This window comes from Spea bombifrons, chromosome 12 (genome assembly GCF_027358695.1).
Source record: "Spea bombifrons isolate aSpeBom1 chromosome 12, aSpeBom1.2.pri, whole genome shotgun sequence".
Taxonomy (NCBI): Eukaryota; Metazoa; Chordata; class Amphibia; order Anura; family Pelobatidae; genus Spea; species Spea bombifrons.
Genome location: NC_071098.1, coordinates 28,204,763 through 28,276,851, shown reverse-complemented (window position 1 = coordinate 28,276,851; position 72,089 = coordinate 28,204,763). Strand labels below are relative to the sequence as shown.

At 40.5% G+C, this 72,089-nt stretch overlaps 1 protein-coding gene across 1 annotated transcript; it reads left to right on the top strand.

Annotated features, from left to right (window-relative positions):
- The first annotated feature begins 17,022 nt into the window (after positions 1-17,022).
- On the top strand, positions 17,023-68,670 carry SHANK1 (SH3 and multiple ankyrin repeat domains 1). Its single transcript, XM_053451854.1, has 24 exons — positions 17,023-17,164; positions 17,237-17,292; positions 23,857-24,060; positions 24,364-24,435; positions 24,807-24,915; positions 26,243-26,394; positions 29,726-29,893; positions 30,510-30,626; positions 31,662-31,739; positions 32,315-32,381; positions 32,608-32,890; positions 33,190-33,353; positions 35,307-35,420; positions 38,066-38,141; positions 56,935-57,017; positions 57,418-57,542; positions 58,157-58,292; positions 58,903-58,983; positions 62,548-62,571; positions 63,193-63,249; positions 63,689-63,813; positions 64,030-64,138; positions 64,626-67,176; positions 67,745-68,670. The coding sequence occupies exons 1-24, from the start codon at positions 17,023-17,025 to the stop codon at positions 68,313-68,315; spliced, it is 5,664 nt and encodes a 1,887-aa protein (XP_053307829.1). The 3' UTR covers positions 68,316-68,670.
- The last annotated feature ends 3,419 nt before the right edge of the window (positions 68,671-72,089 follow it).

Below are 72,089 nucleotides of genomic sequence, written 5' to 3'. Positions count from 1 at the left end.
ACCCTTTCTCATAAAACTAAGTGGATGTGAGAGGCAATCCGTATTCATACAACGTTTGTACTGAATGTTTGCTAACATCTTCAAAGAGAATCTTACAAAGTATTCTTGGGAGTGAAGTGTTCTCATCCCCTTGTCTCTGTGAAAGGCTTTGCAGCTGTGAGGCTTCATACTCAACGTAGGAGCACAAAATGAAAGGGTAACTTGCTGGGTGATGGTTCATATGGAACCAGATGATATCATTTTGAGAGGTGGAGAGGAACCCACCAAGTCCTCTTTGATTGAAGAACCCTGTGCGCACAATCAGTATTTTATGAAAAACAAATATTTTGTTCCACTATGAGATCATCTAACGGTGGTCATCTGCGGGTGGACATCCCAGTTAAGTCAGAGCTCATATACATTGAAGTTGGGTTTCTCATTTAGTATCAACAGTAAATACCATCTGGTGTGGGCTTCAACCAAATGTCTAGCTCATCTTATAAAGAGAGGAGGTATCCGAGTCGAAGAGATCATCTTTTCTTCAGTATTTGGTCCTTGAGTGTGTCCTCATGGACGTGAATGGTGTGGGTAGCCAGGAGCTCTTCCATTGATGCACCAACAGAAATCTCTGTTCTTCTGGTCTTTAGTAGTGGAGGTTGTTGGACCCTAAGACCTGCTTCTCTTTAATCTCCAACATAAAGGCCACCGAGCAAGCAGTAGAGGTTACTGGGTTATGATGCTATTACCTTCTTCTATTTAATCTCCAAAGTGGAGACCACCAAGGAGCCATAAGAAGAGTCCACAGCAGGCAAGTCTCCTTATTTCCCAAGTAGATCTTAGAACATCAGCCCTGATTTTCTTTTAAAATCGAAAAAAAAAATTGGAGCGCGCTCAAAAAATCAAACAAAAGCAAGTATTTATTGCGTTGTCCTACACACCAAATATGTAACTTCTAGATCATCTCTAAGAAGGCTGAGTTATTAAATTATCTCTGCACCTGCTTCATTTATTCTTACAGTCTGACATCTTATTGTGAGCCCAGCATACTTTCCAGATCCCGCTAAGCCGGGCTTAGTGTGATCCACACCGTGAAACGATGTGTTTTATGAAATCAAGAACCCATCATCTATATCTGTTTGATCTTCCACGACGTTTCATCTGCTGGAAGCATCAGGTGTTGAGCCTTCGGAAAACGCAAAAACCATATCCTGTGGGATACGAGAGATTACCGTCCTTTTATTACACAGATGAAACTATTGTTTGAGATTTAAAAAGCATGTATCCCATCATCGTTATTCAATTTTTTGATACATTAATCGACCTGATCCCTGAAAAGATTCTATTAGAATCACGGAATCTGACGGCAGCCCGTCTAGTCTGCATATACACTGAAGGAGTTAAAGTTACGGAAGGCTGGTTGGTGTGACCGGCCATCGGTGGTAATGGATGTTTTTGAATGGGTTGGTGGTTAAGATTTGGACTGTTAAATTAATTGTTTTATATTGTTCTTTGTGCGTCATCTATAAAGGTTTATTATCTGTAAGCTGTTAATAAAGCTATGGCCAATTCTTCTCCAAATTCTGGGCGTGGAATGTTCTATTTGGGTGAGGATAGCAGAGGCATCAAAGTTCTTTACTGCATGCTAGATTGCCGGTTAGAAATATATGAAATCAGGAAAGACCACAGGATCTCCATAAGTACGGCTCAGAGGAGTGAAGCGAGAGCAGGTGTGATGGCAGCATTAAAATACATAGAAAGGGATTTAACAAAGTACAGGAGGGAAGTTTACTTCAAAGAAGGAGACACGTTAGAATATTAAAATGGCGGGTCACAGACGTAGATGGAATGTAAGGAATTTTGAGTTTATTGAGATGGTGACAGATAAGTAGAACAGCCTCCCAGCAGAAGTGGTAGAGGGTAATACAGTGAAGGAATTTAAACAGGCATGGGACAGACATACAGCTCCTGAATCTAGGATGAGACAACAACTGATTAAGGCTTTTAGATGTGATCTGCTGTCACATTCTATGTTTCTGTGTTAGGGATCATAGTAACCTCTGGCTTGAAAGTTAATAAACTAATAAAAAAAAAACCAACGTATTGTAGATTTGGGGGAAAATACCCAGTTTTGCTTTTACTTTAATGCTCTGTGCGCCGTCATATATTTTTTATTGAAAGAGTGGTGTCCGACCGCAGTATTATACAGCGACTAACGTTATGTCTTGTTAAATCCACAGAGAATTAGGTATTCACACTTCATGCCGACACATTTCTTCCATTTCATACGTTCCAAAATGATTATCTTACGAGACATCTTATCAGCGAGAGCCGAGATACCCCGCTGATACAGCGTGTAGAAGGATGGCAAATCCATGCGCAACCAGTCTTTTCATATTAAGGTAATACTAACATATGCTCACAATAATTAACTTATAGAGACAGCGGTGATAAGTAGATTTCTCTTATATTCAGACCTGGGGGGGGGGGACGCTGCTAACCACGATTCTTCTATCTCCTCCTTGGTATGTGAGCAGTTAATGGATTTTCATCCTGGACCTTTTTTCTTAGAGGTAGCGTGAATTTACTGCAAAGGTGGTACATAAGCGGAACAGCCTCCAAGCGGAAGTGGTAGAGCATACATTTGCCATAAAATAGATTAGAGCCCCAGGTTTTAGGAGTAGGTAAACGTAAGTCCTGTCTACATGTACAATTACCCCAGAGGCACACCCCATCCCCGTGTTTTTTTTACCATTGTATGAATAGCATTGGTGGAAGGTAAGTAGATCCTTATCAGGAGCGAGCGGCGCCGCTATAAATCTGCACCCACTTGACACCCCTGAAAAGTTGAGTCTTTGGTTGGAGTTGATAACTTTTATTGGGCCAACAGTAAGTTACACAGGCGAAGGAGACCTCAGAGGTCTCTTCTTCAGTGCCTGTACTAAGGAGGAATTATAGAAAAGCTGATATTCTTGTAAAATAAGAATTTTTTTGTGTGAAAGATGTATAAATGACGTGAGAGCTGCCATTGCGCTACTTCTATCATGACTTAATCGGCTGTCGTGACCTGCGAGGTTATCCGTGATCTCCAGCCCGGGGCTCTCTGACCTCACATTTAGCAAAAGATACTTATGATTAATGAACAATTTTGAGAGCCGCTTTAAAAAAAATAATAAAAAATAAATAAATAAAAAAAAAATAGTGTTCATTTAGGTAGGAAGGAGGAAGGAGATGTGATTTCAGGGCAGAAACATAAATCTGAGTAATGGACATTAATAATAAAAAAATAGTAACAATCATAAAATTATTACTATTATATTTAATGTTTTTTATTATTACTATCATTAATATTTAATGTTTTAATAATAATACATAGTAATTAACAAAATAAACATAGTAATGGCAATAATAGTAACAATTACTACTAGTATCTTTAATGTTTTAATTACTATTGCATTAAATGTTTTAATAAAAAAATTAAACGTAGTAATAGTAATAATTACTATTTTTACATTTAATGTTTTAACTATTACCATTACATTTAATCGTTTAAGCAATAATCAAAACATTAAATGTAATAATATTAAATAACTATTTTTACATTTAATATTTTAACTATTACTATTATCACTATCATTACATTTAATCTTTTAATAATAATAATAATAATAATAATAATAATAATAATAAATAATAATAAAGTGAAAGGATTTGCTGGATTCTCTAATATGTTGGTTTTTCTAACGGAGGTAAAGAATTTACTGCTAAAAATACATAATTGCTAGAGAGATGGGCAACCCACGTCATAAGATTTGCCACTTTGTATGTCATTTTATAACGTTATCACAAAATTATTATTCTTACCGGTCCGCATTCTTGGAAACTTTCTAAATGCAGTAAAAATATTAAAGCCTTTAACGGTTTGTCGTGAAGATTTCGTATTAGTGACTCACCAAATGTGTTGACCAAATGACTAATACCGGTCATCATGGCAACTTTGACTTTTCAATTAAAGAAACGCTTACTTGAGTCACCTGCATTCAAGCAGGGATATTAACCGTAACATACTAGTAGCAAAACTGGGGGTCTTATATATGATCACAGCGGGGAGAATAGGAAGGAGACCGTGTGACCCAGAGAATCTGCCCCTTCACCCTGAGATTGGGGCAAAAACCCTGAAAACAGAGAGTTTCCAAGTATGCTGGTCCAGAAAATGACAATATTTTGTAAAGGAATGAGTTAATAAGATAAAAAATACAAAAAATAAAGAAATTATTTCACAGTTTTTGATGCGATTCCCATTAGACGTTGCCCCTGTCAATCACCCTCTATATGGGCCAAACTGGAAAAAAAAAAAAGTGTAAATCTTTGGGTAATTCCATAGTAATCGGATCATTCCATACCATTCTATGGCTTTTGTTGTTGTCATAGAAACAGGAAAAAATACAGCAGCTGTATTACTGTCTTACACCCTCCAACGGGCACTTCCTCCCTGAGACATTCTAATAGACAAAAAAAATGCCATATTTTAGGCTTCTTATTGCTTGCGGTCTCCATGGAAACCTGCTGAGAAAAAAAAAACACAGAGATTTTTTTTTTTTTAGTGTACTTCCAGTACATTAATTTATTTCCCCCTGGAATGATAAAAGCTGAGATATTTGGCTCTTCCAGATATGAGGAGAGGGGGATGGGAGAACCCAAAATGGTTATCAGCTGATATGTTATTTGGGAAAATGTCATTAAACTATAACACGCTAAGGTGCCATCAAGGGGCCAAGTGGGCTCTCCTTTAATATAAGCCAATATGTTTTTTTCTTCTATGTATAAACATTTTGTTAATATTTAACAGCAGGTGTATGTTCTCAACTATGCATTATGGAGGGCAGCTTGGTCCTTCTCGGAGGAGAAGCTCATTGCGGTTGGCATAGTGCATTAGAACATGCATGCAGAACCCTTCAAAGAACCTTAAACTCTCCGGTGGTGGTTGTATTTGAGGGGCAGGTGACCTTAGTTTGTCTGATCCTCATTGCCCCCCCAGGATTCTAGGTTTTTTGGTGTCTCCATTTGCCAGCCCTGGTAGTCCAAGCAGTCAACGATGGATCACCTGCTACATAAAGAGGGACATGGACATCTATCCTCTAACCTGGTAGGGTTTGGTGGTTCTTCAGGACTGTGGCTTGCCTCGTATCCAATATTCCTTCCCTACTGCTTAATATGAAGAGGAATAACACCAGGAACAAGATACCCTTCAAAACCTACTAAAGGATATCAGTAGCAAATCTGTCCACCCCCAAGTTCTACATTCTATACACCAAAAAAACATACGTGTTGGATGAACAAATTTGATCAATAAGGAACAAATGTGTATGAGAGACCCACTTCTATACATATCATGGGAGAAACGGTCTTAACTGCTTGTTCCCAGGATCTACGTGATTATTCCTCCATATCAGGTCTTCAGGTGGCTTTTAGAATAATGAGAGAAGAAGGAATAGAACTTCAGGAGAAGAAATCATTTTAATAAATGAAAAGTAATTATTCTAAATGGTGCGATGGGGTAATCTTTTTACTTATTTTTTTTTGTGTGTCTTAATTCCTATATTCTTACCAACAAGAACCCTAGTTCAGTCGTCTTTGGACACAAAGGCCAAATATCCTTATTTATCGTTATTTTATTATTTATGGTGTACGAGATGAATGTGGAAGAGGTAATTTTGTACGAATTTTAGAACTTTCTCTATATTCTGTAAATCCTTATTTTTTTTTTTTTTCCTTTGCATAATTCAAGATTACTTTTCCTTTGAAAAAAAAGCCGCTCAGCCCCAGAGCCCCGCTTGGCAGGGAGATGAACGAAAAAAATAAAAAAAGAATAAATTCTACTAAAGATCTTTAATGGCTTAAGAGGGAGACATGACATTAAAGCGATCGCATTTCCACCGCGTTTGTGCCGGGCCGTACGTCAGTATGTTTAAAAACAGCTCGCCGTGGCCAAGCGTCGCGGAAGAAGAAGATGCGGAGATGGGATTATCAACAGCTGGGAAGATATTTATAAATTGCTCTTTGCGATGAGCGTCCCGGCTTATTAGCGGAAACCAGATGTTTTTATACGAATGCAAAGATTCTGTTGCTCTTTCTTCAGAATGTGAGAAAACTGAAACAAAACGTGTTATGGAGAACAGGCGTACTAAGTCTTCATGTCCCAAAGGAATGGAGTGAAAGACAGCTGAGCAATGCCTTACGGAAGCTTTGTGACCCACATCATCTATGACATCATCCGTTTCGGTATGCTTAATTGACCCACATTAGGGCTAGGTGAGAACGACTACTCAGAATTTGGTAGATTAGGCTCCATAAAACAGGTCTGGACTGGCAACGGGCAAAATATTCGATGGGCCAACTGGCCCATACTCAACAGATCTGGTGCTCCAGTGGCAGATTAGGTGGGAGAATTAAAACTGAATGTCCAATAAAGACATGGAGACCTGCTGGATTTTATTAAAACACCTGCGACATTAATAAACGTAAACCTCAAACATGTAAACATTAATATCCCGCAATTAGCCCCAGCAAACATCATCATAACATGCAAAACCAATGAACGTCCTAGCTTACTAGGATGGGATCCCCTGGGAATGCCGGCGCAGGTGTAAACAATGTTAAGAGCGCCTACCGGCATCCTCCCTGCACGGTAGCGAAACTGATATGAACTCCCATGGGGAGTCCTGCATGTAGCCGTCCGGCGAATGCCACCCGAGTCCCCATACCTCAGATGGCCAACTCCCGCACTGACGCCAGACCCCGAGGGACCCCCGGCCATACCCAGAACACAACGAAACAAGGGAGGGAGAGCGGGAACTTACTAAAACGTAAAGGAAATCCCCCCAGTGTAGAAATAAATACCCCTCGAGAGGGGTAACAGATAACAGGGGGCGATTTGCGTCCAGCCCAGTCATGCTGGCCCTGCGAGTATGTCCCCTTCAGGGCAATACTTATACCGCTGTCAGCCGCACTGACATTAGGCGGCCGCTGGCCTTAAAGTGCCAGGGCTTCCTCGCCATCGCCAGTCTGGCCCTGACACAGAATAGCAATAAAAACGAGGATCACGATTTTAGTCCATCTCCCCCCTCTTTTTGTTTCTCTGCAGTCTTGAGATGTCTATTTCTTCTGAGAATCTTACAAATAACAAACATCGCATCTCCTTAGCTCACTCATAAACCAATGGGTTACAGTAAACCGATTCCCCAACGATCCACCTCGCTGCAGGTTGTTTAATGAGCTGCGTCGGGGCATCGGGGTGAGCGTATAACCACAGACCATTTCCTTGGGAAATATAATATACTTGCTACCAACACCCAATAACCAGAAACGGCGTGGGGCCTCCAGGGCATAGCGAGTCTTAATTAGCTCATCGATGGCAGAATCTGCTTCTGTTTTAAGAGAAGAAAGAGGAGATTACCTTTCAATGACAAACGGTGATACCGAGTAGCAACAAAACACCCGGCCTGCGCGATGTCTGAGATTTAGAAAGCCAGGTCGATAGCTGCGCTATGGAAGCTACTACTTGATATTCTGTTCTTTTCCCACTCTTGCCGTTCTCTGCCTTACGTAGAATATAGAATGTCAACGGATTAGAGCAGTCCATGCCGGGTTTTATTCCATATACAAGAGTTTCATTTGTTCTCGGTCTCTCTAGCTGTGAGCATCTGTAATTCACCTTACAGCTTGTGAAATATCTGAATCGAATTCTCGATTCTCAGTTGTGTATTTGCTGAGGACCCCATTATAACCTCAGAGCAGTTGGCGGACTCCCCCCATGAAAGGTAGTCTACAGAGATATCTAGGGGACTGCTCAGCATACCTGGAAACTTTCTGGCTCCGGCTACCTGGACTGGAGTAGATGGTCCCACGGACGTTGCAGGTGGTCCTGTGGGACATTGCAGGACACTCATTATTGGAGGGGAAGTGGGCAGGGAGTGGGGTGTCACCTAGAGTCTCCGGGCAAAACCAGAGAGTTACCATGTATGCTGCCTAAGGACCCCCAGAAATGTGTCTAGAGCCAGAGTCAACTTCAAAAATCATGAAGAGCGGTACAAACCTAAAACCACAGCCAACCCCCTGCCCGGTCCCACACCATGCTCCTCCCACTGCCCCACCCCATTCTTGTAATAGGGCAACCAGGCTCCAAATACCTCAAAAGGGGCCATCTGGCCTCCAAAGCCCACAAGGCCAAGACACAGTAGCAGCCCGCAGACGCCAATGAGGGGGCCTGTGATGGATCAGGGAGACCGGGCTCTCCTGCTTGCTCAGGTCCCATGCACAGGTACTGGTTGTACCTCCTAATGGCAGCCCTGCCTGGAGCCCACCAAGGGCCATGATACAGCAAAGAAACAATCAAAGATTTTCGAAATGTATATATTTTGCTTATTTCTCATATAGACAGAGCAGGAAAATTGGTTAATCTTCAAAACCAGTTTTTGCTGGATTTTTTTATTTTTAATATTCGCGCTTAATCCTTACTAAGGGTTAATATTAAAAAAGTCTAGCAAAAAAAGTTTAGGTTTAGGATTAGGGTGATTAGAAGGATTTTATGTGATGTTTAAAAAATGTTAATAAAACATAGGTTGTATACAGCAATATGTCTGAAAATAATAAAACCCAAAACTATCAGTTCTGATTATCGCTTTGCCCTTTTGGTGTCTGGATTATATATTCAGGAAAATCAGGCTCCTTGATTGTAATTTGCCATTTCATTTGGGTTAATTAATATCAGTACTCAAAGGTCAGCCTTTGGAAAGGGTTTGGTTTGCAGACATTAAAGAAAATGATCATGAAAAAAAACATGATTTACTTTTGATAGGGAGAGTTAGAATGGTATAAATTGTAAGCTCCTGAGACCAGGGCCCTCAAACGCCTGTCCCAGTATGCTGTAACATGTGTTAAAGATATTGTCAGTTTTAAATGGTCTTTGTTAAATATTTTCACTGTCCCCTATTGTAACAGCGCTACAGAATCAGCTGGTACTATATAATTAAAGGTGATGCGTATAGCGTTAAAATTGATCTATACATTGACCTTGCAGTACTGGGAACTGATGCATAGATCAAAATTATTCTTTTAAGAATTAAGTAAACATTTGCTGTTGCATGGGGGGTTACATGGCAATGCCACAAGGACAGAGCAATTCTTTTTTTTTTTTCTTGAACTATACATTTGCTTCAAACTTCAGTTTTCAACATAGAAGTTAGGAAACACTGTTTGTATTATTAAGTAACATACATGTGATAAAAAAAATTGTAGGTATGGGGATAAAAGTATTGTTCATGACTATGCATGCACAGTAGCTTCGGGATTTCTTGGCTATACGAACCGACATAACAGCCGCAATTCCCGGAGGAATAGAATTCCTGCACCGGAATGCCAGATGAAGACAGCGCCGTCATTGATGTTTAAGAGGCAAATTAAGGTAGGGAGTTGTTTAGACGTTAGCCTGATAACAGCGTAGCTTGTTCGAGCAGGATGCTAAAATGGCTTATTGCGGTGGGAAAATAAATAGACAACATACATACAAAAGGCAAATAGGAGGCAAATGTCACTTAAGAGACAGCACATTTTAATTATTTGGCGGCCATGTTTGATGAGAGAACGTCAATCACATGCAGAAACAAGACGGAATCTATAAATTAAGATAAAATATCATCTATATGTATATAGTAAATGATATTTTCTTCTCCGTCGAGTACCTTCATGCCGTATTTTGATGACAGGTTCACATTAAGGTTAGTAAAAAAAAAAAAAAAAATTTGTCCTCTACTTCTTAATTTTGATTTTAATGGCATCGGGGAAATTAGAACAGCTGTCCCTCCGCTACAAAGCTTTTCTGGGACAAAGTGTGCCTGAAATATATGAATACCAGGGCTTGAGGTACCAGCTTAAATGGGACAAAGATGAATTCCTGAGACGACCTATCATTTTATAAAAGATAATACTAAGTAATAAAATAAACCCTTCTCTCAATTTCTTACCATACCATATATTTTATTATTATTATTATTATTATATTATAGACAAAATAAAATTCACTTGAGATAGTTGGGATTCGTGTTGGTTTTAGTAGAGTGTCCGTGGGGTGAGGGTGTTTTGTGGGAGGAGCGTGACATAACATTACATTTTCTCCTGATTAATCAAGACAGTTTGCAGGTATGTGGACATCCGTCCCCACGTCGAGTGTAAGACACGTCTACAGAAAGTAGCCTCTGAAGCCCTTAGCCCAAGGTTGTCTAATTTCGGCCTACACCATAACCAGGCCAGACTTTGCGGATATCTCAATATGAGCAGCTCCATCAAAAAGGCTGGAACTTATTAAGTCATTTGTGTTCAAAGTAAGAATGTATTTTGCCTGGACGTTGACACCTCCTGGGTCAGATGGAGGCCATAGCTGGATGTGACTTCTCTTTTTAGCACAACTGGAGATATATATTATATACATATTGAATATATATATTTTCAATTAATAAAAAGGCTTTTTGCACCTTGATTTTTAAATCATTCACACTTCTCTGTATTGACGTCATACTTTGATACCAGAACATCCTAAGGACATACAATAAACCCCTAAACAGTCAATATTCTGTTTGTTAAAAAGTGGAACACAGGTGAAATGAAAGGAACGCACATAAAAACCGGAAACCATGAAATATTAATGATATTGTTGGAAGCTCCACGTTTGTACATATTTAATGTACTCCCATTGATTTCCATCCACGCTTCACTTCAGCTTTTCTGTAAAAGTCACTAAAATCAGGTTAAATTAGACAAAACGAGTCCCTTTCTAATACTCGTTCTCTTTTCCTCTCCCCTTTCTCACATTCTCTGTATCTGTCTCTCTCTCTGTTGCCGTCTCTCTGTGCAGGACATTGATTCACATTGTCCAGTTAAGTGGAATTAAAAATCCAATTTCTTTGCGTGTAACAATAAAATTTCTCCTGTAAGACGATCCGGATGAGACATTTACAATGCAGGAAGATCAGAATGTAATTTCCTTGTAATTCACCTACATCTCACTCGTTGAGGTACCAAATACAGGTCAACCTAAGTGACTTATTTCTGACCAGCGATACAGGAGAATGGGTGAGGAGGCAATGGAGCTTCATTTCAAGGAAAATGGTACCAGGTCACCATTATCTAGGTCTAGGTCATTTACCCATGTATGCCATTAGGAGTTGTAAAGGACTTCTGTTCTGCATTAGGGTGTCCAATGCTTTGTGGGGTTGACCCATCAGGCTAGCTTCTGAGAGTCAATTAAAAGGAAGCCAGTGATGTCTTTCCAGCTTCTAGGGTGCTTAGCGGGCAAAGTTTCTCATTTGAAGGCAAAATCAATATTCCTGAACACGACATTAATCAAAAGGTTAGCATAAAAAGAATACATTTGTTATGATTCCGTGACCATTTCTCTAGTAGGACGCCAACTTCCAGATGATGCGCCATTGTCATCCGATGTGATCATAACAGATGTCCCTTTCAATATGTTGCTTCGTGATTGCATTGTTCAGCTTTTTTACATTGTTGTAACAATCCCTCCCCCCCCCCGTTTCATACATCACACGCACAATGCTGCCTAATAGGCGAATGTTGTACATTTTTTATTTACGATGGCAGAATTGGGTGGTATTTACTCGTCCAAGCTTGTGCCACGGGTTTACTTGGGTGAGTTGCTTCCAGTCCTTGTCTTTTGAAGTTTATTAATCAATCTTTTGTTGAGTGGTGTGAAGATTGAATGTTCAGGAATGATAGCTCAAAAGAGATATATTGTTATAATTGAGTCTGTTATGTTCTTCTAGGGTCAGAATGATCTACAAATTGTGACTTCATCCACAGATCGCTCTGACATGAGAGAAGTAATGAAGTATAATAAAAGTCTCACTTATGATATATCACACATAATAGGAAGAAGTCTTTAGAAAGACATTTACCTTACTGGTCCCTCTAGATATGGTATTAATACTATGGTCCTCATCCCAGTGGGCCCATCATATTCGGCCATCCCCATAAAGTCACTCTTCCTCATATGAATAGAACTCATTGTCCATGGATATATATTTTTGTACGGAGTCATTTAATTGATATTTCTTATATAAATTGCAGTAAAAGAAATAGGATACAATGTTCTCACATCTTCAAAGTGTAAACGGCTGCTCCTTAAGGAGATATGTCAAGGTTCTTGCTGTAAAGCAAAAAGCATCTTAATGTTTCATCTTATGAGACATTACCCTTCCTTTAATTAGTACATGGCACCCATTTTGCGGCACCATATATACTAGGAATGTGCTTGCTTGTAAATCTGTGGGATTAATAAAATAATTTCTGCTATGCTGAGGGTGTTGGCCTTTAAAATATATTTAACCCCTTAATGACAAAGCCCGTACATGTACGGGCTCAAAATGCATTGTTTTCAATGGCATTTGGGACCGCCCATTGTCCTTAAGGGGTTAACTGGTATCATTCAAGGTAATTGCGCTGGTGACAAGTAGCAGCCAGGGGTGGGTGAAATAATGGAAGGATGGCTTCTACTCCATCATGGCCTTGTTTATAGCAGCTCTTTATCACAAATAGCCTATTAGAGCTTACCCCGACGCTTATTATGGAGAGCTCTGGGGGTTCTGTTCACGATATAAGATGAGCTGACGGCATCAAGATGAATTCCAGGAAATGAACCAAAACACGTCCAGCTGTATGAAATCATTTTGGTTAAAGGGGGAGTTCTCACATTCTATATTGCCCTTGTTCTTATATGCCTATATATCAAATAATTATGTATGTAAGTATGTTCATATGCATTTATTGAGGGCAGGGCTGTCACCTTCTGTCCCCTGGGGGCAGGTAAAGCATAGTGGCCCCATCAGCCGCTTGCCACCCCCTGTAACTCACATATGCCCTGGCACACATTTTTACACACACAAATTTACACTAACACACACTTGCTAACACATAATCCCTCTCACTCACTTACACATTCATGCTCACACACACACACATTCATGCTCACACACACACACACATTCATGCTAACACACAACCACTTACACATACACGTTCAGGCTCACACACATATACATAACATCGTTTTTTGTGACCCCACTGAGTTCCTGCCTGCCCAGGCTAGTCCAGAAATTATTACAAAAGGGCTGGTCCGACCTGGAAATATTTAGCCAAACACGTCTCGTGCCCAGCATATAGCTTGGGGTGCGAAAAGAGGCAAATGAGGAATTCTGCAGGGGGACACCACAGAACATGAGGGCTCTTTCATCTCTTATATGTATTAACGTGTATTAGCTGATGAAACAATGCAGGGGGGGGGGGGGTCCGGTAAGATGTGTTATACCATCCTGCCATGGCTGACAGTACAACTTCAATCGTCAGTATGTATCATAAAAAAATGAAACTAATTTGAATAAAATGCCCTGGCTATCAGAGCTTAAGACATAAAACTAAATAACTTTAAAAACTGAAATTAAATAAAAAAAAACAAAACAAAATAAAAAAACACAAGTGAGAGATGGTTTTCAGCACTGGATGCAATTACGATTTCATCACAGATGTAATAATTTCCCTTTAAACTAAATAATTTAACCCGCCTACGTATCGGTGGAAGATGTTTGCAAATTCACACCGACGTTCGTGGCAAAAGCGACAGATCCACTTGAATATTATTTTAATGAGCATATTAAAAAAAAAAGGGGTTTGAATCTAAGTAACCTAGCGCATGAGATTCCTGCGTATCGTCCGTATTCTGCCCCTTGCATTGTTTTGGAAAGGATTTTATTTGCGAATTCAGTTAATTACCTCCGAGAACGTCTGTAGGCATTAGATCAAATGAAAAAACTCTTGCAAATGCACGTGTATATTTAGCACAGAGCATAAAACAAAAAAGGAAAATGTGACAGATGCGTTACAGGAGGCGTTATAACCTGAATACGCTTTAATCCATTTAGGAAACGAAAGGAACGCGTGGCCAGCGATTAGACGTACAGTCATTAGCGGTCTGTTATGACTAATAAGGTTTTAATGGAGCGAAGTACTTGGGTCTGAAGTTACAATGGCGGCAAAGTTACAGAACGATGTGTCGGGGCTGTCTTCTCAGTGTGTCCATCCTACAGGTCCTTGGTCCCTTCTTAATACCACTAGGGCATATAATGTCTGGATGTGAAAGGCCAGCATTGGATATGAAGAAGTTCCTGGTGGGAACTCTTCACAGCCTAGGAGAAAAGGCAAAGTACGTAGACTTCTTCAGCCCAATGTTGACCACCATAATGGTCTTGAGATGAAATGAGAGCTTTAGATGTCATGGGGGGCATGCACTCCCCATCTGTCTGCCGTATATGCATCTCTCACTTTGCTTCTGATGGTATTTTTGGTTTTGGGTCAATCATTTCTGGTCAACTTACTCCATAACTGTACAAAGGCTTGTCAGATACGTCTGAAGTCCTTCTCACTGCTACTGTGGACAATGGCTTTTTTAAAAAAGGTTTCTCATGAAGAAACTAAAGACCACCTGAAACTGTCCTCCACCCAGGACCTTGTGTTTCGTTCCTAACAAAGCATGAATTGGTAGAGTAAGAGAAGGTTGATGCAGATATCATTGTAACCTAAATATGGAATGTTTGTGGCATTTGATATAACTTTGTGGATAGGGATTTAATAATGATATTGACTATGGTAAATGTTTTGGGTTTTTTTTACTAGAAAGGACCAAGTTTCTTGGAATAAACGGCACTATATGTCTACGTATCGGTCACTAGAATGCCCCTAGAAATAAGGACCATATACCGGTACAAATGACTGTTAATTGGTAACAATGACATGATGCTACTCATTAATTTAATTACCTCAATCAATTTTAAAGGACTAATTCAAGCAATTAAACACTAAACAATTTTACACATGGTGTTAATAAATTGGTCAATTACAGGTATTTCTAAGAACATTTCTTATCGTTTCCGATGAAGACTTTACCTTTTAGGTCCTGAGTAAGGTCACCTTTTATTCTAACCCATTCCTTTTCAAATCTAGAAATGAAAAATGTTAAAATAAATTGACAATACGAGGAAAGGTGGAAAAGGTGAAGGACATCAGAATAAGCCAGCCACTGAAACCTTCAAGATAGAGCCCAAGAGTATTTAAAAGGGATAATAATATATATTTTACTTAATAATAACTCTCCTGTTGTGTTGTAGAACATTCTCTTTCCATGTATAGGCTCCTCTTTAGATATCCATCATAACAATCATTATCATGTGTAATGTTTCTATCTATAAGATGCTCTTCAAAACCCTCTACCGATTTGATTCCATCAAAGGATTTGCCTGGGAAGCGGTGTCCGGCGATGGCTCAGAAGAGCTCTTCTATTATACCGGAATAAGCGTGTAGATTAGTGTAATTGCACTTTTGAATGGTGTCTCATCTAACGCTCCATTTCAATGCGCTTCACGTGTTACATTGTATCACGTATTCATCAGTAACCACAAATATGATATTTCTAAGCATCGCCTTGTTATTACGACAGGCGGCGATTTGTCCATGTTGATTCCTACGCGGATTGCATACAATTTTTTATCGTTCCAATGTGTGTTTATTCAGTGTTTTATTAAGCAAAATCTCAGTTTTTTCTTTTTTTTTTTTTTTAACAAGTAAAAATATATATGCTGTACCTTACTTTAAAGAAAACATCTTATCCACATATGACGTCATAAATAGATTGCGCTAAATTCAAACAAACGGCCGGTGAATGAATATTTAGAGGTTGCCGTCTTTTCCTTTAGCGAGTGGATTTCACTTCAATAATGTCCCTTAATGCCATAATGTACTATTTATGAACCAAGAATGTTTTCTGCAGCAGAAAATGGATTTTTTTAAACTAGCGTTATATATATAATTTAATATATTTAATGTAATTTTTTCATATATTTAATAATAAATGTATATATTTAAAATACATTAAATATATAATATATTAATATATATATATATAAAATATATTAATATATATATAAAATATATTAATATATATATATATAAAATATATATAAAATATATATATATATTTAATAATAATAATAATAATAATAATAATAATAAATGTATATTTTTATATATATTCATATTAATTTTTTTTAGATAGCTCTTCGTTTTCAAATAGGCATCACTGACGTACGTAGCAAGACATATGTGTTCTTTGAAACCAACATAAAGTGGAACAGAGTAGAGTACAGGGAAGGGAGAGCATGTTAAAAAGAGACAGCCGAGGTTGCCATGTGAACACAGTACAGCGTAGACATTGAGCTTTTGAAGATAAATAGTGGAAACAAAATACTAAAAAAAATAAATATAAATCCAAGGATGATAACTTGCTTAAAAGTGAACCACACTGTGTCAGTTTTGTGCATGTACCTTGTTCAGGAGACCTATTCATTATTGTTCTCCTGTGGTGCCTTTGTGAAAACCTTCTGAATACGGTACTTTCTGTAACAAGCTTTGCTGCAAATCACAATTTTGTGCGGCGAGCGAGAGGAAATATGTTTTGGGGTATGCAAAGTTTTCAAATTAATTGTAAAAAGGTATTAATTGATGATGATGACGCCTCATTGGGGAAGATGCAGAGCATCGCAACGCCTCATGGCAATTAAAATCATTGTATTGGGGTAAGGAGGCAGGAGACATGTCTTATGGATGGGGGCTCCAGGTGGGAGAGGTTGGGTCTTCTTAATGCTAGCCCAAGAAGGGGCAAATGCCCTGGGCCCTTGATGTGTTCGGGGCATTGGGTGAGACACGAAAAAAAATTCTGCTCAAGGAGCCTTCACCATTTTGTTGGGCCATAGTCCATATCTTGCCTGGGGAAAAGTCATGTCTCCAGGAAAAAAGTGTTTACACACAAAGGGTTTTTGGGTTCTTTGGGCTAGTTTCTTATGAACTAGTATGTCATGATATTGAAGGACTTTTGTTTCCATCTTCCAGCTGGCATTGTAATGCTGCTGTGGTTCTGCCTTCCTGACAATGCCCCAGAGTCCTGTGTCAAGCGAGGAGGAGAGGAGGAGCGTCTCCGAATACCCTGGGGAAGAATCAGACTCAGACAGCTCCAGAGAGGGTACCGTCCCTGGAGGGAAAAATAATCCCACTTCTGCCACCAGCACTGTCGGTCCTAACCCGCTCTCATCGTCGTCGGTGGCTGCACGCAGAATAAAGGAAAGGTCGATGTCGGTTCCCGAAGACTCCCATTTCAGTATGATGGTCTTCCGCATCGGGATACCTGACCTGCATCAGACGGTAAGGCATTTCTCCTATCAGTCCACATCATTAAAATGATCGTAAAGTCTCAGAACACGTAAGAACTATAATTTTCCCAGCAGAATCTTTAAAGCTATACCGGGCAATGGGCTTTTCCAAACCACAGATTATCATCAAGATTCCTGTGAGGTCAAGACTTACGTCACAATATGTCCCACCTTCTTGGAGTTGTGAAGGTCACTTTGGTCATTGAGTCCATTTGGTACCCCACAAATGAGGGTGTTTTCATGGGTCACTTCCATCTTTAATAAATTCCTTTTCAGGTTTTTTAAAAATTAACTTTCACAACTAAATATATCACCATGGAACGATGTTTCCCTTAACGTGGTTTTCACATAATTAAAGCTACGATGGCAGAATCTATCATGGTCACTTTATCTCAACCACAACTCGATGCAATAAGTAGAACAAATTGCCTACATATATGATTCGCAATTTAATATGGGCTTATGGGCCACGGTTAAATAACATTACAATCTCACTTCGTCGCCCACATAGCTGGTTGAGTAGGATGATTCAGGCCATCAAGTCACATGCATTATGTATGAGATTACAGGAAATCAGGACCTGAATGTATTCATTATTTTATATCTAGCGTACGTCAATAGACAAACCAATAATCGGTAATTCGCTAGAAAAGCTGACCGTGGCGTTATTGGGTAAAATTGCCGTTTAAGGGTCCCTGTGCTTTGCAGCTAATAAATATCGTCTACGTCAGACCCCAATTAAGATGTAGGTTGCAAAAAAAAAAGGATTTTTAAAGACTGGATCCTGAAGTAGTGCTGAAACATTGAGCCGGTTTCCAATGATGGATTGTATTTTTGTACTGTATTGATTTCCATTTGGGTCTCCAATTACCTAGATTTCCTGGGGGCGATACTTAAAAAAAAGATACTCTGCCCCGTGAACCCCTCGTCAGGAGTCTGCAGTCTTGGATTGTAAAGTCTTCATTAGAGTTACTCCTAGTTGGCAACTCGATTCATTTTGAAGGCAACCTGGCAAAATGGATGGACATCACTGTCTCTTCCCGAAGTTGAGCTGGAGACCCTTGCGTGTTCCTTAGCATGTCTCAGACATTAAAACTAAATACCTAAGTACCCTTTTTTAAAGAAAAAGACCCCAAAAACATCTAAGTTGGACGTATCCTTCTAAGACCAGATGAATCCATTTTGCGCCCTACCGAAAATATTTCTACGCTCTCCTACGTTCTGCATTTGATAGGATACAGACCGCTTAATGGTGGCTTCCTAAGGGATGTTTTATTGTTTGGGATGTCCAATAAAGTTATGCTTTTAGCTCCCACTCCCTTTTTCAATTTTCTTTTCTTGTGCTATCGCGAGGTCCCCTGGGTGGTCATTACCCGCAAGTTATGATTAATGTCTAACTCAGCACAAACAAAATCAAATAAACAGTTGTTCCCTTGGCCGGCTTCCCTTTCTTTCTGAGTCAACCTCTCATTAAAGCCCGGATTTCACCATACATGAAGGACTACGGGGAGTCTCCAGGAGACACTTTTAAGAAGATGCGTTAGAGTACGTTAGCGATTTCATTTCTGCTGTAGAGAGGACAGGAATTAAATGACTTTAATCAGCGCATCACTTTAGCTGATCTGCACATCTTGACGGTCTTCTGTACAGAGCATCATTTTTGCCGATTTGTAGGACCACTCAAGATAAACTCATAATGAGCGTTCCGAGTCCAAGGCCGATTGCCACTTCTGCACCCGTTGTAGCACCGATACGTGTCCCTCGAGCAGGTATCTGAAAGACCCTTAGTTGGCAAAGTTTCTTCTTGTCCTGCTTCCATTTTCTGAATGCTTCGGGAGACACAAAGCACACGGATGACATCATAATAAGTCGGTCTTCCAGATACCCCCTACCGATACATACAGGTAAGGAGACCACCAGTCACACAACTCAACGGTGCCCAAAGCTACATACAAAGTGGCAAAGGAAGAAGCCCACGAAACAACGAGGAAGGAGTCACAGCATGACGTACATCGTGTCCTTATGACCCAGGATTCACTTGATACTTTGCTCATATTGGCGCGAGCGTGTTTTAGTTTGCTTGACATGGAAGTAAATTCCCAATAGTAGAGGCGGTTGTGCTTTTCTCGTGATAGAATGTTAGGTCTCTTTTCATTGAGAATGTTATACGATGTCAGAAAAGGAACGCGATGACACGGGAAGCCAATATCGATTTGATTTCTCACTAGACTGCAATATCCACTGTGGATAGAAACATTTTACCACCGTTCACGGGGGTTCTGTTCCGCGACTTTTGATTTTTGGAGGCGATTGACGGAAGCTCAGCAGTGTTACGTTAGACTTTACAGCTTACAGAATCGACAGAAATAGAGGAGAAATAAAAACAAAAAAGCATACAGCGGGTTGTCTGTGTGTGTGTCGTGTAATAAATAATGCAATTGAATAGTGTCTCCAAACTAATTTTTTTTTACAAATTCACTACAAAAATACACATTAGGACAAAAGTATTGGGACACCTGACTATTCCACCAACAGGGCATCACATTCTAAATACATAGACATTAATATGAAGTTGGTCCCCCCTTTGCAGCTATAACGGCTTCCACTCTTCTGGGAAGGCTTTCCACAAGATTTTATGGAGTTTCTGTGGGAATTTTTGCCCGTTCATCCAGTAGAGCGTTTGTGAGGTCAGGCACTGATGTTGGATGAGACGCCCGGCTCACAATCTCTGTTCCAGCGGCCGGTCAAGTTCTTCCACGCCAAACCCATCCATTGTCTTTATGGACCATGCTTTGTCCGCTGGGGCGCACTCATGGCGGAATAGAAAAGGGTCTTCCTATATAGCGGAATGGTCCATAAAGGCATGGTCGGATGACTTTGGTGTGGAAGAACTTGACCGGCCCCATACAATTTTTTTGTCCAGCCCCCTTAAAACATATTGCAATCATCATCATCACATCCCCACCACCTTCATTAGACCCCCAACCTTAATTGACACCCCCTCATACCGACAGTCAAACACACATCACCCTCATCGAATGTCAGACCTGTAAACATACACATCTCAACCACACTAAGTTTCCGTGTTGGAACATGACCAGTCCTGGACAGATCGGGTGCTGGAAAACGCGTTCAGCGTCCGGATATATCTGGCCACATGCTACACGAGCATAAAAATATTAATCTTTCCTGAATAGACACATAAAAAGTAGATCCAGGCCATATGAGCTTCCAATCTATTCTATATACACATTCTGCAGCAGCTGTTCTTTTGCCCTCCAAATTATTATCTATTCATGTTCCAGAGATACTGCCAATCACCGTATGAGCAATGGAAATGTAGGAATCCAGCATTAAAGAGATTACATAGTCACACGAACCCACACATCGTCTCTCCAACCTGACACATTACTTGACCCTGCGGCCCGCCGTAGATCTCTGCAGCAGCCAGCCATGTTGAGGAGGCTTCTAAATCTGCCCCGGGGCAGACACCCTAACCGGACTTTTTTAGTGGTATCCCAGTAGGTCTGCTTTAAAAAAGAGTCCTTGAAATGGGAGGGGACACAGAAAATTAAGGGTTTTTAGAACACGCAAAATACAAAACAAACAAAACAAAATAACAACCTATACTGAAATACTTAACTTTTTTAAAGAGTTTTTTTTTGAAAGAAAATTTAAAAAAAGGATTTGAAATAGTGATATTTCTCATGAAATCAGTCTGATAATAAAGTCTGGGAATACAGCCAAGACGAAATTACACCTGGCAGCTAAATCCCCGTTAGACACTTGTGTTGAGTGCGGTGGTATCGGCACTTGAAAAGTGAATCAGAAGTAGCTAAATAATGTACTTCCTGCATTAAAGGTGCCGTTCCACCTACTCTGCTGAAATGTAATCCCTTTGTAAACTAAATGCAGCGTTGGAATTGTCACTCCTAGACCTGTTTAATGTCCAGACCCTTCTCGGAGACTATTGTTTGTTATTGAATCAGGTATAATTCTGCCTCGATCACATTTTTCCTAATTTGTGTCAAAGACAGGCACTGATTGGTCATTGCCATAGAAACTAAAAAAAACAAAACCCCAAACTTCTTAAATTCTCTTGTCGGTTTGTAGGGTACGTGAAGTATGCCATGGATCGTGTAAGGGGGCTTTTAGAAGACTTGCAACATACACACACACCCACTCATACTAACACACATCTGTCAAATCTCTTTCTTCAGGAACTGGATGTTCCTCAAGTCGTTCAAACTTCAAACAAAGAAAACCAGCGTAAAGAAATGTTTTAATAAATGGAATTATTCCGAGAGAGAGAGAGGAGTCTTTTAATAGACTTAGTACTCTGCCGAAGATCTCGTCTCTATAAAAATAAAATCCAAATTCACATCGTAGCCCAAGGCTTTATTTTACATGTCCTTGCAATTAATAATTCATGTTTCTAGCTGCCTGTTTTTGGACATATTTTCCGGAAATCGTGTTTTACTAGGAATAGTTATTATTTTTTTATTTTGCAACGGTGGCCAAGAGCTGATGTTTTACACGCTAGATTTGTCCATTAGTCTCTGGGTCATGGTTGGATGAGTCCAACTCTTTATTGCACCACTAAACTATTCTTCGGTGGTTTAGTGGAGCTTTATGTGGTTTTCATCACCTCGTCTTTTATATTTGGGAACTCAAATCAAGATAGTCTTAAAAATAATGTTTTTCAGACATTTCTATGTAGACAAAAATCCAGACTCTTTATTGTACCACCTTACGGCAAACAATAGAATAACTCTGTCTAACTGGCAACAACCCAGCATGGATTGCTTAACTTTCATTCATTACTTTACCAAGCCGGTAATTTTACATCTTTCTGAAAATACCTCCCCTTCGAATGTATTGTTCTACCGGTCAAAACACTTTACTTCGCCGTCTGAAAACAATGAGGAAAAATAAAAAGGGAAGAGATTGGGCAGCGGGCAACCAACTGCACAAACAAAAGTTCTAGTTATATTTAAATGCCATTGTGAACACCTGGCCATCACACCTATATGAGCTTGTTGGTGCCCCCTTTGCAGCTATGACAGCTTCCACTCTTCTGGGAAGGCTCTCCACAAGATTTTGGGGAGTTTCTGTGGGAATTTTTGCCCGTTCATCCAGTAGAGCGTTTGTGAGGTCAGGCGCTGATGTTGGACGAGAAGCCTGCCTCACAATCTCCATTCCAGTTCATCCCAAAGGCGTTCGATGGGGTTGAAGTCAAGGCTCTGTGCGGCCGATCAAGTTCTTCTGCACCAAACTTATCCAACCATGGGCTTTGCTTTGTGCGCTGGGGCGCAGTCATGCTGGAATAGAAAAGGGTCTTCCCCAAACTGTTCCCACAAAGTTGGAGGCAGAGCATTGTCTTAGTGTACTGAAGCATTAACATTACCCTTCACTGGAACTCAGGGGCCCAAACCCTGAAAAACAGCCCCAGACCTTTATCCCTCCTCCACCAAACATTACAGCAGACGCTATGCATTCTGGTAGCTAACGTTCTCCTGGCCTCCGCCAAACCCAGATTTGTCCATCAGACTTCCAGATAGTGAGAGCCATGGCTACCTATGTTCTTAATTCTGTGTTCCCGTTAGCAATGTGTCTGGCTGAAACACTTCAACGCAATAACCAAGAGAGGTGTCTACATACTCTTGGTCATATAGATTTTTCTGCTATTTTCCAGCCCAAGGGAAACAAAAACCAGGAGCTTCTTCTACATGGATCATCAACAACTCGTTTTCTGTCTTGGGCAAACCTTATTCATCGTATTTAATGTTATTATTAGCAAGGGTTCATCACAAACACACACGACTGCAGTTAATTACATGGATGCACAATTTTGTAACAGTAACAGATGTATGTTCTTTGTCCGTAAATTGATTACTACAGAAGCTTTAAATGAGATTCCATCTGTCAATCATTAACTCCGATTAAGTTAAGCTCTAATTTCCTCCTGGAGAAATTCTGACTGCTCTCCTGGCACCTTTACCCGATACGATTCCATTACTCGTCATGGCTCACTTTAAACTCACAGCGAGAGGGCTTTGGTGCTTTTAACATCGCCATGGAAACAGTAACCACAAAAAGTACAAGCTATCATCATCACCTTGGAAACGACGGCGCAACGATCCATTTGAAGGGATACAGTATCTTTAAGAAACAAAATAAAAAAGTGAAACAGCATTTAAAAGAAAAAAATACTGTATAAAGACCTTTAGAGGGAAATTTAAAATATCCTTGGTACCTAGAACCCGGCGCTTCCATGAATGTGTGGTTCAGAAAACATTAAATTACAGTCTATAACTAAATATATAGAAGTGTTAGGAAAAATTATTCTATCAATCAATCAGGTTTGGCTAGATGTTATTAGGATAATATTTGATTTTAAAATCAAATATTCTACAAATGCAGAACATGACATTTATTACTGCTAAACAGTTCTTGGTCGGCTTCAATGAATACAAGGGGGCTTTTGAAAGTAGGGTCGTACGGTTGTGGTCTTGCATGTAAAACATTTTATAATAATCTTAATTATGATTTGCAGAAATGTCTCCGATTTAATCCAGATGCCACCATCTGGGTTGCAAAGCAGCAGATCCTGTGTACCCTGAACGAGAGTCTCAAAGATGTCCTCAACTATGGCCTCTTCCAACCAGCGACCAACGGAAGAGACGCCAAGTTTTTGGATGAGGAACGCCTCCTTCGTGAATATCCTCAGTCTTTTGAAAAGGGTGTTCCGTATTTGGAGGTATGTAGTATAAACCCTAAATTGGTTTCTCATCTTCGTATGGCGATTAGAGGCAGAAAGCCACATATATACATTTACGTTATCAAAGCTTCAGGTTTTCCACCACTAATGAGAGCTGAGGAAACCTAGAATTTGGTAAGAATTGGCCCATGTTTCCTTCTGGATTATGGCTTGCCCCTCTACTTAGGACATGCTGTATGATGGCTTGATTATAGAATTATATTACACATAGTCATTAGGGTTTTCTCCAAGTCTAAAACGTCGTGCTTGAAGTGACGTCTCTTTTCTTCTGATTACGCTCAGTTCCGCTACAAGACTCGCGTTTACAAACAGACTAACCTTGATGAAAAGCAACTGGCCAAGCTCCACACCAAGGTGAGTTGAGGTGCCCAGGCCCAGCCGCAGGGTTTCCAGCAGTCTACTTTGGGTACCACATGAAAGAACCCCATGGTGATGTGTCCTGCATGGACTCTAGTAAAATTAGGTGGGGTGGACCGCAAGCGGTCTTTGCCAATATTCTGACCCTTATCCCCACCACAAGGCATGTCCTAGACCAATGCACCCACCCAAATCCCAGTCCGTCCCTCTAAACTACCCAACACCTAACTATCAACCTTTCCCTCAGAAGTGTTTTGTGGATCGACTACCACATGTGTACATATGTTTTGTGTACGGTCGTAAGACATAGGATGGGATTTGGCACGGATGGATAATCAGTAGAATGTCCTGAATTATCGTTGTTTTAGGCTGGTCTTAAAAAGTTCCTGGAGTACATTCAGCATGCTTCGGCAGAGAAGGTGGCCAGATTGCTGGACAAAGGCCTGGACCCCAACTATCACGATTCAGAAACTGGAGGTAAGCTGATGGGACCGAAGACGACAAGTCAGGAGAAGCAAGACCGCCAACTACTATTGTTTTAAGCCTTGCGACTGTCAAAACACACAATGGTGGGGTTGTGGATAAATAAGCTGCACTGGTATGAATAATGCTTTTATATAAAAAACTGCATTAACCTTTCTACCAGATCAAAACACGACATACAGAACGATACCGTATCGTCGTCATAGATCTATAGAATGTTAACATATCATTAGTGGATAGAATTGCTGCTCCACGGAAAGTTACAACATAATTACATAAAAAAAAAAAAAATAATAATAATAAAAAAAAAAAATTATATATAAAAAAAAGCCACTATATAAATAATAAAAATATATACAATATTTAATAAAAAAAAATAAATAATAATAATAATAAATAAAACTAAAAAAAAAAACACACTAATCGAGCTGTCTTGCACACCCGAGATTGTATTTTTTCTTCTGTATTTTTCAGTTGCCATGTCAATAGCCTATCAAGTGCTTGCCTTTGTGTCATGTGACGTTTAAGTATTCCCTTAAAAAAAAAAAAAAAAAAAATTAAATTCTGCAGCGTAGGAGGAGCAAAATATTCCGTTTTATAAAGATTTAATAAACACGTTTTATTCATATTTTTTCAATTAAATAATATTTAATAAATTGTTCCGCCAGAGGACGGCCGCATATTTTTCTACATCGATACACAACATTATATTGTCAGGTCTATAATTTTTTGAAATATAACCAATTTTACTATTAGCACTGAATAATTAGTGCCCTATAAATTTCGGGTTATGTAATCAGAGGAGAACCTGAAAGACAGAAGCTAGCAAGTCATAAACAAACACGGAATCAATACGCTGCCATTAGACTAGCATAGGACACAACAGATCAATAGAACGTTATCATCAGTGAAAAATATAGCTGATTAACGCTACGGATGAGACGTATAAGTAAAGACCATGTTTTCCATTATAAAACATGACCCATTTATCCCTAATTTGCCCCTGGAAATGATAGGAATCACATATGAAGAAGAGCTATGTAGAGAATATGTCTGACAAAGAGACCTTAGGCTTGAAAGCTTGCATATTATTATACCTCAATTAGACAATACAGGTTGGGACGCACTTTAAATCATTGAGCTGGATTTCCACAAATGTGTGCCATGCAGCCATTTATGGTGCAGGGGTGAGATGGAGGATTCGGTAGAGTTGGTCTTCTATGTCACGAAGTTGGGTTAGGAGATGAAATACTTTGTTACTTTCATGTATGGCATTCTAAACTCTATGCTTTTGACTCTGTATTTCATGCTCATTTTTTAGAGACACCGCTTACTCTGGCGTCCCAGCTTGAAGGGACTGTGGACGTCATTAGGATGCTTTGTCTCGGAGGCGCCCACATCGATTTCAGAGCACGAGATGGGACAACAGCTCTTCACAAAGCGGTCTGCGCTCGAAACTACAATGCCCTAATGGTATGGTCCATATATAAATATGCTTTACGTACATATGGTTTAGTTAACTAAGGGTAGGTTCTACCTGCCCCTAAGAAAACACATAAGACCCATCTGTCCCCCCGTCTAATCGTCCATTTGTCCCTCTTCTAAAGACCTTAATCAGTCGTTGGTCTCGTCTTAGATTCAGGAGCCATACGCGTATCCCGTGCATGTTTAAATCCCCTCACTGTCTTGTTCTAACATTTCTCCTCCTGTACTGTTAAAGTCCCAAACAAGTCCCCGTAAGAACTCTTTAATCAACCCTCAGCGCTGACAGCCAACTGAGGCGCGCAATCAGAGGAATAATCATCTTACGCAATAGGATGGATCTCTCCGAGAAAGTTCTCAAAAAGCGGCAAAAAACAAATCCTATGATTTTGTTGTAAAAGCGACTCGTTAATCAGGTTCCAGACGAGGCGTCGGTGGCATTGACCTTAAAACGAAAAGAATCCTGCGGATTGTGAATTGCTCATCTCCGACATGTACGGCCGCCTTTCACGCCATGTGACCCTATCTGTATTAAGTGATTGATTCAGGGAATACCCTGGGATGAAAGCGTAAGAGTAATGATTATGGTATATTGTGATAGATGGGATCACGAGTCTCCATGATTTATACATCAGCAGAAGCCGCCAAGAAAACCCGCTTGTCAAACATACATTAGGTCTCTGAAGGTTAATCAGGGAAGACGCTTTGTGTTATCTATGTCGGGGTATAAATCCGGCAGCCTTTTATGCTTTATCTGTGGATAAAGATGTGTCACAAGCTAGAACGTCAGCTGCTGCTCTTTAGGTCATCAATGGCTGGTAGGTTCTAGGTTGGAGAACTAGACTTTGGCCAGATAAATTGTCCAAGGCTTCAAAGGCTTGCATGAATGTGAATGGAAATCAAGACTTGAGGTCCTGAATTTCGCTGTCCTGCCAAGCTCTACCTCTGCCCCGGAAAAAGACTGAGTGACAAAATCGGGACTGTTCAGTGTAAAGCAGGACAGTTTGGAGGCATAATATATACATTAGAAGCCCACGTTATATGTATTTCATGGGAGCAGCCTTCTAACCATGATCTTCTAAGGATCTGCATCATGAAGTTCTCTACCGTGCTGTTAGGTTCCTGGTTGTTGTTGAACGGCTCTGGTGGCCTTTGTGTGGTGAGGAGAAGTGAGAGAACTTTGGGACAGGGAACTAATTCATATGCTGGTTTAGCCAGGCGGTTGTAAACAATTTATGGATTTAGTTGCAAAAACTAGAAGGAAGCAGTTCCATGAGCAGTCAAATCAGTTCACAGGACCCCATCAACGTGGGCCAATGGAGTCATTATGTTACATCAACACCATGGACGTCATGGATAAAAATTACCCCTTAGTCCTATTTTATGTGTCTGTCGCTGCGTAAAGCTGTTCAAAATGTTTTAATCCAGACAATTTTGAGACTTCAGCCCAATAGAGCGAAAATGGGTATTTATAGGGGGGCAGAGGATAGTTCAGTGCCCCCCCTCCCTGTTTTAGCTGTCTGAGGGCAATGGGAGTTACAATCCAAAACACCTTGAATTGTATTGAATAATGTCTACAATACGAGTAACCGTCAGATTCCAGTCCAAGGTTAAAAAATTCCCGAATAAGCAATCTGGAAAAGCTTTGACTGACACTCCAAATTTCTTCTGAATATTTATCAGCCGTGACAGGGCCCGCGGGTTAACGACTTGCATCGCTAAGTAACTCAGATAAAGGCAAGCGCCCCATATGTCGCAAACCATGCCATGGTGTTAGCAGGGGGCATCGGAGACCCCCTAGCAACCTATCTAGCTTTGGTTTTCACCAATGTTTACGTCCGGATTCTCTGCCGTAGAGATTACAGAGGATTTTGGAATGCAGGCAGATTCTAACGTCCTCCTGGCGGCTTCACATATTGGATTGCAGCCCAGTAGCAGACACTGCCCCTGCAGGGGTTAATTACTGAGGGGGGGGGATTCTGTCTCCTTGGAAACCATATTTGGGAAAAAAAATGCCCTTTTTCGCCCCCCACGGAGGGGTTATTATAGAAAGCTAAATGATTACCAGACAATAGTATGGATAAATAAAAAAAAAAAAAAAAGATTTTAAAAAATAATTCTGCAATTCTTCCCAACCCTCCTCCTACTCTCCCATTAAACAGCAGCTCTCCCGTTGCCATAGGAGCAAATTAGTATAAAGCATATTGAGGTCAGTAGTAGCAGGAAGATAGTAACCTGCTGTGCCACCAACAGAGGATCCACGTGCCAGCGAGCCCCGTTAACCCGTCGGCGACCAGACCCTCCGGGGGGGGGGGTTGTTAGTGCTTTCTTTGCTATGTGATTCTGGCCAACCCGGTTGCCAAGGGGTTAATTTGCTCTCCCTTTTAGCCCATCATGCTCTTACAGAATAGTAAAATTGCTTTAAGATATAAAGAATTAGGATATTACTTGCAAAAAAAAATAAGATAAAAAGTCATTAACCCTTTCAGTGGCACGGGAGATGTTTTGAACCCTATTAAATAACCTATGTAGATTCTTTACCCATAAAGCAATATCTTTCTATAACGATTAGATACTTGTATTTTTGTTAAAAAAAAAAAAAATCCCTAAAGTTTGTCTTTCAACCCGGCTGAATAAAATAAAAAATATGCACTATTTTAACCGAGCGGAGATTCATGCCATGCGAGGTCAGCCCTGCAAATCAAATTACTTCCTACTAGTCCCTCTTGTCTCCACCTCCTTTTAAAGCTCCAACAACCAATCAGCTTCCACTAATGGAATGGCACATGTGGGGAATGCATTCTGAATGATTGTTCCAGATTTTAACTCTTTATTAGCCATTCATTAAGCTTCCACTGAACCAAATGATACAAACAGTCCTTATGGAGAGTGTGACTTGTCAGGAGGTGAAGCTGTTCAGCATTACGACACCTTTAATCAAGCACGGATTTAATGATTGGCCATATAGCAATGAGATGTAACTAAATCGCATACCTCCCAAGTGTCCCACTGCAGGAAGGACAGTCCCTCTTTATAAACCGTATTCCTCATTTCTAGGAGGTCAGAATGTTTGCTGGGTATGAGGGTATCGCAGGGTTCTACAGCCCTAAAAGCCCCGATAATGTGTATAGAAACAGCAAAAAAACTATATATTAATTTAAAATCAATAAAAAAAATCCTAATATTTACCTAATTCCCCTGTTTTCTGAAATACAAAACTTAACTGGGGTACGAGGCATTCGGTATCTTATTTCACTGGGGGTTCTTCTCTCAAACCCAAATATTTGTTATCTGCTAATACGTTTGAAACTACTCTTTGCAGACGCTCTTGGATCTTGGCGGGTCTCCAAATTACAAGGATCGTCGGGGGCTGACGCCTCTGTACCACACCGCCATGGTAGGAGGGGACCCGCGGTGCTGCGAGTTACTGCTGTACAATCGGGCTTTAATTGGCACTTTGGATGAGAACGGATGGCAAGAAGTCCATCAGGTAACAAAGAAATGTAGTCTTTGAAAAACCACATTGTACGAGACTTTTCATATTAAATACGTATCGATAGATGTGAAGAAACCACAGGTGATGCGACCAACACATGGACCACCCTTTCTTCTGGGAGCCCAAAGGCCAGAAGTCCTTAGCTCCACATGGTGGCCGCTGTGCCACCTGGACATTATTTCAAACTCCAATATGTCATATGACTTGTTGGCCACCCCACACATAACATCACAGTAATCTCCAACAGAAGCTGACAAGTGTTGGAGAAGGTATGAAGGAGCTGTTGGTCCAGGCATCTTCTGGTATCCATAGGCAGGAGATACCTGCTTCACAGGAGACCAGCCCAACATGGAATCTGATGGCAGATCAGCCTCGTTCTCCCCATCTATATGCCTATCCATTGAACGGTTACATTCCCTTACTGTGTTAACGTTTACCACTTCTGCTGAGAAGTCCTTACATCACATCTAGATGTAGGACACTTAGAGCAGCTGGTCAAGGTTAGGAGCTTTAGCAGAAAAAGATGTACCTCTCTGCCATCCTTGCTTCTGTTGTAAATGGTAGACAGTTGATATTCAGTGGGTTGTTTTCCTTCTTGCCCCCTCTCTAGGCTTGTCAGCATGGACACTCGCAGCATTTAGAACATCTACTTTTCTATGGTGCCGACCCGGCAGCTCAGAATGCTTCTGGAAACACCGCGCTCCATATCTGTGCCCTGTACAACAAGGTCAGCAGCGTCGCCTCTCTTCTTCACTCAGTGTCAGACGTAATTACCCCGGCTGCCTTAATATTCTCGGACTGACAGTCGCATCAGGTCTCGGGCTTTGCCTCTGGTGTCATTGTTCATTAAAACTCTTTTGCTCTTCCTCGGGTGGCAGTAGGTAGATCTCGCTGATTTGGGAAGTCCTGACTCATGACTTGGCCAAGCTGGGGGGGTCTATGGCTTTAGCCGCAGCGTCACTCACTCATCATATAAAGAGATGACCAAAGGCACTTCATGTGCTGTCAGATACAACTCCCATAATCCTCAGCCGGGACACTTGCATTAACACTAACTGCTCCTTCAGGATGATTCGTGTGGCCCATAGACATGCCACCTTGATTTTTGAGTCTATAGTTGGGGTTGATCATCAAGAAGAGACCTCTGAGGTCTTTTTTCCATTGACATTATCTCTTGGGCTAATACAGCTATATCTATTTTTTCTTTTCGTTTTGATCATAAAATTGTACGACCCACAGGCGGCTTCAATTTCAATTTGGGTCCCAACGAGGGACTGGCCGTCGGAAACAAGGGCACTTGGGATGTATGTTACCCCAGCGCTGTCTAATCTCATCCTCATTGCTGGAAAATAGAAATGTTTCCATGATAATTCTTTACACCTCGGTGTGCGACGTTAATTACACATAAATCGAGACATGTACAGCGCTGCGGAATGTGATGGCGCTATATCAATCAATCCTAAATGTTCACATTCTGACAGTCTCATGGCCCTTATGGACTGGTTTGGTCAAGATCGATATAATAAAGTATAATTTATTATTATATATAACATATACAGTATATATACATACACATTATATATATCATTTTTCCAGTACACCAGGGGGTTAAATGTTTCCCTTATTAAAGGATCTATACTGCCCTCTAGTGGCCATGGCGATGCAGCACGCATTGCGTTCACACTGCTTGTCACAAAGACTGACAATATTTTCCTGGTTTTTATTTTCAAATGGTGTTTTCCCTAAATTTCTATCATTTTAGGAAAGCAGCGCCCGGATCCTGCTTTACCGCGGGGCACGAAAGGATATAAAGAACCACAGCGGCCAGACCCCATTCCAGGCAAGTTCCTAGACTACTCCTTTCACCAATAACTATATATATATATAGTTCTAGTTTAAAATTGTACGTGTAAAGAAATAATAAGTCAAAACCTCCCTTCTGGGGGCTCAATACCCGGAAAAAAGGTGTCCAGCGTTATTATCTGTTCTGAAGAATGTATGACCTGATAGATCCCACCGGTCCACCTTCTATACCTCTACACCTCCTAAATGAGTTACTCTGTAACCACCGCGTTCTGGTCGGCGTCTACCAGGGTGTTGGGTGACATGAGCATCCAGCCCCATCCTCCATGCTTTATTATACAGTGTTTGTTTTCTGCGTTTATTTTTAATTCCCCTTTTTTTCCAGCCTCCGGCTATGAAGGTCTTGCATAATTTAGAGCGATTTGTCACAGCCCAATGCACTCTCTTAATTTGACGCGGCTATCGCTATCATCGCGGAACTTATGAATATCCACCAAATGCGTTTTTATTGTCTCCCATTTGCCATCCCTTTTTCTTCTGCTTTTAGCTCTCTCTCTTCCATCTGTCTTCTCCTCCTAACTTTATGTTCTGTTTCATGTCTCTGTCTTGCAGGTTGCGGTTATATCAGGAAATTTCGAGCTGGGCGAACTAATAAAAAGCCACAGAGATTCTGACGTCGGTGAGTAGATTCTATGAACGAGTCGTATAGCTTGATGGTGGAACTTGGCCAAGGTTGGATTTATACTCGTTACCCCTGAGCACAAAAGCTCCAAAAGCCATCTTAAGGCACTTTTATGAGAAACGTTTGGTGGCCACCATTATCGAGTCATTCCATTGTTTCTGATGGACTATTGTATGAAGTCTGGCTGAAGGCGTCAGGTCTGATCATTGTATTGTCTTCTCAGTACCCTTTCAGGAATCTCCTTCCTATGCAGTCCATCGGCGCGAAGGGGGAAGAGCTCTCTCCGTTCCTCACGTCCTTCTCCGTGCCAATAGCGACAATAGCCTTTCACTGCCCGATTGGATGGTCTTTTCTTCTTCCACTGCCAACACTGTCACTCTACAGGGACAAAAGGCCTCAGGGGGAACTCTCCGCAGCTCCAGTAGCCCACGCGGCGCTCGAAATCGATCACCTTCAAGAGGACGCCATACAGAGGAGTCCAAGAAACAGCCACGTGGGCGCCCAAGGTACTCTTTAGAGAAGTCATTATTATAGCAAGCATTCCACAGTCCGCCTGTTCATCAAACTAGAATGCCTTCAGAGATCTATCCCTGCAGGGCTCAATATACTGATAAATAATATCTGTAATGTCCAAGTTTCCAGAACCACAATAAGTTAAGAGATAATCCGAAGTGAGATCCCTCAAGCTTGAGCATGGTACGAAGGTTGTGTTTACTCGTTAGAGAGGACGTTTACCCAACCTCGTGTCTTATGTTGATCATGAATATTAATATTTTCCTCACTCTGATCTCTCTTTTGTAATCAGTTCCAGTGGTTCAACCAAAGAGCCTTCTGGTAGCGGAACCGCCAATCATCGTATGAAACGGAAGCTGTATTCGGCAGTGCCCGGACGTACGTTTGTTGTCGTAAAGCCCTACCAAGCCCAAGGGGAAGGAGAAATGTCTCTCAGCAAAGGAGAAAAAGTCAAAGGTAATTAAAAGCTACCATTCAAATCCAGCTATGGAAATGAGGGAGGACGCGGGTAGACGTGGATGGGTTTCTGTCATCATAATGGGGTTGAGAAGCCAAAGCAAAGCCAACTGGATGGTCCCAATGGCAATAGCTCTGAGCTGCAGCTGCCCCAGGCCCTCAAGATGAGGGATGCACTTCAGCTTCCCTGTGACAAAACCCCTGCTTCCAGAAGTTGATGTAATGCCAATGTGGTTTGGGACCTTCAGGTACCAAGACCCCAATGACTCTGCAATGATTAATGACTAAACTCAGACATGGACTGCACTTATCAGTGACTCAAAGAACAGCACGCAGAAGAGTTGGCATGTAGATGGAACTTAAGATAAAAATACAAGCATTTTGTATCCATCTCTATTCTTTTTTGCTTTTTGGCTAACTGAAGAGAATATCGCAGAACAGAACCTTGCTCCACACAGCTTGTGTGTTAATAGGAAGAAAATTTGGCAGCTTGGTAAACACATTTAGGAGAAACATGGAGTAGAATGGACTTCAAATCCTACATTTTTATTTAATGAAAAGTTCTTAACCAATCACTTGGTTTGTAAGACACATTACCGGATTTCCACCACAACCAAATACATAGGAATCTTGGAGTTCAAAACCTTGGTCGGTTCTGGTCTAATCTGTCCTTCGGGATTCCTCTACTTGAAGGAGAAGACTTGATGGCCAACATGAGCTACCTTGAACCAGAGAGCATCAGTCGTAACAATACCAACTATCGGTTAAGATTAAACATCCTTTTTTTTCATACTGGTTCGGGAAATACAAAAGAGAAAGAGGACGATAGGCCTGCACCTGTAGGTTCTTGAGAGGTATATTAAGTACAACAGCTATTTATGATCTCTAAAGTATGATGCAACAGTGACCTCTCGTGGAATGCGAAAAAAGTGGTTTTGCCTCCCAACCCCCCCCCCCCCCCGTGCATTTGAAGAAGACTTCTTTGGTGCTTTGACACCGGAACATTAGCTAGAATTTGCATCTTAATGAAGAGCCCTCCAAGATGATCAGGCGCGGCGTATGTGCTTCGTACTTAAGAGTGCTTTAGGGAAAGCTCGCCTCTTGGCGTGGCGGGTACATTTAGCTGGTAACAGTGCTGCATCATGCGTAGATTATGGCCCCGCACTGCCGTAAGAACAGCACAGCATTTATATGAGGCTTAGCGTTTGATTAGAATGCAGTTTACCCATCTGTGTACTCCGCTCGGGGCTGCAGTGCAGTATCGTAGGAGGAATGATAAATAAAGATACATCGTAGCATCTTATTAAGCCCCCTGACGAAGAACGTTTCCCTGTAATCTGTTCCGGCCTTCCTGGGCGTTGGATACATGCTTGTGAACATTCTTAATCAGCTGACCCTGAGACTCTTTAAAGACTAACCCTCCATCACTAAGATTCCATTTCTAGATGGAAGTTGAGTTGTCCTTGAGGTCAACCTCGCAGAACAAAAGTAGGACCTCTAATTTAGCAGATGATAAAGAAACAATTTGATTTACGAGGTCTGCCCCTTCCTTACTTTAACGAGAATTGACATTTTTTCCAAAAATATTGGAATATTATACAACGGCGTGAAGGGTATTTTAAGTATTACATACTGCCGGTGGTCACGTTTCTTGGACAGTCCCAACAAAGGGACTGGGGCATTTTTCTAACCATACTAGGGAGGCTCTGGGTCTCGACGGACCCCAAGCAGCAATATTTGGAGCCCACCTGTAATACAAGGGATAAAAACAAAAATGTCATGTAAGGAAACTACTGAATCTTTGATCTTGGGTTTGCGTGATTTCTGGCTAAAGGTTGAGGAACTTGGGTGAGATGGGGGGCAAAATAGTGTTCGGCTATCAGGCGTAGCATTTCTGTAATAAACTTTTTGTCTTCTGCATCCAATTAACTCGTGACTTTTGGCTTTTCGCAGTCCTGAGCGTTGGGGAAGGAGGATTTTGGGAAGGAAATGCTAAAGGTCGAACAGGATGGTTCCCTTCCGACTGTGTGGAGGAAATACCAACGAAACCCCAGGAAGGGAAGCAAGGTACCTCTCATGTCTCATCACAAATACATTACTTATTACTTATTTACACGGCTCGCCAGAAATAACATATGCAAATCAACATGCAAATGAGACATTTAATCAACATTATCTCACCCATAGCTATATGCTAAACCCCAACACCTGATCATGTTGAGATGGAGCCAAAAACCTCTTCAGTTATGATCATTCACAAGCTGGCATGAAGCCTCCTACAGCAGGATAAAATATGATTTTAGATCAGGGTCGCCACTAAGAGGAACAACCGGTAGCCGTTTATTGGGCCCAAGAAAGCTACCCATGCCTATACCCAGGACTGGGTCCCCAAGTCCTGCCACACTGGGCTGGCTTTCCGAACTTTGGTGCCCCATTGTGATATTTAGGTAATGGTGGCATCATTGTGAGCATAGGATGGAGCAATAAGAGGAGCATGTGGTGGAGCAGGGCAGGGGTTTGCACTGGGCCCGAGAGACCACATTCTCCATCCCATTGTGGGCCATCTTCTGCTTCTGTTACATTGTATCCATTTGTAAATAAGCAGCCCCTCTGCCGCATGATGGTCCTATGGTGCATCAGTGCTTCATGAACGGGGCGAGGAGATCCCCTTGTAGCCGGCCCTTATACACGACGGAGCGCTGTGTCTAGCTGGCACAGGGTCCATAATGATCTTACTCCGTGCCCCCGTCTTTGAAATGCAGAGTGCGGCCAGCATCTAACATCACATGCAGGCACTCGGCATAGAGGAAGGCAGCCCCGGGGGTAAGTGGTAGCGGCAGCTCCGTTAAGCATAGGGCAGCACCCTGCCAGGATACGCTGCCGAGTCCTCGGTCTTGTTACCACTGATAGATTGCTAATTGGCTTAGTAAAGACACACCAGCCAGAAGTCTAGTGCCTTTATACACAGGCTGTAAATCACCTCCATTCTCGCTCACATTAGTCATGTTTACCCAGTAAATGTGTTCAGGTTCATAAAAATGAATGATTAAATGCAATCGTTGGGCTTTGCTGCCACCCAGTGGTTGGCAACATGAACTGCAAGCCATACCTTCCCCCCCCCCATCCTTTCCCTATTTCCGGTAACAATTCTGATCCATAGTTTCTGAGACGTAGAAACAGCCTTCCTCGTCGGTACGTTGATACGATGCTTGCCCTTCAAGCTTCCACTTGGACATATTCAGAAATCAGAGGTCCTTGTCTACAAACAGGTCAATCACAAGCAACAAAAACATATTATTTACAATAAAAAATGCACCATTCAGCCCACAAAACACCCAATGGCCTTAGCATATTAATTCAGCACATACTGAGGTGTCCTTTTATTCTTTAAAGATGTAAAGATATCAAGAAAACGCAGAACATCAAGAAAAATGTTTCTGCTGACATGGCAACAAAACCCTGAACCTATCAGTGACTTCCGTTTCCATCATATGGCGATTGATTAGAATAATGCATCCCCCAAAGAATAATGCATATTGTTGGGTATGCTGGAAACGAGGTTATCTTTTATTGCCCCAGCGGCTCCTCTCGTGGATGGTGACCGAAGAACCTTTAGGGTTAAATAAAGGAATACAGGAATAAAAAGATAAGAATAACAAAAAAGTGGCCCTTTGCCACGGGACACCCTGATTATCTCCCAACACCCCGGTCTATGTCATCCTCCTGGCTTCTGTAATATATACAGCGTGATTACTTTTAAAGTTGCCTCTCGGGTTATTCGGCTGCCGTGTTTACTCTTCGGTGTGAGAAGACGCACAATTTGTGAAAATCAGCTGTTGTTTTTACCTCTAATCACGCTTAATTAGCATTCATTACTAAAAGCCGCATTGTCAATTAGGACTGTTCCCTTTTTCTTTCCATCCACTGTACTTTCCATTGTTTTGACTTCTTCTATCGTACGATAACATAAATCATGAGTTATTACATCAGGCCCTAAAGCTCGCGAGGGGACCGCTAGGTCTCAGTGTGGCCACTAGACCCCCATAGTCCAGCAAGGGGCCATCTGGACCCCAAAGCCCACAAGGGTCCAGTCTTGTATAGCAGGGCTCAAGGGCTAATGAGATAGACCATGACAGATCAGGACGGCTAGGCCCCCCTGCTGGCTCGGGCCCCCCTGCTCGCTCGGGCCCCATACCCACTGATGGTGGTCCTCATTCAATACAGTCACATCTCAATGCCAGCGGGCTCCATAGCCATAAATGAACGGATCTGATGTCCATTTGTAGACTTTGACGTCTTTAATACCCCGATGGAACAAAACATTGACCTAAAAATGACATCATAGAGAGGACAGATACATCACGCCGACTTAATAACAAAAAATACTGGAGACCCCAGCCGCCAAAATACATTATCAAAACTAATTTCTTAGTCTTAAGTTAAGTGTGATGACGTGGGTGACATGACTGTGGCATTTTAAGGGTTACGCATGTCGCTAAACATCTGAAAACCCGAATGTGAGAATATTTTTATTCCGAAAGACAAAAGAATATATATATTTATTGACTTTATGTTAGCGACAGCCTCTTACATATATATCGCTTGCTGTTATAATGCATTCTTGCTATTTACTAACTATACTGATTATTAGGGTCATTTCCGTTTTCTCATTCTTTTCTGTTTTTTTCCCCCGCCTGCTTGTGCTTTCCCAGAGAGCCGGAGTGATAAAGCCAAGCGTTTGTTCAGACACTACACGGTGGGATCATATGACAGCTTTGATGCCCCCAGGTAAGGACCACCTGCTTTTCCTCCATCTCCACCCTGCGTGCCATCTGTCTGCGGACCTCGCTTCGTCCTCAAGGACATCTGCGGCTACCATTCCGGTCGGTGCCAAGAAAATTAGACGGGTCAACGGGAATTAGGATAGGGAAAGAATTGGGAACAGAAGGTATAGTTTACAAAAACTATACACTTTTTATTCCGAATAAATGAACCTGAATTGATTAAAATGGGGAGGGCATTAAGGGTGATAACAAACACTCAGGGTTTAGATTAGGACAACACTCACTTATAGATGTAGGACACAGGCTTTGTAGCTCGAAACCCTTCCAAAGGAAAGCCCATTTGTGGTGGAAACCCAACGAAGTCTCACGTTGTAGAACAGTTTTATCTTTACATTGTCCTATCAAAACCAAATGCAAATGTATAGATCAAATGGCTTCTTGGCTGCGCAGCTTCAGATAATATCTGTATACGGCCACCAAGCTTCCAAGTATAGGTGGCACGCAGGTTGCGTCTGTAGGATTTTGTACATTGTGTTCCGTGACGACGGTGCATGACCTGTGAGCGTTCATAGAAGACCATTCACAAGACGGCCACAACAGGTTTACATACAGTACGTGATATATATCGATAATGTATTACAGCTAACCAGGCGTGGGCCATTTGGGCCTTGAGTTCCCATTCACTGCAGTAGAGTTGGTGACAAAAAATCCGTCCTTCTCCAAGAATGAGTAGAAAGTAGCACTTTATGGTTCAGGGAGTCAATCACATGGAAATTCTTCTTCTTCCCTTGTCTGAGTTTCTGCTGATGTATGGATCACAAGCATCATGGCGGTTATATATCCCGTGACTGCTCACGGCGCACATGTCTATTCAGGAAGTGTTGTGTTGTTAGCGTGTGAGCACGAGACATGTGCACGTGGACCAGAAACGTGGACCTCTCTCCTACTCACTCTCTACCTTCTCTCATTACTGTGTTGGATCTCTGACACCATGTTGGCTCTTGGACGACCTAAACATGGTTATTGCCCGGCTCTTTATTGGTAACTCGTCATTGTTGTAGAACGTCGTCTTATCCCTCTTGGTTACAATCCAATAAATAATTAATAATATTTCGCCTGGCGTTATATCAGAGAGTAGAGAAATATGCGCGACTCGTCAATCCTCCATCTCCTTATCTCCAGCCATCACCTCAATGGGCGAAGAAGAATATTATGTCCATTCAAGGCGTTTGTATTCTTATGGGCCTTTTATTTCAGGATTAATGTACCAAAGTGTTCACAAAGCAAAAGGTTCTCTAAGGATAACCATATGTAATAAAGCAAGCACTGAAGGTAAAGGAACGCTGGCTCGTCGCTTACGTGCTGCCTGCCATTAGAAGAATAGATATATCTCGAAATGATAAAGAATATACTGCTTGGACCTGGTAATACCTGGAATGTGTGTAAAAGAATAAAACATAATATAAATACATACAATAAATAAAATATAACACCATCAGAACCTTTTTGAAGTCCGCTAAGAGGTTGGCGAGTAGGAGTTTTGGTAATATTGGTGGCTCGTGATGGTCCACGAGAAGCATTAAAGGTCCATGCATACTCAGTGGAGGCCACCTAGGCCGAGAATTACGTTAAGAGGGACTTTTGGGGAGTTTTTTGAGACTTCGGCCGTGGTTTGGTGTTCCACATACTAGAAAGAAATAGCGTTCTAAAACGTTTACCGGTAGAGCATAACGGGTGGATTGCTCTGATCTAGTGGGTAGGTATAGAACATGGGTATAGTAGGTAGGGCAGGTGGTCTGAAGGTATAATAGGTGTCCCAGGGCCTTTTTTCCCAAGCTGCCCCTGATGTATACAGGGAGAAATATTAAATAGTGACATAACTGCCACGTTCAAAAATAGCAATGGATACAATAGTTCTGGAGGGGGAGGAGGTGTCGGAAACCCGAAACAGAACTTCCAAGGTCCCTCCACAGTGGGAGGAATTTAACTCGGTGCCTGACCCAGTTAGAGAAGAACAGATTGAGCCAAATCGAGCTCCAATGTTACACGTGTGTCGTCCGTGGCTGCGTGATCTATTTCCGCGCCAGCCGTCAGTATACCAACAGAAATCAGTCGTTTAAGGGTTTTTTTGTTGGGGTTGAGGAAAAAAAAACCCAAACACAGTTATCCATAAAGTTAATTTCGGAATCTGGTCTTTCTGACTCAGAAGCGGTAACTTATATGTAAAAAATAATAATAATAATAAAATATATATATATATATAAAAATGGGTAATTACTTCTGAACTATATGCTAAAAATGTTAAATGTAATTTTTTGTTTTCATTGGCGGCTTTTGACAAGAAAGCTCGAGTTCTCTTTTAATCCGCAGCTCTCTGCGTGTTTTTTTTGTGGGGGCAGACATATTGAACATGTAGATTTATTCTTTTACTCACCTAGGAATTTAGCGCCATGCTGTCAGCACCAGTTTTTTGGGAAAGTGCCAATTTTTTACATTTTTTATTTTTTTTTTTTTATTTCTTGTATATGTCACATTCCTAAAAGGGGCCATTTTTATTTTTCTAATTCTTCAGCATTATTTCTTTCTCTTTTTTTTTCTGTCCTGTCCCTTCTTACTTCTCTCTCTCTCTCTCTCGACTGAATGCTCGACTTTCGGGATTTTTTATGGCAAAACGAAAAAAGTTGGAAAAAGCAAAAAAAAAAACCCAAAAAACAAACAAAACAAAACCCAAGAAACCTTGTTATGATTGACATCTTTAACTCATTAAAGAAATCTCCACGGCTATGGCTCGACATGAGGATGTACGGCATTCACAGTTACTTTGAGGCGCCAATGTGACCTCACGGATCCCACATGACCTCATACATAATGAGTGTCCTCCAAAGTCCAGAGGGACCTTCGGAATCCACTATCTTCTATACGTCCTATAGGACATCACATGTCCTCTATGACTTCATGCATCCAGTATGACCTCATCTATCCATCGTGACCACGAGTATGCTACATGGCCTCATGTATGACCTTATGTATGACCTGATGTATGACCTGATGTATGACCTGATGTATCTAGTAGGGTATCTTGTCTCCTGTACAACCTCATTCATCGTCTATATCTTCCAAAATGTCCTCCCGCATACAGTATGATTTCATATTTCCAACTATACATCTAGGGTGACCTCATATTACCTGTATGTCCTTAAATATCGGGTTTCACACCATGAACACTAGAGAACTTCATCTGACAGCCATCTGCCGGTTTTTGTCCCGGTTTGCCGTGTTCCAAGTCAAGTTCCACGAGTTAACGAAACTTCGATTCAATCTAATCAGGAAACGTGAACGTATCAGACAGAATTACCGATAAGAAGTTGAATTGTTAGCGTCTAGCCTTACTTTATTTGAATTTCCGCTTCTCTCATAGAGTTTGAGGACCTCATCGAGTAAATTCTGTGTGGAGATAGGCCATTTGGGGATCTTTTCGCAGGTCTTTAAAGTTGAGCATTATCGCTATTATTTATCCTTGAGAAAATCATTCTTAAGAGAAAACTGAGTTTAAATATTTGCTCATTTGTACTTTAAGAATTATATTTAGCTAAAAAAAAACTAATTACACCAGAAAAATTAAAATTTTTAATATTTAGTGATGGCACTATGCATAATCATAATGCAACGCACTTTATTAAAGTTGTATTAATTATTGTGTAATTAGTACACTTCCATGATCCCCTACCTTTTGGTATCTTACAGTTGGTGACCCACCAGCCTAGGTAATGCCGAAATAAACTTCTCGGTCAATCAGATTTTTTTTGTGTGTCAGGAATGCTTTATTGTCACCTGACACGAAAGCAGGCCCGCATAGGTTGTTGCCATGGAAACCGAGAAAAAGCTTGATTGGAAGCTTTCATTGGAAAAAAATTTAAATAACAGATCTAATAATCTGTATTTTTGTACAATGAGCATCAGAATCGGAAAGCGGAGTTTTTGAGCCGGTAATAATCAGTCCCGTCGACATTCCCATTAAATAAAAAAAACCTATATATTATTTGATATAATATTCGATGGAATGAAAAGACCTACTATTTAGAATTAAACAGAAAATTCCATTAAAACTGCCTATAGATTATTATTTTCATGTTAGAGAATCCATGTAATGGTTTTGCAGATGGGTAACTTTACAGCGGGGTGGCAGCCTGTGGCAGAATCAGCATTATCCAATCAAATTGCTTTGTTCTAGTTCTCACCCATCCCCGCTCGGCTCTTATAAAGGCCGCTTCAGCCAATCAACAGTCGGGCTTTGTCATCCATCGCGCCTATATTTTCCATAGACCAAACTAGATCAGATTTAACCCCTAACGTACCTCTTCAGTACAACCTTTTTTTTTTAACCAATTCATCCATAATTCTTCTTAAAAGTACAATCCTACCGTCTGATTCGAGCGGCAGAAGCCGCGCGCCGTCCCTTTGGCTCCAGAGATTCCAAGACGTGCCCTATTTACTATTTTTAATCTGTATGGCTACCTTTTCTTCTTTTTATTGCGTTCGACGACTCATTTTTGGCAAATCGTTTGCTAATTTTATCCCGTGTGGGATTTTGCTTGCGGTCTCGTCTTGCGCCGCTGCCTCATCCGATGATTGTTGCCGCAAAGTACCTTTTGTAGAGAACGTTGCCGACATAACCGGCGTCACATTGGAGTTTAATGTGCTGCACTCGCCAATAACACGCAGCGGTTATACACGTCAGCCTTTATAAGCCCAACGTGGACCCGACGCCAGGTAACCGTGTCTGTGCCTATGGACCGCGGGTGCCAGTAATGGGCTCGGAAAGGGAGCAGCTTTTAATTACACTCTTCGCTGCTCTTGCGTGAAATGTATCGATGATAGAAATCCACGGCGCGCCGCTGCTTTCTTCAACCAAAGCCTCGTCCATTCCAATCGGGCAACAGCATCGGCTTCCTCCCTATGTGCCCCACGGGGCAATTATTATTATTTTTATTATTTTTAATAACAATTTAATTCTATGAAAAATAGCACATTTCCTTTTTTTATATTATTATAAATATTACCAGATAATAAATGGAGCGTCTTGGGTCCGTTCACTAAGAATTTGAGCAATCAGTCAAGTTAAGGGTTAACTCGACCGACCACTCGACTTCTTAGTGAATAGGCATAATATGAGATAATTATAAGGAGCGATGCTGACTCATAACATCACTACGCGTCGTCTCCTTATATTTTCCGATTCTATTTTTATCTAGTTTTTTTTTTATATATAATTTATCCATCTTAATCATTTCCCAATGTTTCCGTTTTTAAGTAGTTTCTATGTGGTCTGTATCCTTTTTTGTTAACAGAATTTTAAGTATTTTTGTTTTCCCAGTAAGCTGGTATATTAACTGGGAAAGGGTGTAGGTAAATGGAACCGCCTCCCAGCAGAAGTGATAGAGGGTAATACAGTGAGGGGATTTAAACATGATAGGCATACGGCTCCTGAATCTAAGGCGAGACCAACGACTGATTAAGGTTTGAGTCTTTACAGCAGGAGAAACGGGCGACTAGACGGGGGCCGAATGGGGCCGATCTGCCAGCTGTTTTTTTGTTTCTACCCTATTTTATTTAAAAGCGACTTCCAGAACTGGCTGATTTTTTACGTGACGACCACCCGCCCCTCGCAGGTTAACCCCCGTTTGAGGAATAGGACCTCTTTGTGCTTGTTCCCTCTCCATGGTTCTGAAATCATGGGATTGAATCAGATCCAAGGAATGAATGAGTTAAACAGCACAACGAACCCATCTTTGTGATTGGCTCAAATTTCAATCTGAATTAGACGGCCAATCAGATACCCCCAGGATAGTTTATAAGCCTTAGCTGCTTTAAAAAGTATCAGTTACCAGTCGAGGATGAATTAGTTGACGAGGGTCGGTGAACGCGGCACTTTTTGGTAATCTACGTTAATCTGGGTTGGCGATGAGGCTACTGGGTCACCAAGAGACAATGCCCAAACCGAGAAAGGCGTAAGTACAATTTATGGACTTTACATGTTTTTTTAAACTTTTTTTTAAAATAAATGAGTCACTTTTGGGGATTTAGGTCCTTAGAATGTTGGCCAGTTAGTTTCAGTCGGGGTTCCGTAACCCATCCACCTGCTTTGAGTTCTATCTATGATGTTGAGGTCCAAGGAACCCTTAACCTCATTCCTGTATAATACCAATAGACCTTCGGGAATTAATGCTTATAGAACGTGTCTTCTAAGAGGAAGGTCTGCCATGCTTTCAATACGATGACAGATAAGAGCCATTCAGCTCGTCTAATCTGCCCTTTTAAAGACCTTAATCAGTCGTTGGTCTCGTCTTAGATTCAGGAGCCGTATGTCTATCCCATACATGTTTAATACCCTCACTGTATTACCCTCTACCACTTATCCTGGGAGACCCTTCCACTTATCAACCACCCTGTCAGTGAAGTAACACACAGTAATTGCATCTGAGACCCTCTACTTTTAGATAATGACTTCTTGTTCTAGGTTCTAACATTTCTCCTGTACTTTGTTAAATACTGAAATACTGTTTACTGTGTCTGACATGTGTCTGACATGATCTGATGTGGAGTTTGCAGTAAGGAACGAGTCTTTCCCTACCCATGTGTCTAGTAGAGTGCAAGCTCCTGTTCAAACCGGGAAATATACTTAAACACTCATCGGGATTCCTTGGATACCATATGTATAGTTGGGGTGATCTTCTTTGGGTCTCTACCTTTTATCCCTCATATTCACCGTAGCTTATAACCAAATGGCACTCATCATGCCCATACGTTCCTCACCAAGATTCCATGGCCCTCCTTCTTATCTTCCATCTTGGCTTCTACAATCACTCCACTCCACCGGCTTATCCCTCATCATTCCTTATCTCCTTCTCTGTCTTATCAAGTTCTTCACAAGCTCGTCATTCCTCAAAACCTTTCTTGTACTTCTTCATACCTCTAGAACCTCTAGAACTTCCATATCACCTCCATATCTTCTTTTTGAGTTGTTAAGAAGGACCTCAAATCTCATCTCTTGGGGGGGGGGAATATTTCAAAGATGCCTTCATTCGTTTATATAAAATATTTTAAAAGTTCAGAATTTTAGGAATGGAAGAATATATATTTTAATGTCTACTTTTTTAATTTGGCCAAGTATTCTCCTCGACAGCAACCAAGAGGTTCTTCTAGTATGACCCAACTGAGCATATTCTTACTGATCATCCTTACCTTTCTTGTTAATAAAGGGAACACATTAAATAATTACATTAATTGCATCTATGAATCCCCCCCCAATAAAAATAATTTGAGTTGAAAGTAATATATTAATCATCTGTAGGTTTCAAGACATTTCTGGTACTTCTGGGTTCCATAGTCTACCTTCTCTTTGGAGACATACTCTTGTATGATGTTTATCATACAATAAACATCTTATGGATCTTCTGAGTGGGTCATCATTGAAATATTGTATGTGTTGTTACCAAAAGGGGTCCCTAGTTTGTCAGACATGTACTTAGAACATGCATGATATAATGTTACCAGTTATTCTTATATTATATCATTATATTTTATTATATTATTGATATATATGTAATTGCTTACTCCATGTATGACATCAGAGCTTACCACACACTATGTATCCAGAAGTCAAATACAGCCAAGTAATATTTATTTGCTTGTGAAAGTATGAAAATTAGAGAGTAATCAAGAATATTTTTGGGACAGTCAATAAGTGCTGACAATTGAAATAAATCTGTCAGGTTATAAAGTATATGGACAAAATATATTTATAGAATTCCCATATAATATATGGAGGTCATAATAACAAGAAGATATGACATTATAAAATATTTATTTTATGGAACTGAGGTGGGTGCATGGGAGCACCTACCAGGAGAAGGTAGTATTTGCAGACGGGGGTTTTTAAATAACAGGCATCCAAGGTCACAAGGGCTTCTGAGGGCCAATCACATTATAAAAAGCATTCCAGAAAATAATTCTTTAATCATGTGAAATTCGGCCTTGTTCATCATTTTTGCTGGGAAAACGTAATTGTCACGTGACACAAAAGCAGTCACCGATTGGTTGTGGCCATATACACTGAGAGCGGAAATAATGTTCGTGTAATTGGAACAACACAGTTGATGTACTATACAAAGCATAGGTGTGTGGGGGTATATGAGTAGAAGTTTGGAGTCACATGACCAAATATGACCAGGGAGTGGGTGGAGCTACGCTAAGCCCCTCCCTTTCTGCTTTCCATGGCTTGTGATATTTGCTCCATATGTACTGAATATCGACTGTCGACACCGTTAAGTGATTGTAGGCAGTTGCTACGGTAACGACCAGACCTGTTATCACTCCTTAACGTAGTAACGCAGTAATGGAGTGATTTAGGTTGAAAAAAGACAGAAGTACATCGAGTTCAACCAGAGGAAGGCAGAAACCCCATATGGGAGCGATTTCCAATTTTGCCTCAAAGGGGCAAAAATACTTCTTGAAGTTTTCTCGACGTATCTACTACCGTAACCGCAAAATGTGTTACTTTTTCCCCATTTCTACCCTGAGCCGACCGACCCCTGGGCCTCAGCTCGCCGATCCCCTCGCTCATCCCCTCTGCAATATTCCGCCTTTTGTGAGCTTCCCCTCCGGAGCTTTGTACATCGACTTTACAATGTAGACCTTGCACCATTTCCTAGGCCGTTCCTATAACTGCCCCTAGTAATGTCATTTGGATCGGATGGCCTCCAAAGCTGGACACACTTGTGCAGATAAGCTCTCTCTGGGGACCCATATAGAACGGCATCAATATATATGTTCTTTTTCCCTTACACCCCCCCTCCCCATACATTGTAGCAAGAAAACGCTTCCCTTTCTCATCCCCTATGATTCCATAGCGAGGTATTATCTTTCCGGTGGTCTGTATCGTAGATGGTATGTGTTTTTTTCTTTTATGCTCTATGTTGAGCGACAGTTCCAACGAATGCTTGCTTCACCTATTGTTACAGCATATAAGCTACCTAAACGTGCACATTATTGAACACTAGGGGGTTAAAGGCTCGAGCTATTCGGTTCCTGAGCATAACGGGAATGTTTCAGGACCACGAAGAGCTCCCGTGCACTGGCTTCATCGAACGTTCTGCCAGTGAGTAGAGTGTCGGTGCCCTGCTCAAAGACACACAGAGGCTATGATGTGAGTATCACATAGTGGGTTCTTGGCTTGGGTAGCGTACAGACGGCTGCGCTGCTGCTGTACTATCACAGACGCACTGCCCCTCGCTCTCGCTCTCTCTCTCTCTCTCTCTCTCTCGCTCTCTCTTTCTCTCTCTCTGTCTCTCTCTCTCTATCAGCGAGGTATTTTAGAATGAGGCTGAGCTCTGCCGTAATTCTGAGGTTCCGAGAAGCATCATGGCTTTGTCAGATGGCAGGATGCATTCCTCCCTCTCCTCTAGCTGGCCGGCCTTGGGGCCCCGAAGGCGAAGTGTCTGGTATATTTACAGGTAAAAGAGGATCACCCTTTCAAGCCGGCACGGCGCCTCTTGTCACCCTTCTTTTTTTTTTTTCCTGCAAACCGCTGTTTTATGTGCATTATAAGTGGGTGTGTGTATGTGTGTGTGTGTGGAGGGGGGGTCTGTGGGAGGGAAGGGGGGCTTGAAGCCCCCCTCCCTTTCCCTAGACACACACTCTGATGATGCTGCCTCTTCCGTTGAGGGCCTAGCACTGGCTTTACCTTTCTTCTATTCATTTGTTATTCATTCACACAATTCATTCATCTTTCTTTCTCTCGGCTGCTACACACATTCCGCCCCCTCCTCCCCCCACCCCCATTCACCCATGTGTGTGTATATATGTGAGTGTGTGCACTCTGTCTTCTTCCATTCCTCTGTTTATCGATGCTGCTATGGCTTTCGAATCTCTCTCTATTCAGGAGGGAATGAGGTAGGGGTTGGGGAGGTGTGTGTGTGTGCGTGTGTGGGGGGGTATTTGGAAATGCTGATATATTTATATCGGTTTCTGGGCAATCAGGCCCCCCCATCCCCCTACTAATATTTACCCTTAATGAAACCATTGGGAGGAGGGATGTAGAAAACAAAGGGGAATTTCAAAAAATTGCTTTTTTTAATGGAAAAAAAATTGATGTGTGCATGCAACGGTCTTTGCGATGAATCCTGTATCATTAACCCTTGGTAGGATGGAGAATCTGGATATGCGAAAGCTATGCGGTGAGGGGTCTTGCAGTAAACCATGTGTATTTGATGGTAAAATGGAGTATATATGATAAACCTCTGAACATATACGTCAAACCCTGAGTGAGCAGTCGCTGCTTGATAAAACATATACGGTATTCACAGTATAGATAAATGTATAGGATTTCTCAGTGCACAGCAACGAAGAACGGCAGGAACATTGTGTTGGTTTTTTTTTTTCTTAAGGTTCCTTATTGCAAACAGCGTTCAATCTGCTTGAACAAGTAATTATTCCAAATTTGAGGCACTAGAAGGTAATTGTAATTCATGCACAGGAAGCTTTAACCTTCCTTTTTCATTCTTCGCCGGTATAGGTGCTCGCCGTAGTTCCTGTTAACCCCTTCACTCCCGGAGGGGTGAGCATTTCACACCCCCCCCTTCCTCACCTCCGACTAACATGCATTGCGTACCCTTCTGAATGGTTCATTATTTTCTATACCCCTTCAAAAAAAAAAGAAGCATATAATCTGTTTTAACACAGAATGAATGAAAGGCATTGCTCTATAATGCTTTGTTCATGCTGCTACGCTTCAAAGACTTTGAGCGCAGAGTTTTTATCCTGCCTTTTTTCTTCGTTTTACCCCACAGCCGGGGTAAAAATGTTGAAACGGATTTAATTCATTATATATAAATATTTGTATATATAATATATATTTATTTGTATAGATAATATTTATTATAATAGTTTATATAATATATATATATATTATAGTTTGAATACTATAAAACTATAGTATACAATGCTTAAAACCGGACGTTCTATAGAAAGCATAGACATTATTTTTATCTTGCTCAACATAAAGTTAAAAAAAAAAAAAAAAGAGATTACAATTAAAAAAATTAAAACTCTACTGAAAAAAAATGTAGGGCAATTGTTGTTTTGTCTAAGTGGAACAGCAGCTTTAAGGTTTCTAGAGCCTCCCTACCAACTCAGTTGCCCAGAACTCCTTTAAGTTTAGTGCCGGAGTGAAACTTTACATTAAAAGCAAAGGAAGCCAGAAATGTTGGGAAAAGCTCAGTAAAAAAAAAAAAAAAAAAAAAAAAAAAAGAATTTACAGAAAATCCGAATTTTACTTTTTCCCAATCCGTATTTTATTGCATGAGCAAATCACCTAAATATATGGGGGGACACGCAATTACTATACTGGTATAAATCTTTTATTGGTACAGTATTTATAATAACCGCGATAGAGTCTTTGTGTCTTTGTGAGATTTCGGAATTAAAAAATAACTTTTACGACGTGTAAAGTTTTAAAAAAAATTGGATATTTCTGTTGAGAAATTACATGGAGGTCATGAAGATAGATATGTGATTTGTTGGTTAAAAAGTGTTTTGACGTTATAGTTGCTGGGGTCTTGAGTATTTGTGTGTGTTTGGGGGCTTGGAATGATGTCATTTTAAACTTTTCTAGTGACTCGGTAACTTCATAACTCATAACGTCTAAAGTTTTTATTGTTTTTGTTGTATTATGACTTAGTTGATGCTTGTAGGACATATTGTTCTAAAACGTGAGCAAGTTGAAATTGTTATCGGGGCCGAATTGGCCAAAATTAGACGCAGAGGAAACAAATACCTAATTTAATTTGTAGGGAGCAAAGGTCACGTCATTCCTGACCTGATGTCTCTTAAATAACAGTCATCAAATACAATAAGTAGTTTGGCCAAATGCACCAGATGTATATTTAGATGTAGATTCTGGAATTATGATGTCATAATAATGTTACTAAATTGTACTTAGACACAGTTCAGCCATGGGTGCCATATTAACTCAACAAGGTCCACATGGTTGTCTTCAGAGTTACCTTCCACCCTAGACATAGTCCTTGTATTCTCTAAGTCATATCCAAGTGTCATCTCCGGTGGGCCCCTGCGTTATATTGTTGACCTGCCCTAAAGATGGACCTCAGGTCCCTCAACACCTGGACCTTCAAGGGAAGGTCAATAGAATAGCTAGGTGAGATTGCCGTGCGTGGTTCAGTATTATGTTCATGAGGTTCAGAAACATTCAGCTAAACTTGGCAATGGTACCAGGCTCCTCCACAGTTCCTACTATGTTCTGCCAACAGCTGAAGTCCTCCCTGTAATCAGTGGGGGCTCGGACTGGCAGATCCCATCACGCTTCATCCAATAGATAATTTGCCAAGCTGACACTGTCGCGTTCTGTTGAGTTGTACAAGAATTTTATGGCAGATCAGTCCCATTCGGCTCCATCTAGTCTGCCTATATTTCCTGCTGTAAAGACCCAAAAATGAATCGGCCTTCATCTTAGATTCAGGAGCCTTACGCCTATCCACGCTTCCTCATTGTAGTAGCCTCTAACCACTTCTGCTGGGAGGCTGTTCCGCTCATCTACCACCCTTACATCTAACCCTCTGATCTGGCCTCTAGATTATGGCCTCTTTATAGATCATTGTAAGTTACACACGGCCATAACTGCCCCTTGACAGTGTATTGCTGGGTACCAGAGAGGCGTTTCTTTTTCTACGCCTCTGAGAGACTAATAAGTAAGGCTTTCCAAGAGTTAATTTTCGGTACAAAGTCGGGGTAAAGGGCACATTCTGTTTCTTTTGTTACCTTCACTCCATGAGAACATAATCTGATTTCTGCATCCCCCTCTCGCCGTGGAATTAGGTGGAATAAGGAAAGCTATTGAAAGCTATTTAAAGCTAGGAATATTTAAATGAAAACCAGCCTCGACCATGTTTTCTTCTACTTTTAGAAGAAAACATTAAAAGTAATCCTTACTGATGCCACATGTTTAACTTTAAAGATGATCTCAGGGGTCATAGCTACCAACAGCCCCAAATCTGCACTCTCTACTATGCAATACAAGAAGCAGAATCCTCAATAAGAAGGATAAGGGTCCAATTGCTTTTCCTATAACTGAAGGACCAAAGGACATATGGCCAATGCTTCTTCTTCTTCTAAAATCGTATTATTCATTGATTTGTATAGCGCCATCATATTCTGCAGCGCTGTACAACGGCCAAACAGGACAGTAATAACTAGTAACATTTTGGACTTAGAAAAACGAAAGGTTAGGAGGTGACATCTCAAAAGAACATATGAGCTACAGTCTCAAATGTTTCTGGTTTGATTATGGGCTGTTCAAATGAGCTTACAATCTAAAACCAAAGATGCTATAACAGATCGTCTGGTGTGAAGTGTCCTTCAATTTTCAAGCCATTAGCTCCTGTTTATCAGTTTACGTCAATCTCTGTTATATCACTCTCCGCACATTTGCATAGAGGTAAAATATCCATGTGGCAGCTGTCAACACATTCTAGTTTTCCGTCAAACAATCGGTCTTACGGTACCGTTGGAAGAGTAGTCTGTCTCAGCTGGGCCTTTTGGGTCCTTGTGATACCATTTAGTAGGTGAGAACATTCCAAAAACCAGATGTCTAATCACACAAAGTCTTAGGACCCCAAAAGACCTCTTCTCCAGATGTTGATCACTTTAAAGACTGGCCTCCTCATTTCCAGTCCTCCTGTCCCTGTTGAAGAGGCTAAGAGCTTCCATAAGGAGCAACCTCCTCTGGTCAGACATGGAGACTTTAACTTGTTGCCTCATTTGCTTAATTAGAATCCATCCTTTGATTTCCTTGATGTTGGGCAGAATTCTTCCAGATTGAAACATTCCTGGTTCAGCTAGATACTGGGTCAGAAGCATGTTAGTGTTGGAGTTACACAGGTATGATGATGATGATGGAACGGTAAAGTTAGCGATCACCGACCCAAGCCATGTTTTATTTGCGAAAACATGTAAAGGTTCTAAAAAGACAATTTCACAAAGGGAATGTATGTTGTATTTTTGTTCTACAAAGCAGGTAACCATATGGTCTCGTCCATGAAGCACAGGACCATCAAAGTCAAAGTCTAAACTCTGTAGACTCTCAGTATGTAAATGTATAAAGGATACAGTGATGGAATTTAAACCTGCATGAGAATGACATGATGTTATCCTGAAACATAAGACAAGGAACCGAATAAATAATATTTAAGGGTTGACAGACTAGATGGGCTGAATGGTTCTTGTGTTCTATGTTTCTGTGTTTGGATCTCCAGACGCTGGCAAACTGTTTGGTCATCTTTAAAATAAAATGCTGTAGAAGAGGCTGAAACACCAGCTTCCTTTCTTTAGATGACATCATTTTATTCCAATGAACTTGAGAACACAAGATGCTATTTTTGTCTTATACCTAATCCTCCCCGTGATGCTCTATAGTCTAATGTATTGACTGTTCCTGGTTCTGTTGAATTGCTTTAGTTGAATTCTGCTGGGCTGGGGAAACAATGAAATATTTGCATTTTTGGGGGGGCTATTAATTCTGAAACTGCCCTAGTTCTAAGAACGGGTGAAAGGTGGAACAATTGCGCAGAACCAGTAGGACGAACGGGATTCTGTTGGATGTTCTAGTTGGACATTGGTCCTTAATGGTCAGTGGCGGTTCTGATCAAGGGCCACCAAGCCAAGGGCGGCAGGTCCAAGGGGAGAGGCAGCCCCTCTGCCACAGGCAGCACAAGCTCCAGTAATTCCCTTCCGCCCCGGCGCCGGACCTACTGCCAGGGTATGACATTTTACCCGACAGACATATAATTTTGGGAGCCGGCTACAATTATTTTAGAAGCCAAGAAGGCATATATCTCAAACTACAGGGGCCACGGCTAAGAGCCCCTTGGCTTTGTCTATTAGAATTTATATTGCTAATCCACAATCCTATAGTCTTTAAAAGAACGCTCCTCTACGCTATAATCGTTTCGGATGAGATTTTCTTTTTTGACTTATAATAGATCAGAAAAATGACCGTTTTTCACGCTCAGTGTTTTTTTGTACAGGATAGTGAATAATTTTGACTCAGTTCCAACGCATTTGGCGTACATTTGCCAATTAAGTTGATATCACATAAATATTTATGTTATAAGAAAGTCAACCAACCTACCAAGGTTTTCCTATATATTTTTTTCCTATAAATGGAATGGAAAACTCCACCTTTTTTGTTTTTTTTTCTTTATTTTACAGTATTTTGGAAAATATAGGATAGCATTCCTATAAGAAAAATAATTTGGATATCTGGGGGACTTCAAGGTGTCTTGAGCCTTTTTTAAAAAAAAGATAATAGTCATATAGAATGGAGATACGTTCTTTGATCATAAATAAACCATAATAACTGAGCTACAGAATTAGAATAAATTATCCTTTAAAATAACGTCCTCGTTGTCTTGTACTCGGTAGGGAAACGGCTACCCCGCTGGGCAAAGAAATTATGATCTCCTTCCTATAAACTTCAAGACAATTAGGGCTGTGTATAAAGGTCACCTGGAAAAAAAATAAATAATATTTTTTTTCTTTTCTAATATAGTAACTAGGAATTAAAATGATAATTATTCCTATTTATTAGCAATTAAAAATTAAATAATTTTTTCATAATTTTTTTTTTTTCCTGGGACGCTTTTTTTTAGCCCAAAAAATACCTCAACTACAACTTAATATAATATTTAGTGTCATAAAAAAAGAATTGATCTAATATTTTAAACACACTGTATAGAAAAACTCCATCGGTTTATTTTATTGAATGCAATTTTTCATTAAATTAAAATGTTCTATTAAAAAAATTAAATATTTATATTATATTTATATAAATATTTATATTTATATTTTTTTAGCGTGGAAAAATAGGTATCTACAATATATCCTTGCCTTAAATAATCCATATTATCATTACAGCCGTACCGATTCAAACAGTTTTCGTAACTCGACCCATTGTACAGCGCTCTGGAACTTCATGGCGCTATATAAAACAGTTAATAGTAATAATAATAATAATAATGCTGTATAGGGGAGTTCATCTTGATGGAACTCAGCTGAACGTGGCCTCAAATCATGTCTCAGAATTCGCGATTCGCTAAGCAATTCCTAGAATCGTTATTCCCTATCGACCTTGACTCCTTGGACCTCATTTAGAAGAAAGGGCTTAAACTAATGATATTGACAAATGTTTAAAGAAATTTATATCAGTGCGCAGCGGTTGCTCTCGTCGCCATACCTGTCCTGATGGGGAGTTTGTAGATCCTGGCGGTCTAGCAGAAAAGGACAGAAAATCAGTATTTTCGGTGGTGTTTTGACGTTTGTGATGTCATAGCCTGGATCTCTCCATTACGGCAGATGAAGGAGTTGGAGTAGACAGTTTGATTGGCTCATTCTGGTTCTGCCCCACTAGGTCATCAATAAAGAACATCATAGGTACTTGGTGAACTATCCTATATATATATATATAACTTCTCTTGCAGTACTCTGCGTGTGTTATTTAATGCCGCTATGCGCCTTTCATGGTCTTATTTAAAAGAGTCGTGCGGCAGTCGTTGGAAAGGTTGGAAACCTTAAGATAAGTACGGATGAGTGGGAGGCGAAAACGCCCATTGTTACACCATGTACAGTCACACGTAAAGTTCTCATGAAAATGTCCTTATGAGCCTTGAAAGAAAAAAAAAAAAGCAGCTTTTTTCCATGACCACGGTGTGTAGGATTGTAAAGGTCGGGGTTAATTCGCGGTGCAGGTGACCTGAACATTTTGTTTCGCTATTCATTCCGAGGGGCCAACCCTGGTGAGTTTCTCCTCCAAGACCTGGCCCCTAAATAACTCCTAGATAATGTGGGGTGACGCTCTGAAATTCTTCCATTGATTTAACGGTCACTGGGGGTCAGGCCAGGACTGGCCATCTTATACATCGGACAAAACCCAGGTGGGCCGGTGGCCGGTAGGGCTGCATACTTGCAGGGTTAGTAAAAACTGTGACGCGTCTGCAGGGATCATCAGACCCATCATAGAAGCCCCCCTATTATGCTACAGCAGATATGTCCCTTAGTCCTGTTACAGGTGCCCCCCACAAACACATTCAGTCCTTTACAGGCCCGCTGTACACACATGGTTCCATCACAGGTATGTTCTCACCTGTCCTCCCACTGGCAGGTACCCCACTTTTCTGAATCCTCCTGACCCATTGCAGGAACCACATTGTCCCGTTAAAAAAAAAAACTTTGTCCCATAACTTCCCTCGAGAGTTTTCAGGTTAACCACAGAGTCTGTGAACTATCACCTTGACATAGGCCAACCCTTTGACATTATAATGGCTGGAGAAGTCTTAATTGTTCACTAAATTGGGGTGGGGATGCCAACGCATTTCATACATGCAGCCTGTTTATTTAATAGCTTTACATAGTGACCTTTTATTCAAGGCCACTACATGGTTTTGGAATAGGGTTGCCTACTTTGCAGAACTGTCCCAACGATTCCATTATTGTCTCAGACATTTGACAACGCATTTCACATTCCTGCAACGCAGGCTATGTTTGGGGAAGACTATGAACAATAGCTGCACCGATGAGATGTTTCCTTCCGTCTTCTTTGTCGGTAAAACCTAGTCTATGCTTCTTTAACTCCAAGCGTTCATTATCCATTCTGTAAGGTCAGAAGATTCCTCTTGAGAGCTCCAAAACGCTGGTTTCATTTGTCATTCTCCACCACGGTCTCTTACATTAAAAGCCTTTGCCTTGCAACTTTTCTCTATCCATTGAGATCTGAAGCTGATGTTTCACAGTCTGTCAGCCGTTTTGTTATAGCCTTTCGTCATATTTGGTGTGTGCGCTAGGACTGTGTCGAGCGAATTAAGATGCCAGTTCCTCCGTCGAATTAGATCTGATTTCAGGATGCTTAGTAGGGGTCATTTGATAATAACGTTTCTGTTTTACCAGCAGTTTTTTCTTACAATGTATTTCATGGTGTATTTTCCTATCTGGAAATGGGGATTTATAAGTATTATATTAAGTTTCTTGTCAAAGTACAATTTGTACGATGGCCTTCTCCATTATTTAAAGGGATGATCCAGCCGGCATATGCACTTTAATGTATATGAGAGGTAAGTGGTCCCATTTTTGTGTGGCTCCCCCTTGCAAATGCATGGAGGGATTCTCTTTGTAGGTTTAATGAATGCATATTAAAGTGCGTTCTTTGGTGGAGAGGCTGGCTGGGAAACGCGGTGTCACTTTAATTCTTCTGGAACCAAGAGGTCTACTGATAGACCATTGTAACCTCAAAGCAAAGTAGAGGGATGGAAGAACGGAACATCTGCAGTTTGATTGGTATCAAGATTTATCTAGATAGAAAGCCTTACACGTAGAGCAAATGTGTCTTAAAATGGTAATAGTCATGGTTGCAATAAGATGACTCACTTTCCATCTTACTTATTCTGGATCATGGAGAACCGAAGCCTTGCTTTCACTGGTAGGCTACATACCTCCTGACACTTCAAGTGGCCAAAGTGGCTAGTTGCATCTTCATTCACTTTATTAGTTGGAGCAAAACGCCAAAGATCATTTTTACTCGTGGTGACATCACTTACCGTTATTGATACCAAGTACACCTTCTTCTCCTTTGAATGCTCTTAGAAATGATGTTTTTGGGACATGTACAGAGCCAACCGTAACTTGTTCCTCTTGCCATCCCTGGATCAGTTGTAACATCTGCATTTTTGTTTCAGTGACTACATTATCAAAGAAAAGACCGTGCTCTTACAGAAGAAAGACAGTGAAGGCTTTGGCTTTGTGCTGAGGGGAGCTAAGGGTGAGTATGATCCCTCCATTACTTGCGGAGGGTGACTGGTGTCTCTTTTCTTTAAAAGACCTGAGATGGAGAGATGGGTTCTCCACAAAAAACGTTTAAAGACTTTTAACAAGTAGAAATGACCACCATTAAGCCGACTGAATACAAGACGTGAAGGGTCTCATCCTTTAAGGATGGAACCCATAATGTTGATGGAGAGCTCATGTCAGGCTGTAGTCATGCAGGCTCTAACTTTTACGGATGTTACAATCTCAAGTAGTAACATTAAAATTCCATCAGAACCTCATCATCCTTTAACAGTCATCATTAGGAATCATGTTAAATACTGTATAAATCTGAAAGAAAATAACAATAAATAACATTATGAAAAGTTGTAAAAAATATTTTGGACAATCTGCAGCACAAACCCCAATCGAAGAGTTTACACCTACACCGGCATTCCCGGCACTGCAATATTTGGAAAGCGTGGATGAAGGCGGCGTGGCCTGGAGAGCAGGGCTCAGAATGGGCGATTTTTTAATCGAGGTAATCACATTTCAACTTATTATAGACAATCTCAAACATATTAAGTTTCCACCGGGAGAAACGTCTATAGTGGATCTCTACGCTACGAGAATGGAATTCTATGTAAAATGGAACAGGACCTACCAAGCTTACTTCATAAATGATGCTTAGTTCATGCTGGTCTTCTGGTCCTCAAGGTTTTGGTAACACCGTCAGTTCACTCAGTCGTAGTCAGGGTTGGTTTTCACCAAAAAATAAGCCAAATCTTTTCATTACAATAAGAGAGCTTTCTTTCATCCCAAAAGAATATATTGATTGGACCTAATGGCTCGCAAAAGCTCAGATATTTTGTGTCTCTCCATAAAAGCAACGTTGGCCACTATGCGGCCTGTTTGTCGACTTTGGTAGACATGCTCAAGAGAGCTATGGCACAGCTTACGTTGCCAGTAAAGCCCAGCATGAGGTCATTCCAGTTCCTCGGTCGCTGACCAGTACAGTAGTCAAGCTTTCTTTTAATGACGTAATCTGTCTACTATTTTAAAAAAAAAGTAGACTGGTAGACAAGATAGCGTGAATCAAATTTGCCAAGATTGCCACGAATGCAGCCTGATGAAGTCTGATTTCTCTGTTTTTAGGTGAACGGGCAAAATGTTGTGAAAGTTGGACATCGTCAAGTAGTAAATATGATTAGGCAAGGAGGGAACAACCTGATGGTTAAAGTCGTCATGGTTACTAGGAATCCAGAAATGGAGGAAGCTATGCGGAAAAAAGGTACAAATACCTATTGTCAATATTTCCGTACTCCTCGCTTGTTTTATGATATTGCTTATTAATTTATTTACAAAAAAAAATATTATATTATTGTTATTATACATTATTCGGTCCAGCTATCGCCCTGTCAAAAACTAGCATTAACAATTTTTAAAAAATATTATTAAAGCATTTAAAATCCTTCTTATACAGTCCTTATGTTATAGAAACAGTACATTTGATATATAATAGGAACCTAAAAACGTAATATAAATATAAAAAAACATATGCTCTATTAAAACAATTTAAGATTAGATTTAATGCAACTTTGGTAAGAGGTACAGGGTATGACACCCTGTACCTCTTACCAAAGTTGCATTAAATCTAATCTTAAATTGTTTTAATAGAGCATATGTTTTTTTTTTTTATTCTTTTTATTACATTGCTTGAGTTACTACTTATTATTTGTTTTTTGATTTTTTGATTATTTATTTGTATTTTGTGAGGATTGCCGTTAATAAAAACAGAAATGGTCCCTGGAATAATAATTCTGAAATGTGATGTGTTATCATGATTAACTTTTTCTTTTTTTATGGATTTTTATAATATATATTTTTTTAAACTACTTTAGTGCCACAGCAGACAAAGCGCGTTACTCCACCTGCAATTTCACTACGATCAAAATCCATGACATCAGAATTGGAGGAAATGGGTAAGCTTTTCAGATCTTTGCTAATGTTGATTAGTTAAAAATTTGTTGTTATTATTATTATTAATATTATTACTATAATATATTATTATTTAATATATGTTAATATATTATAGTATAGTTATTTATGTCATTTGAATTTAGAATAATTTAGTATTATAAGAATAAAATATTCGTCTCCTCACAGAACTCCCCCCCATATAGTTATGGTACAGAAACATTAATTTTGCAATACATAAATACATTTAAAAAAATAAAAAATTGCTTATAATAATCACAGTAAATATTACAATATTGGTCAATCCGGAAATTATTTTCCACCTTTTGGATCTGAATAAACACATTTTCCCTATTTATTTTTTACTTCTAGTGCTAGAGGCTCATGCGTAGTTCCTTAAACACTCAGGTAGACGCTAGGAAGTGGGTTACAACTCGGCCTACCTATTGGAATTATTAAAATTAAGGTTTAATCTCAAACATGACAGTTGCTATTTAATATCTAAAAAATAACACCTTTCCACAATAGTATGCTAACCTTTGGGGCTGTTTCCTCTCCTGGGTGCCAGGATATGCCGTCAAATTCTGGTGTTCCGCCTTTTAAGAACACATAAAGGCATAAATAAAATATGGAGGATGTCCCGACTTGGGATTGTTGGGGAGTTCAGTGATCTCCATTTTAATAGCCCCATTGACCACTGGTGCTACCAGAAGCCTGATGGCCCTATAGGGCGAATGGCTCCCTGTTATGTGGCAGAAGGGCTGCTGGATTTACTGCCCTAGACCAGGATACGCCACTGCCTGCCAGTCTGTGGGGAATTTAATTTAAAAAATCCCCCACTGTTATCGCCATAGCAACCAATTAAACATTCCTTCTGATTGGACGATTCCATTAGGGGCTGTGGCGATAAGGGCACTTTTACAAATATTGCACCGGTACAACATTTTATCTCTAACCCTTATTATTTTTTATGATATATAATAGCACGAAGCATCTTTGGAATGTTGATGCAATGTGTTCTCAAAGAATGTTAGCGGCACTGAAACTGAAACCCGCAGATGGCTAAACTAGAATATTCGAAGAATTAGCATCTGCACTTTCGTAGATTGAAAGATAACGGTGACATATTGGTTCTGTATGTGTCATAATTGCACACCAAGAATCCTATATGCCAGAACCACCCCCAGAAATCATTTGGAATGAATTGTTACAATCTTCCATGTCCTAATGATACTGGACAGAATTCTCTTGAGGTTGAAGTTCCGTTAATAAACTATTTATAAATAAGTTTTAAAAAAGTTAAAAAAAATGAATTCAACTATTCCTCTCAATACAGCTTGATGACTATATTGTTGTTATAATTAAAGTTTGTGAACTGCTATTTGGTAGCCATAGGGTGGAATTAGCATGCCCCAACAAAATGCTTTTATTAAAAAAAAAATAAAAAAAATGGTTCTTAGTGTTGGGTGACAGGGTCCCTTTAAACATAGACATTGTTCTTAAAGGGGCAGAAGAGCCAGCTGTTCACCTTCTAGGTCAAATTTCATCTTCAAACTCCATTGAGTGTGGGACTAAGCCAAATTTACATATTTTCATGATGCCTGTGACGTCCAAAGTTGTTCATATTACAGTTAGTATTATGATCTGTCTTAATGGTAGTGATAAGAAAGTAAATTGATATACCGTATATTAAAAATGCAGCCCCTAGTGATGTGGGACACACCGGCTACTTTAGAATGTGGGAGATTATGCCGTTTCTAGAGAACGTGTGGTTGGATTGTCTATCTCATTAGATTTTGTTTTTCATTGACGTGTCTTTATCTGCAAGCTTTTAAGGTTATTACCCTGCTTGTCATTGAAATAATTTCACATCTCCGAAAATGTTGACGGGTATATTTCTCTTCTTCTTTTCTTTCCTTTTGTGTTTTGATTCTTGCCTTTCCATCCTTCCTATAAACATTTCCATTAAATTCTCCTCTATCCTCTTTATTATTTTCATATACGTTTTGATATACCAAGTGGAAAAAGGTACTTTGATAAACACCGGTGGTTCCATAAAGCTGGTGGCCACTCATGTTGGTCAAAAGCTTTCCTTGTCCACAGAGACAACCAAACAATCGCTCCGTTTTCATGATAGATTGGGAATTTGTGACGATAACCCAACACCCTGCATAGCTGGGGGCTTGAGGTTATATGTAGGGGTCTACTTGCCTTATGGGGTAATGAATGTTGAACAAAACACCAAAAATTGGGTTTAATTTGCAGGCTTTTACCTAAACCCAGGAATGTAGAAGGACATTATTTTGACCACCAAGTGTCACGATTATTATAAATTAAAACCTAGAAAATAATATTATTTTTTTGATTGTAAACATTATAAAAAACATTTATCTATAGAAGTACCCATCCAAAATACATAATTGGAAAATAATCTGTAGATCCTAGAAGCAGTGGATAGGATTGGTCCATCCGTTCATAAATGATAGAGTAACATAACAATGTATATTGCGTATGTAATTTGTTGGATACATCGAGATACTATCAACGATCCGGTGTCTGTACACATCTTATCATGACAACCGGCTGGGTAATTAGGTAAATCCAGCTGCCATACATCACCTTCTGTAAATCACCGGTCACCTCCACCTCACGTTCTGCTGGTAAGATAGTTTATGTAGATCCAAGGATCGGTTACCGGTGAAATGGAGACCGGCAAGAGGAGCCGCATCTAAGAATGTGTAAGTCCCAAACCATTACTGTTATGCCTGTAGTGGAGGGACAGGCCTCATATAAACCAGGGCTTTGGAGGTTGTAGCTCATTAGCTACATTTGTATCTTTCTTGTCCTTGTCCTCCGTACTCTTTCCATAGTCTGGGATGGACGGTGTTTCAGAAACAGCCCATGATACTTTCAATCGAGCCATAGTTAGAACTCCGCCAGATCCACCTTATTGAGTATTTGTCCATTTTCTAGGCTAGTATGTGTGGTTAACTGTTAACTCCATCCAGCTATGCCTGTGTCCCACCTAAGTTGGCCAACTTTCCTGGAAAATGACCTCAACGTTGCTTATATGGGGTTATTATTGGCCATAAGTTATTTTTTTCTGGTCTGGTGGAAAAATATTGGTAACTACAGCTGCTCCCTGTCCTACTCATGCATTGCTAATAATGTTATTACGATTATTTGGATGGGTGCGATATGCTTATAATGAGTGAGATGTGGTGACACGCCAAGCTTCGTATGGGTTGGGGAGGATGGGGCTACTGGCAAGACTTTTCCCCTCCATCCTTTTCAATTTCACCGTAAACGTGTCACTCAAGACAATTGTGTTGTCCACCTGATGGGAATCCATTACTGGTTGAGAATGGGAATGTTTGTGGGATTATAAAAAAGAAATTGGTCCAAGAGGAGATTAATTGGTCCAAGAGGAGTCTTTAGCTGAAGGTGACACCTGTTGACACAGGGAAAGATATAGAGCCCCTTCAGACCCCAGAGGTCTCTTCCTCAGATGGAATGCATGCAATTAGAAATGGACGCTCACTAACGACTTCTTTTGTTGTTTCCTTTAGTTTCTCCTTGGAAAAAGAAAAATGGTAAGCGTCATATTGAATTATGGACCCATTGACAACAGATATTTCTGAAAAGCATCTACTGAGAATGATATCCAATTTCCAAGCGTAGCCATAGAATGTTTGAAAGGCAAAAAGAAGCACTTACAAGCATCCCTTCTCTTAAATGTAGTATCCATGCCTCGGAAGCTTCCATTGGCTCATGAATAATACCGTCTGGAAGGCGCATGTCCTCGACAAGCGGTCCTTTGGCTGACGCAAATTGGTCGTTGTGTGTTGCAAGAGTTAAACGTACACGTATCGTCAAAAAAACAGCGTTCCCAGAAATTCTGTGTCATTTCATGAATTCTGCCAGTATTTCCACCCACATTTCTGGAGCCTTCTTCTATGTTTTGCTCCCATTTTCACCAGGTTTTGGTAAAATGGTATAAGTGCTCCTTACCTGTTAAAGGAATCAATATTTTTGAAAAATAGACCAGTCGCTTAAGAAGTGTGACGTTCTACCTGCCTGGTATAAAACAGTCTGCACGAGGTTTTGTGGTTTTCTTGCATTTAATCGTGAAATAATTACTGGCAGGGTGTTAGATAGGTGGAACGGCCTCCCAGCAGAAGCATTCTTACCTTTCTAATGTTATTTCATTTTAGAATATGAGCCGGCTCACAATACAGAGAAGAAACGTACTGTGTACCAAATGGCCTTAAGTAAGGACTGAGAAAAAAGCCAACTGATTTGACAAGAGTTTGAAGACCTGTCGTTTTCCCCTAAACCCTACAATTTACGGTTCTACACACTAAATAAAGCAATGTTTAAATGTAAAATAAGCCATGGATATGTACTAGAAACTCAACTTCTCTATATATTTTGGCAGGGACTGGTGGTTATTAGGATCTGCATGATCATTCCACCCCAGTAAGCTTTCTCTACCCCATTGTTGTGCTGTTTGTTGTTGAGTCAAGCCGCCTTCATAAAGGTTGGGCCAAAGGACAACACAAGTTACAACATCAGATTAAAATTTTGCATGCGCCTAAAAAGATGACTTTCTGGATCTTAGAATTATGAGAAACTCTGTTTTTTGGGTCATTTTGCTTATTCCTGCTGTGCGGTGGAGACATCCAGTTGACCGCTTTTCTTTCCTTTCAGATAAACTGGATGAGATTCTGGCTGCTGCCCAACAAACCATTAGTGTTAACGAGACCACTAGTCCCAGCCCGCTGACACCACTAGGATCATCACGGACCCCCGGAAAGGGATTTTTCTCCTCTGAGGTATTAAAAAAAGCCTATTTCTTGTGTTTCTCAGTCTTTGGACTGGAGACCTGGTCCTAGAGACCTCCTGTACTGCTTAGATGGCAACAATGGCAACAATGGCAACAGGCCATTGTGTTTCTTGGAAAAAAAATAACCTCCTTCTAGTGGTATAGATGTTGGGTTTTTTTTACGGAATTGTATATATTTTGCTACTAATGTTCATGATTTCTGTAGTCAAGCTTTGGTCAACATAGAGTTCCAAGTGCACAGTCGGTGTATGAGAGGTCTTCCTACTTGTCCTCTTCGCCCTCCCAGGCCATGATGATGCGCCAGAAATCCATTGGTAAGAAATATTTGTGGATACTGCTGAATTTTATTTATTATAAGTTGATTTAAGCTAAATTGAATATTATACCAGCCCTTTAACTTATTCCGTCAGTAGCCTTCTACAACCAAATTTTTAGCCTTCTACAGGCTTTTTTGTGATTTTTTTTTTACTTTTGTCCTCCTTAATTAGTTTTCTGAAATAAAAAAACTGAATTATTTATTGACTATACAAATATATAACGTAGATTGAAATGTAAGATGAAAAACAGCTGTTTACCAAGTTTCTGGGGTTTTTAGCAGTGGAGATTATGATATAACAACCAAAATTAGCTATTTAAAGAATCTATATTGGGTTTGTTTTTCAAAATTAAACTTCTGTAAACCCCTCCAAAATCTGGCAGTAATTATAATGATCTCTTGAAAGACAAATCTGCAACTATTCAACTGGAATCTGATTCCACAAGATTCATGTTCTCACTACCTTCCTGAACTCATCGTTACAGGAACAGGAGATGATGAAAAGCCATTTTTGTCAGCGCCACCAATGAAGTTCAACCGAAGTCTGTCGGTTCCCAGTTCAGAGGACATCCCTCCCCCTCCTACGACTTCCCCGCCAGACCCTCCATACAACACCGCTCCCTCACCTTCTGCCAGGGTTAGTCCGGTTCCCAGATCAAACTTTAATCAGAGTGGAGATGCAAAGCTGTACTCACCAACAATGCGACAGGAGAGCGGACTCTTCGACCAGCAAATGATGGACGCTACTCGAGAGAGACGAGACAAAATACAGCTTTACCACCAGGACTCTGAACAGGGAACCGACGATCAGATTAGAATGGCAAACATGAGAGGCTGGAGATCCCAGGCACAAGAAATGCGTTACTTCAACCTTCCAGCCAGAGCTGCCAGCACCGCAATGTACGTCCCGGCAAAGGCAATGCGTCGCAAAGGTCAACTGGTCAAGCAGGTTAAGGTGGAAAATGAACAAGAACAGAAGCAACAACAACAACAGCAGCAATACCAATCTCATCACCAGTCACAGCAGGCAGCAAAATCCCACGAGAAAAGTTCCATTCCTATCCCAACCATCATTATCAAAGCCCCATCGACTAGTAGTAGCGGAAGAAGCAGCCAAGGCAGCAGCATGGAGGCTGAGACTCAACCAGACCCAATTCCGTCCCTACAACTACGCGACAATATTGATTTTACGAGCCAGTTTGGAGCAGCCATTGTTGGCGCAGCACGGCGGGACCGTGAATGGTTTAATGAAGCCCGTCGAAAGTCGGCTCTCTTTCTCTCAACAGATGAAGATACAGAGCCCACACCTGCCCCAAGGCTTAAGCATTCCAAATCTATCGATGAAGGTATGTTTTCCAGTGAACCCTACATGCATCTCAATATTCCCGCCAACTTTGCAGTCCCTGTAAATAGAGACGTTACTAGTGGGTATGCTTACCAGCCTAAATCTGGCAAGACGTATGGCGTTAGTACAACTAGCGCTTTTAGCACTGTGTGTTCCACTTTTATTCCACAACTACAATCATGTTCCAGTCCACTGACAATGTCTAATGTTAGCCCAGGTGGAGGAGCCACCACTCCACTCATACATCCACTAACAGGAAAAATCCTCGATCCCAACTCTCCACTTGGTCTCGCATTGGCAGCCAGGGAAAGGGCTTTGAAAGAGACCCAGCAGCATACCCGAAACGAGGTGGAAGGTAGGAGATCGCGTCCATCGTCACCACGCTTTCCAGAACAGCCTAAGTCACCTCTTGAATCGAGGAGTAGTTCCCCACACCGGCTTTGGGACTCTGGATCTGTTAAAAAAAAAGAGATAGATTATAAGCCTTGTATGGTGTCTTCAGGAGAGAGGAAATCAGACGAAAATTCTGGCCACCGGTCACCTGCTCTGTTGCTTCTCCAAGGGGTTGAACAAGGTAAAGCATGGGAAAAGAGGGCGGAAGGGGCAGAAAAGATAGAACTACATGTTCGGTTTATGGAGAATTCCACTCACAAAGATGAGGAAGAGCACGGCAAAACCCCATTAGTTAAGGAAGTAAAACATGAAAGGCCAGTAAAAAACACAGTGGCAAATCATCCTCAATTGTCTAACACAAATCCTGAATCGAATGATACAAATTCCAAAGAGAATGGTCTCCCTTTGTTAGTCCTGCCTCCCCCAGCACCTTCTATTGATGTTGATGATGACTTTCTTTTTACCGAGCCCCTTCCTCCACCCATAGAGTTTTCAAATAGCTTTGACAAGCCTGACTCCCCACCGGGGGCAACAGGCATGGCCTCCAACCTTCCTCCACCTGTGCCTCCTCCACCTCCTGACTCCAGTAACACACCTGCATTAGACTCTACAACCTCTAGCCTCACTTCTTATGACAGTGAAGTAGCAAACTTAACCCAGGGGACTCCAGAACTCAAAGAACCTCATGTCAACTTTTCATCCGTTGTCTCATCAATCCAAATACCAGCTTCGGATACCATAGATACAGTGACTGATTCTGGTATTGAAGAGATTGACAGCCGTAGCAGCAGCGATCACCATCTGGAGACGATCAGCAGTGTCTCTACGTTGTCCAGCATGTCGGGTTTATCAACAGAAGGAACAGAACTTCTGGACACTTACATTACTTATCTGGATGGGCAAGCATTTGGTGCTGAAAAGGCTGTCCACCAAAATAAGATCCGTTCAAGAACATTTCCAAGTAGAACCCCTGGATTACTCAGGGATCCTATTACAGCAACAAGCACTACCATTTCCATAGCTCCTTGTACAGACAATGTCTTTACACTGACCCCATCTCAAGGGCCTTCGCTCAGTGCAACATCAGAGTCAGCCAAGGAGGCTCAGCGGAAATCTCCCACTCTTCCTTGGGAGGACTTCTCCCAGGAAAAAACCTCTCCTGTCTCTACAGTAAAGAGCAACATGATCAGCGAGCTGAGCTCAAAACTCCATCATATGAGTGGAGTTTCCTGGTCTCGGCCCCCAGAATCTGCAGTTTCTTTTGCGACGGAAAGACCTTCATCTCTCCAGAGGCACAGGTAATGGTATGGGTTTAGCTAAAGTCTTTTTGCCGATTTTATAGTCATATCATTTATTTACTTGCCCAACAATATGTGTAGGTAATTTGTTGAGATGTATTTATTGACTTAAGTATACATTCTATTGGCTATTCTTTGTAATGCATAGTTAATCGGTGAAAATAAAATTCCTTGTCTTGACTTGCATAGAACCCATTGCATCAAAAGATAAACCCCTAGGATCTCTGGTATGTGTTGAGACTTATCTATGTGTATTCATTTATTGCAGTAACTTGGGCCATGTATCTTAAGAACAATTCTGATATAAAGTTCTAAAATTGATGCGGACCAACTGGAACATTCCATTAGTTGACAAGGTGGCTGCTAATGATTGATTTTGACTTTCCAGGACTGTTCTTTGTAAATATAGCTTAGTTTATGACAGTCAGTGATTCTAAAATTTGGTGACAGGAGAGACCCCATATGGCAGTATAAAACTTTGTGTGTGTACCCATAGGAGATAGATACCTATATATGTGTTCTCTGAAGGGCTATTAACTCTGATTCATCAGTTTGTGTCTTCTTATAGGATAGCTGATGATTCGGCTGCTTCCTTGATTTCTTCTAAACCTGTGAGCAGTTTGTTCCATAACTGGCCTAAGTCTCCCCAGCCAACTCCAAAACACCCCAAAAGTGTGGACTTTGACATCCGGCCTACTCTTCGACGAGCACCGAGCCCTTCAGCTTTGTCGACGGAGCACAAAATAAGCCCAACTCCCCGTCCGTCTTCTCTCCCCATCCTGCCTTCAGCCCCTGTCTATACGGGAGTCTTTGACCTGAGAGGATCTCCCACTGCAGCAGGTGACTCTTTCCCCAGCTTCCAAACAGGCAGTCGGTCGCTTTCCCCAACTCATTTCATCCTACCCCCTACAGAGAAACCCTTCGCCTCTAAGCCTATTCATTTCTGGACAAAATACGATGTGGCTGACTGGTTGGACTATTTAAATCTTGGAGAACACCGAGAACATTTCCTAGACAATGAGATTGATGGTAGCCACTTACCTTCGCTAACCAAGGAGGATTACATTGACCTGGGAGTGACCAGGGTGGGTCATCGCATGAACATTGACCGTGCTTTGAAATTCTTCTTGGAAAGGTGATTTGAAACATAATATGATTCATAGTTCTTTCATCTCAACACTAATCCATTATCACAAACCAAAAGAAGGTTTGTTACAGAGTCGCAAGGCAGGCACATTTGAATGTACTATGAGGCCAATGAAAAACAACAACAAAGGCAAGAAAATCATTGAAAAAAAAAAAATATATATATATATATACTACACAATATATTTATACACACATACGTATATTCTTAAAACTGCACAGGATTTTCCTGAAATGATTGATTCACCAGCTGCTTATTTTACAGTTTTGGGGGAAAGAGGCAATGACGGGTTCCTTCGAGAGCCGGTAAAAAAAAAAAATAAAAAAAAGAAAACACATTCTGGTGGCGCTGTTGGGAAAGGAATTTATTCCGGAGCGCGAGTCCTCCCTTTCCGCTGCGCCGGTGTTTCTGATATTCCACATGTACTGTCAACGTAGAATGTAGTAATGTCACAGCCAAACATAGAAAGGAAGAAAATAATATTAAATGTGGTGGAAGGTGGGCGATAAGACGGGGGGGGGGGAGGAGATGACCGTGAAGAACATTCTACCATTGGTAGTTAACTACCTAGTTTTGAGAAATCATGATCAACGCCTTCATCGTCATCCCTATTCTATGTTTGGGTGATATTTCCATTCGGGTACCATAAGGGTAGACGACCTGTACCTGCTTTGCTGATGATCCTAAACGAGGATCCTTTTTGGGTTTGAGGTCTAACATCAGCTGGAGCTTTGATGGATTGCTTAGCCCCAGGTTACTTCAATTTTGTATCAACTAAATGGGTAGATTTTATTATTCGTGAACACAATGTTATTTAGAGGGGTCAATTATGACCCATATTTAGCACTGGTTTCCCCCCCCATAGGATTCCCAGGCGGCTCTTAGAAGAGCGCTACCCAGTCGATAGAATTCAGCGTATTCTCAGAATGTAATAGGGATTCTTTTCTTTCTTTGCTGGGTGTAGAGACAGATAAGGAGTCTCGCATTAGTACGATCGCGGGAGCGATTGTTTCAAGACGTAGTAATTTAGCAATTAAAGCTAAATAAATGGGGATTACAGCTAAGAACGCTGTTCTTCTAATAAGCCGGGGCCTTTGAGTCAAGGTGTTGTTGCCTTTATGGATTGGAATAGAAAGACATCTGGTTGGCGGCCAACAAGCACGGAGCACACGTTGCCAGGAAGCTGTGAGAATAAACATGGAGTGCAGTCTGTCTAGATTTCAGAGATGGCCAGTTCTTGTTTCTGTCTTGGGTAGGATGGACTGCACACTCTCCTTCTCTTTAGCCAAAGCCGAAAGACCACTGTGCTGTTGTGACTGGGAGCCAAGGGTTCCTTTAAATCAGACACAACGTTATCATACTTTTTGATTCTGTTCCTTGCGCCCTTCGTTTCTTTTCTCAACAAACCCCATGGGTGAGTCCTAACGTCTAGACAAAGGTACCTGGGATGGAGGAACGAGATACTTGAGAACATATTGTGTTAAGGAATACCTGGGAATTATAGCCTTACTTTAACTTTCTATATTTTTTTGTTTTTTGTTTTTTTTTATAACTCTACGTGTTTGCTAAACTCTAGCAATGTGACCAATGGGACAGACAGAGCTGAAAATACTCAAGAACAAGGTGACAGAAATCCTATGGCACTCAATACGTTACCATATTTTGGTTTTCAGTAGACACTAATATTTCTAGATAAAGAAGTATTTACTAATTAGATGAAAGCAAGACGTTGGGATGAAGCCCTTTTAGTGACACAGAGTCATTAAAAGGGTTAATAACTATCTTTCCCCAGAATCTACCAAACCGAAGATCGGGTAGGGCTTGTGGTTTGCAAAGTTCTCAAAAGATGTGGCAATGAAGTTTATTTATTTTATATTTTTTTTTACCATTCACTTATTAAACCATCCATCTCACAAACAGCAGGACAAGAGCCATGAAGCTTCATTGTGGCCACAGAAGCAATTCACGCGTCGAGATCCTTTGTACGAGAATCAAACCCATATTTAGTCCTTGGTGGGTTAACAGTGTACGTTTTTTGAATTTAAAAAAAATATATATATATAATTTTAATATAGCTCTCTACAGTTAGTCATGAGTATTCGAATCGGTTACTGATGTGGAGGTCAGCTAAAGTATTATCTTATGAAAAGGTTTGTCTTATAGAAAAAAAAAATCCAAGACCACCTCATCATGAAGACCTGGGGCCAGTGGATACATAGCCATTAGCCACATGCTGCTTCCTCTTATAAAAGTTATAAAATATATATATAATTTAAGATGTTAACTTCCTCCACTTTCACAATCCTCTAGGTAATTGAAGATGTCAGGCATATGATTTATTCAGGCACTTTGTAGTTATCAGGATAGTCAGCGCTCGTTTCCGTAATAGCCCAATATTCTGTTTAAAAGGCTAGGAATATATTTCCATAATATTTTAACCTTGGTATTATTAAAAAAAAAAAAAAAAAAAAAAAGATTTCATTTTATTAAAATATTATATATATATATATATATATAAAAAAACATATATATAAAGACTGTCTTCCAGATGATAGATATGATAAAAATGTTGGAATTTTCTTCGTGCTTTGAATTTTCTTTAAAAAAAAAAAACGCAAGTAACGATTCCATGATGGAAATTTGGTTGCCAGGTCCTTTTTAACCCCTTAAGGACAATGGGCGGTCCCTTAACCCATTGAAGACAATGCAATGCTTGGTCATTAAGGGGTTAAAATATTTATTTCATGGCTTCATCATTTCCTGCAAATATCGGTGTTGAGTTATAGGATGTAAATGTATAAATACTTAGCGTCGACTAATTAATCAGTCTCTTTACAGCAAAACTAACACAAACCTGATCTTGCAAATAAATATTTTTTTTTTTCCTTAAAAAGGATCACATCAGGTATTTTTATTTTGCTTGCTTTTTGTTTTTTTTCAACAGTATTTTTCACAGGGAAAACATCTATTAAAATAATAAATACATACATTAAATAAAGCAAAATTTAATATTTTAAATATAAATTTAATTTAGGCATAATCATTGAGTTTTATTTGTAAATAGAAAAAAACAAAACTATATTTTTTTAACTTAACGTTCTTTCCCATTGTGATTTTTTTTTCTTGAAATTGTTTTGGAATTCCGTTTTTACCAATAGGCTGTAAACTGTGATTCACACTTTAATATTTTATGGTTATCGGTCATGTTTTTGGAAACGAGGGGCTTGATAGGTCTACGAGATGCATTAGTATATCTCTTTTGTGTTTGATACTATTTTTAAGATCCTTTTTAAAAAGTTGAGTTTTGTTAACAGGAAACTTATGCTTTTTAAGCTAAAGTTTTCATGTCTTGGATATACATTTTTTCTTCTTGACTTCCAAAATCAATGAACGAAGACGGAATCAGTGTTTGGTACCGTAGTCGTACAGGTTTACTAAATTTACTTATTAAAGGGGTAATAAATTTGGCCCTGTTTTAGGGAGATTTTTGCTACAGTGCAAAAAAAGATTATTTCAGGTTTTTGTTCATGTAAAATCATTAATATTTTACGCCTTAAAATGCGTTAATTGTCCAACAGAGTTCCAAACGATTTTGTAGAAGGAAATAAAACATCTGATTCTATAGTTTCACTGCAAATATCAACAGAAAATGATAGAAATTGCCTAAGATTTGCAAATCTGTACTATAATTGTCATTGATTTTGGAGCCAGTTGTCCGACCGATCTCCGTTACCATTTGGGTAAATTTAATCGGAGATGGACCTAA

What these genes read in the sequence shown, in the direction of transcription:
- SHANK1 (XM_053451854.1), top strand. Translation starts at nt 17,023, where the DNA reads ATGCCCCAGAGTCCTGTGTCAAGCGAGGAGGAGAGGAGGAGCGTCTCC. An exon ending in TACCTGACCTGCATCAGACG is followed by an intron (nt 17,293 to 23,856) that starts GTAAGGCATTTC and finishes TATGATTTGCAG; the next exon opens with AAATGTCTCCGATTTAATCC. An exon ending in GCGGCCAGACCCCATTCCAG is followed by an intron (nt 31,740 to 32,314) that starts GCAAGTTCCTAG and finishes TCTGTCTTGCAG; the next exon opens with GTTGCGGTTATATCAGGAAA.